Source organism: Leptodactylus fuscus, chromosome 1, assembly GCF_031893055.1.
Source record: "Leptodactylus fuscus isolate aLepFus1 chromosome 1, aLepFus1.hap2, whole genome shotgun sequence".
NCBI lineage: Eukaryota > Metazoa > Chordata > Amphibia > Anura > Leptodactylidae > Leptodactylus > Leptodactylus fuscus.
The window spans coordinates 343,136,714-343,208,802 of NC_134265.1; the positions used below are offsets into that span (position 1 = coordinate 343,136,714).

General features: G+C 43.8%; 1 protein-coding gene across 1 annotated transcript; it reads left to right on the forward strand.

Moving 5' to 3' along the window:
* Positions 1–27,873: 27,873 nt before the first annotated feature.
* Positions 27,874–58,780, forward strand: DCUN1D4 (defective in cullin neddylation 1 domain containing 4). Its single transcript, XM_075261621.1, has 11 exons — positions 27,874–28,009; positions 41,811–41,881; positions 42,248–42,287; positions 43,602–43,716; positions 44,482–44,573; positions 48,862–48,932; positions 50,567–50,658; positions 51,646–51,754; positions 52,314–52,418; positions 54,954–55,056; positions 58,406–58,780. Exons 1-11 carry the CDS (start codon positions 27,991–27,993, stop codon positions 58,459–58,461), a joined length of 873 nt encoding a protein of 290 aa, XP_075117722.1. The 5' UTR covers positions 27,874–27,990; the 3' UTR covers positions 58,462–58,780.
* The last annotated feature ends 13,309 nt before the right edge of the window (positions 58,781–72,089 follow it).

A 72,089-nucleotide genomic window follows, 5' to 3' on the forward strand; every position in this document is an offset into this window, starting at 1 on the left:
GTATTTGCCAGTAACCTTTTGTCAGGTCCAGTGTGCTTATGTACCTGGCATTACCCAACTTCTCAATCAGCTCATCAACCCTGGGCATGGGATAAGCGTCAAACTTTGAAATCTCATTCAATTTTCTAAAATCATTGCAAAACCTTTAAGTACCATTGGGCTTTGGTATCATGACAATTGGGTTAGACCACTCACTTTTGGATTCCTCAATCACTCCCAACTCCAGCATGTGTTTAACCTCAGCTGACACGACCTCCCTACGTGCCTCTGGTATTCTGTAAAGTTTGAGGTTTACTTTCCTCCCAGGTTCTGTCACTACATGGTGCTCTATCAGGTGTGTACGCCCTGGTAGATCAGAGAACTATTTTTCTGCAGCAACTCTTTTACCTCCTGTTGCTGGGGCACTGAGAGGGTCTCATTCACACGGACTGGAGGGACTGGTGGCAACGAATCACCCACCTCTGTATTTGAGGCCACCAAGGATTCCCTCTGGTTCCAGGGCTTAATCAAGTTCACATGGTAGATTTGAAAAGGCTTCCTTTTCCCTGGTTGGTGACCTTATAGTTGACTGGCCCTACTTTTTCCACAATTTCATATGGGCCTTGCCATTTCGCTAAGAACTTGCTCTCCACAGTAGGCACCAAAATAAGGACTCTGTCCACTGGGTTAAACTCTCGGACTCTGGCAGATCGATTGTAAATTCTGCTTTGGGCCTCTTGTGCTCTTTGCAGATGCTCTTTTACAATTGGCATGACTGTTGAAATGCGGTCCTGCATTTGAGCTACATGCTCTATGACACTACGGTATGGGGAAGCCTCCGTTTCCCAGGTTTCTTTGGCTATATCTAGTAAGCCCCTGGGGTGTCTACCACAGACTAATTCAAAAGGGGAAAACCCTGTAGACGCTTGTGAAACCTCTCTAATAGAGAACATCAGGTATGGCATCAGGCAATCCCAGTCACGGCCATCTTTTTCTACCACCTTTTTAAGCATATGCTTGAGAGTCTTATTAAAGTGCTCCACTAACCCATCTGTTTGGGGGTGATACACAGAGGTCCGTATGTGGGTAATATTAAACAGCTTGCATAGCTCTTTCATCACCTTTGACATGAACGATGTGCCTTGGTCGGTCAGTATCTCTTTAGGTATGCCTGTCCTTGAGAACATGTAGAACAACTCACGGGCAATACTCTTTGATGTCGTATTACGCAAGGGAACCGCCTCAGGATAGCGAGTAGCGTAATCTAAGACAGCCAGAATATATTGGTGACATCTAACTGACTTGACTATTGGACCAACCAAGTCCATACCAATCCTTTCAAAAGGCACTTCATTGATGGGCAGGGGAACCAAAGGACTATGGAAATGTGGGGCTGGAGCGTGTACCTGACACATAGGACAGGAAGCACAGTAGTCCTTCACTTCCCTGTACACGCCTGGCCAATAAAATCTTTGGAGAATCCTCTCTTGTGTTTTCTCCCTAGGGGTCCCCCAAGCATATGATTATGGGCCATATCAAGTACCATACGGCGGTATGGCTTTGGTACAAGAAGCTGCCCCACAATTTCCCCATTACTTTTTGCTACCTGATACAAGAGGTCATTATTCATAGCAAAATGTGGGAATTGGTGGTCAGCATCAGGTTCCTGAGGCACATTGTTAACAACTGTCACATTATCACGAGCATTAGCAAGAGTGGGATCTCTCAATTGTACAATACCGAAATTATCCCGTGAGACCTCTAATTCAGGTATGTTATGCTCAGGAACTGGGGAAGAGGCATCATCCTCCTCTCCAGCTAGGACCTGTAATGGAAAGGTGTCGCCCTCCTCATGCACTTTGGGCGTAGGGGTTTCCATCTTTGGCTGTGTGGTTGTACCTTTTCCCCACAAATCCCAGAACAAAAGGAAATCATGTCCCAAAGGAAATTGAAACCAAGGCTAAATACATTAAAGGTACTTAAAAAACAGGCTTGGCTCAACAGAAGGCCATATGAGGTGACAGCAAACTCTCAAAAAGTAGCAGGAGCCATTAATATAGGATAGGGGTTAGGAGCTCCTCAGTTGACCAAGCTGAGATGTCACAGTTCAGTAGGGTTTCATTGTTCAATGTATGTAAATATTAGTGTTTCAAAGGCAAGCCATCATCTTACATCATTGTTGTGCAGGGGTGTAGCTATGGAGAAAATCTGGTAGGGCCTGTGTACTGGGTACCAGTGGATGCCAACAAGCCACTTTGCCTTTGCCAGGGTATTGAGAGATAAGGTTTAAGCTCAATCATTAAAACTGGTGAATGAAACTTAGCAAATAATGTGTTAGAGTGACAATAAATGATGTGATAATTAGAGATGAGTGAGTAGGGATTCGATAGAATACTACGGTATTCAAAATATTCGTACTCGATTGAATACTACTAGCTATTCGCAGTAAATATTCGATTCAGAACCAGCATTTATTGGCCGAATGCTATACAGTGTATAGCATTCGGCCAATCAATGCTGGTTCTGCAGCAGGCTTGTCCTTGCTAGCCAGGAGAGCAGGCAGCTTGCTGTTAAGAGGGAGCTTACTTTTTCTCATAGGAATGCATTGACCAGTGTTGATTGGCCACTGTACAGCATTCAGCCAATCAACGCTGGTTCTGCTGGAGGCTCGTCTGTGAGGAGGTGGAGTCTAAGATCGGACCACAGCAGTCTCCATTGACGGAAATGACCGTCTCCCATTGATTTCAATGGAAGGCGGCAGGATTTTTATGCGTTTTCTGCATCAAAATCCTGACCATTTTGCCCCGTGTGAACTAGCCCTAAAGGCACTGATGGTATTTGGATATTTTTTGTCATTAATTTTCCAAAAAGCAGAGAAATGACTTCAGATCTTTGGAATTTAGTTGGAGTGATACCGCAGATCTTTAGAAGTAGGCGTCTTTCCATGTCAGTTTGGTTATCTAACATAGGTGTTACAGAGTTCTCCCGTCACGTGTTTCTAGACACAACTAGCAAACAGCTGCTCAGACAGTCTTTAATCTAATCTAAGAGGATTTTTGTAAGGTAAACTGGTGCGATAAACTGAGACTATGCTATATAACAAGATCTTACTGCACAAACTAATACAGAAAGGCAACACTTATTAGGTAGAGTTAGGGAACTCGTCATTACATTAACCCTTTGAAGAGCACCATAGAAAAACACATTATTGCACTTTAGGATCAATAAGATTTTTGTTCATCATTCCAAGCCTCAGAGTGTTCTTATGTTTGTTTTTTTTACTCTATATAGTTGTTCTACCAGATGGATTAAAAGACAGCAAATATGTATATGTTACTTCTTGAATAATTTTGATTCCTAAAACTGAACTGATTTTTCATTTAATTCTGCAACAATAATTTTAAAATTTTAACTTTACATAGCCCTGTAACACTTTGTTTTCTTAGTATGATTTACATTGTGAGGAAACATAATATATGTGCAAATGCCTTAAAAGAATCCTATCATTCAGACGACATTTTTTCTAAGAGAGAGTTCTCTCGCAGCATTGGGGACGCCCCCAATGCTGTCTGAGCGCTGGGGTCCGCCCCCAGTGCTGCGAGAGAGCTAATTTACATACTGACAAGAACTGGGATTGTAGGCGAATGGTGGCACGGAGAAGACAACGAAAAGTAGGAGAAGAATAGACTTTCTTAAGGCTATTCTGGCGTGGTACTTTGAAAAAATGTTGTCTGAATGATAGGATCCCTTTAAGGCTAAGACCCCATGTAACGGGCTGTAGCCAAAAGCACTGTGGGAAAAACTGCAGTGAAAACACATTGTGGTTTTTCCCGCAGCACTTTTCACAGACAGTCTGCCGAGTTTCCCTCTATGGACTTTCTGCTTCTATTATACCTATAGGATAAATGCCAGCGTTTTGGTAGTTATAATTGGCATACTGCGATTTCCAAAATAGCAGCAGTTTTAGAAATCGCAACATTTCCGCTGCAGGTATTTTTCTGCAATTTGTGGATGGGCTTCAGCCTAAAGGGGTTATACAGGACCTGAAGGTGATTGATACTGATGATCTATGTGTTACGGAATTGCTAGGACAGCAATTCCCCAGTAGCTGCTGGAAACCCTGGGACGGGGCACAAGAGACAGTGAGCCCTAAGCTGAAGCCCCCCACTGTCCCTTCCTATTGCCAGGCCCTATCCTACGTAATAGGCGGCAACTCGAAGATGATCTCTACCTATAAATGTGATACACAAATTGCAGACAAGACGAACAACAAAGGGAGGTCAGCTAGCCAAGGGTCAGGAAACAGTCGAGCAATGCAATGCCAAATCGGAGTCCAAAAGAATAGTCAGTAGGGAAAGCCAGAGGTCAAGGATGAGAATACAAGTAATAACAGCGACAGAAAAAAGCAAGTGCGCACAAGGCAATAGCAAGCACCAATGTGAATGTGAGCCAAGGCTAAATAGGGAGGAAGAACCCGCCCCTGGAGTTGATAGGAAGGAAGGCTGTCAATTACAGGGCAAGGTTAAAATTAACTGTTAGAGGAGCAGAGAGAAATTAAGGTGAAGGAGATGGATGTGGTGGAAAATCAATTACTAAGGTGAAAGAATAGGACAGTGTTCAGACAGTGCAAGAAGAACCCAAAGGAATAAATCACAGCCGAACACGTCTCCAGCGCTGCAGCATGCGGCTGGATGATGACGCCAAAGCCCAGACGGGCAAAGATGTTACACTATGCACACCCAGAAGCAGCTCTGTTCCTATTCAATGTTACCATGGCTGCAGTTTCAGGTGTCACTATTAGACCTAACCTATGGATAGAGCACCAGTATCAATTACCTTCACATTTTAGGTAACCCCTTTAGAGTGGTTGTCCCATCTCAAGGATTCTATCTATATCGGTAGCTTATGTGAATTGGAGACTTTTCCTAAATATATTGCTTTGGAAATTCTGCTTTGTTTGTCTGCTATGTGAAATTACTCCTCCCATTGTTTACACAACATTTACATAACCACGAACCTATAGGACAAGTGATGTCACTTACAGCTCTGCCAGCAGGACAATCAGTTCAGCTAATTACATTTTGCTGATAAAGTGTCTGTTATCCCTCTATGTAAATACATAGATAACACTGAGTCCATTCTCTACAAGCATGTGCACATTATCTGATCTGCATAAGTATTGTGTAACTCAGTGTCCCGTTCAGCAAGGGAAGGGGGGGAGGGGAAATATAGGAAGTGAGAAGAAGAAACTGCAGGGAAACTGCTGAAACACTGAGATGGGAAAACTTTTTTAGTTGCAGATTTCATTGCAATTTTTTGAGCCAGGAGCAGATTGAGCAGAAGGGAGAAGTCTAAGAACTTCCTAGATATTTCCCATTCCTTTTGTAGACATTATTGACTTTGGCTCAAAAAAACGGAACAAAATCTGCAACAAGAAAAGCTGCCTTTCCGCAACGTGGGGTCTCAGCCTTAAGGACACATTCTGGTTTGGACTTTACTAGGACACTTTATCACTCAACAGGAACTCTCTTGTGACACCCAAGCATTTGCTGCATGGCTCAGACATAACCAGAGGCTGTTGTGATGTCAAGCACAGAGTGGTCTGAGATATAAAGTTTTAGGAAGTGCACTCAGATAGCGGCACAGTATTAGGACTACAGTAGTCACATAGTGAGGATGAGTATTCCATTGGGTGAGTCCCACTAGAGGCATAACATGAAGCTGTACTAAGTCCTCAACTACAATGATCTCCTCATATTGGGAACAAACACTTTATAGGCTCCTAAGGCTTCTTGTCACCTTCTACACCAGGGGTAGGGAATGTACGGCACTCCCACTGTTGCAAAACTACAACTCCCAGCATGCACACTTGCTCTGCTGTTTTTGGAACTCCCATGAAAGTGAATGGAGCATGATGGGAGTTGTAGTTTCACAGCAGCTGGAGAGCCAAAGGTTTCCTATCCCTGTTCTACACCCTTCAAGTTACACCCTGAGACTCACCATGTGTATGGGCTTGGAATCATTGTCAATTTTTTCCCCTACAACTACTATGCATCTGTTGTTACAAAAACATGATAATCTCGTTCCCATTATTTTATTCAATACTTTATAACAATCACTATAACTTTGCTGTAGTCAAGACCAGCTCTGACCAACTGGGAGGATTTTTAACCCATTGATTTCAATGTGTTACACGCGCTAAACAGAACCCATTGAAGTCAATGGGATTCTGTTTTGCAGCGATGACTATGTCACGAGTTTACGTGTCAGAATCAACGCCACGTTACATCGTGGGAACGGTAACATGAGGGGCGTAACTACCATAGAGGCAGCGGAGGCGGCTGCCACAGGGCCCGGGCCATTAGGGGGCCCAGTGACAGCCGCTACCGCTGCGTTTTTTTTTTTTTTTTTTTTAAATACGCCGTTACGGGCCCTATTCACTTGCCGATCCTGGCTGGGCCAGGATCGGCAAGTGACACCGCGGGCCCCACAAGTACTATCATTATACTCGGGGGTCTTTGCAGACCCCCGAGTATAATGATCGGCGGATCGGCGGGAGAGGTAAGAAACATAAACAGTGTTACTTACCTCTCCACGATCCTGCCAGGCCTCCTTTCTGACATCTCTGACATCACATGAACCCTGCCTGCGTCCCGGGTCATGTGACATCTGACGTAATTTCATAAGGACGCCAGTGGAGTAGGCAGCGGAGAAGACAGCTTGGGAGCCGGAGACAGGTAAGAAACAGTAATTTTTTATGTTTTTATTCCCCCGGGTCTCCGATTATTATACTCTGGGGTCTGAAAAGACCCCAGAGTATAATAATTGTTTATGGGTGTCCACTATGGGGGATAATACTATGTGCAGGGGCCAGTAAGGGACATAATACTGTGTGCAGGGGCCAGTAAGGGACATAATACTGTGTGCAGGGGACACTAATGGACATAATACTGTGTGCAGGGGCCACTATGGGGGATAATACTGTGTGCAGGGGCCATTATGGGGCATAATACTGTGTGCAGGGGCCACTATGGGGCATAATACTGTGTGCAGGGGCCAGTAAGGGACATAATACCGTGTGCAGGGGACACTAATGGACATAATACTGTGTGCAGGGGCCACTATGGGGGATAATACTGTGTGCAGGGGCCACTATGGGGCATAATACTGTGTGCAGGGGCCAGTAAGGGACATAATACCGTGTGCATGGGCAAGTAAGGGACATAATACTGTGTGCATGGGCAAGTAAGGGACATAATACTGTGTGCAGGGCCACTAAGGGACATAATACTGTGTGCAGGGGCCACTATGGGGGATAATACTGTGTGCAGGGACCACTATGGGACATAATACTGTGTGCAGGGGACACTATGGGGTATAATACTGTGTGCAGGGGCCACTATGGGGGATAAAACTGTGTGCAGGGACCACTATGGGACATAATACTGTGTGCAGGGGACACTATGGGGGATAATACTGTGTGCAGGGGACACTAATGGACATAATACTGTGTGCAGGGGCCAGTAAGGGACATAATAGAGTGCAGAGGAGGGGGTTGGTTGAGGTCTTCGATGTCGGTGTCGGTCGGGGGGGGCATGTCAAAAGTTCGCCACGGGGCCCCGCCATTCCTAGTTACGCCACTGGGTAACATAAAACATGAGAGAGGGATTTACGAGCAGCCTAAGATTCTGCTAATACTACTAAGGTGGATTCACATGATATATGTTGGCCAAAAGAGACAACCTACAAGGATGAGTGCCATGTAAAGCAACAATCACATACCCATCCTTGAGTCACCAGGATCTCAGTATGCTGGCTCAATTCATATTACCAAGTGTGAGTTATCCATTTGCTCTGTTATTTATTGTAAATCCTATTGATGTTGAATCACAGAATCTATCTAATCCACTCTCCTTGTCCAACATTGTACTTTGTAAAATACTGTGATGTGTCAGCTATGAGACATTTGCCAAGAGCGTAGACTCGCGGATGCAATGGCTGGAACTCCAGTTGTCAGAAGAATGCAGCGGGCACCTTGCTATAGGCAATGGGCTGTACAATGGACAGGCACAGAAAAGTGATACCATTACAAAGAGATGACTTGTCCTGAAAGCTAGTGCAAGCCTGGATATATTCTGCATCAGATATTGCACAGTCTATGAACCTGACTTACATATATTGTATTGCAGATTTTCGGTTGGGGAGCTCATGTGTAATTGATCTGCTACATCTGAACATATATACATGAAACATATAACATAAGCATATACATTTATTTTTACTCCTGCTGGATGTTGAGCCGCTACACATTGCAACTACGGTTGAGTCGATCTTGACTTTTCAGGATCGATTTTAAAATCCAATTTCCGATCATTTTTCATTCGAACCCGATCTCGATCCCAATTCCGATCCCAATGCAAGTCAATGGGATTTTTTTATTAATCGGAGATCGGATTTTAAAAGCAATCCCATTCACTATACAGCATGGAATCTAACAATTGAACGCTTTAATTGTTAGAATCCACGCTGTGTAGCGAATTACTAAGTAGCTAGAGGATTTTTTTTTAATCCTTTGGCTACTTAGTCCCCCCTGGTGTCCACTTACCTGCAGAGATGGCTGCTCCGCTGCTCCGGTGTTCTTCTCGCTGCCACTCCACGCTGCTTTTCTTCCTTCGCTGCCCCCTGCCTCCCAGGTTAGGAGAGTGTGGGCGGGTTAGGAGAGTGTGGGCGGGTACTGGGAGGAGAGACGTCACCCGCTCATACTCTCCTAAGCCACAAGCCCCGCCTTCCTAGCTTTTTAAACACTAACCTGGGAGGCGGGGCAGTGAGGCAAAGTGAGACATGTTAGTTTAGTCTCCCTTTAGAACGAATGGAGGCAGCTGGCGCGCAGGGGGTTAAGGCTGTGTGCCGGCTGCTTCCATTCATTCCTATGGAACCGCAGCGGAGCCTACACACTGAGCATACACTATATACTCAGTGTGAAGGCTAAGCAAAGCATCGTGGGAAATACTACCGATCTCGATCCCACCTAAAAAGATCGTGTTCGGAATTCCGATCGCGATCGTGAAATTTTCTCGATCGCCAATCGGAATCCGATCTTTTCCGAACACAATCGCTCAACCCTAATTGCAACAGATTCTGTAGAATCAGATAAGAAGTTGTAAACTGCATAGAACTCGAGTAAATACTTATGTGAACACCTTCATCATAAAACTTGCAAAACCGCCGTTGACATGAGCTGCTTACATTATCAGACAATGCAATGGTCCAGACAGTGGCAAAGCAGATTATAGGCAATGTCTGGAAAAAACTCATGGGAACTACAGAGAAGCACTAGTGCCACCTGCTGGGCAAATTACAAAATGCAGGTCTTCTAAGGGCAAATTTTACCTGCCAAAAAATTGCTACATTTCACTATCAACTTATATGGTCAAGTGTGACCCGAACCTGTAATTTATATTTCGTGTTATATCCACCAAACATCAGGTCTCTTCCTGTTACCCTCCTAAGTAAAACACCAATTTGCAGGGCCAATTCTAGATTTTCTGCTGCCTGAGGCAAAAAATTGAAATTGCACTCTCCCTCTGACTTTAACGCAGTCAAGCATAAAGGGAACCAGTCAGAATAATTTTGCCCCTAAAACCATCAGCAGTACCCGAGAAGCAGGGGCGTAACTTAAAGGGGTGCAGTCGCACTGGGGCCCAGAAGCCTTAGGGGGTCCATAAGCACTGGCATCAGTATTGAGATTGCAGCTTCCATCTGGCCCATAAGCCAAGGAGACTCACAGATTCCCCGAACCACACTAAGGTGCATTAAACTCCTTAGCACCTGTAACCATCACTATCAAGAACTCACTGTAGGGATGAGATAAGGGACAGAAGATTGCACCGGGGCCCACAAGACTTTAGTTACGCCACTGCCGAGAAGGCAACTCACCTTTTGCCCATTCTCTGAGCACTATGTATATTCTTAGAAAAATTACTTTTATTCAATATGCAAATTAGGGTGTTAACGTCAAGAGGGTGGAGATCTAGTGTATAGAGTCAAGCTCTCCACGTCCCATCGTCCCTGTTCTGCCACACTGTACCAGCCCTCAGCCTGTGACATACTTGTGACAGCTTGGTTAAGTCCCATGCACTGAAGTTGGGTATACATCCTTGGTTTCATTTCATCACAGCACATGGACCGGGTCAGTCAGGTGGCTTCAGTGATGAGAGGTGACCGTGTGCAGTCGTAGGCAAGCCCAGCACTGAAGCCACCTGCTGAGATGTGTCACTCGCTGCATGCACCGTGATGAAGACAAGGGCTTCAGTGCTAAGCTTAAGAACCATTGTACATGAGCAGGATTTAGAATGGGTACGTCACGGGGCTAGGGGTAGTACAGTGTGACAGAAGGGACTTTACAAGCTGATGTGTCAGATTTATTATGCCTTGTATGTTGGCTGGAATGCCAGGCCTAAAAATTTGAAATTTCTTGGACACACAAAAAAAAATTTGCAAATTTTTTTTGCACCACCTTCACCACTTTCTTATGAATGGCATGGGGACAACATGCAGGGTGGGCCCAAAAATCTGCCATAAATTATGTGCAAGATTTATTCCAGCTATGAGCTGACACTCATACATTTCCCTCCAGGCCATGCCCTGCGGAGTGCCTCATTTATGAGGAGGTCTACCTTGTTGTATATTAGGGCGCACCCTCACCTGGCTGTGTATGTAATACAGAGGGTTTTTTTTTTTTTTTTTTTTAATGTAGATTGTGAACTCCACATAGGGCTCACAATGTACATTTTTCCCTATCAGTATGTCTTTGGAATATGGGATGGAAATCCATGCAAACACGGGGAGAACATACAAACTCCTTGCAGATGGTTTTTTGCCCTTGGCGGGATTTGAACACCAGGACCCCAGCGCTGCAAGGCTAACCACTGAGCTACCGTGTGGCCCCCAGAGGTTTTTTCCACTCTGTGTTGGTGTTTCTAAGCATGAGATGGCGCTACTATAATAAACACATCACAACCTAGCAATGCTATTTATTAATTGGTAGGAACGTCAAATGATACTAATTGGAATTAATTTCAGCGGCAGCCAAGCTCCGGCCAAGCAGAAACATTCCACAACTATGCAGCACGGTTAGCCATGTCATTCCTACTGAGCTTGGAGCTAGCAATGAATCTTGCGATGTCTGACTTTGGTCAGGAAAGGGCACAAAGTAACAAACATTAGTGAAAAGCTCAAAATTAATTTTTATCAAAAAAAGAATAATTAATAATGGCAACAGAAAAAGATTTGTCTAAATGCATACAGTGACTGTGTCCATATACACACCATTTTACAGTCTGAGTATATAATAATAATAATAATAATAATAATAATTAAAAAAAAAATGTTATTTATATAGCGCCAACATATTCCGCAGCGCTGTACAATTTGTAGGGTTCAAATACAGACAGAAAGATACATTACAAAGAAAAGATAAAAATAACAATAAAGACAAAAATAACAAAAATAAAAATAAAAGTTTTTTTGTCTACTGAGGCAGGATTATATTGCACCTGAGAAAGAGCTTTGAATGCCCGAAACGCGTCATGCTGATTAAAGTTTCGTTCTATATCCAATTCCTTGGGTGAGCGCTGGTTTTCTATGCCTGTCCCCCGTGTGGCTGGTCCATCTTTTCCCTACATTACAAAGAAAGTCATTTCACACAATGGGACTGAGGGCCCTGCTCACAAGAGCTTACAATCTATGAGGTAGAGGGGGTGACACAAGAGGTAGCAGGGGCGGCATTGCTTATACAGGGGGTCAGAAAATGTTGTGATAGAGGTTACTGTCATTACACAAACATAAAACTGTATGAGCCGCCACTAGTGGTGTCCTTTAACATGTGGATGGAGCTTGGACATATACAGTTAGCCTGAGATGGCATCATATCATGTAGGGTAATGTGGGAGCGGGGACAGAGGAGGGTTACATTTTGGGGATTCTAATTATAGTACGGAAGGGTTTATGTTAGACATTGTGATAGGCCTGTCTGAAAAGATGTGTCTTTAGTTTGCGTTTGAAACTGTAGAAATTGGGAGTTAATCTGATTGTCCGGGGTAGAGCATTCCAGAGAAGTGGTGCAGCTCGGGAGAAGTCTTGTATACGAGCGTGGGAGGTTCTGATAATAGAGGATGTAAGTGTTAGGTCATTGAGTGAACAGAGAACACGGGTTGGGCGGTAGACAGAGATGAGGGAGGAAATGTAGGGAGGTGAGGCATTATGGAGAGCCTTGTGGATGAGAGTATTTCTATATATAAAGTAATATAAGTGTGTAAATACATTACTAAGGAATCATTCCCATGGCCATATTTCAACTGCACCGAGTTGTAATATGGCGCAAATAGAAGAAGGACAGCCTAGCGCTCACCAGTAATATACATTCTGGGGGCCCTCTGTACATGCACTGACCCATTTACAAATTCCTAAAACAGTGCCAACAACCATAATAACTTGCTGCTTGGTCTCTAAGCTATGACGTGAATAGTACATTGAGTGTCATGCACTGTTCATGCAAGTCTTTGAGCCTAGAAGCCTACTGAGACATCGACCTGCTCACCTGTAGGCTAGTCTGTGTCTGCATAGAGGTCTATGGAGCAATACTTAAAGGGAGTCTATCAGCAGGAAAATATGGGGCGTTTATGGGGCCCATTGAGGCTCAGGTGCCCAAGATCCCACTCAACCCTGGAGCTGGCCCTGTCACTGAGGTCTTTTATTGGCTTTATTGGCTGGATCTCAGTAGTGACATCAGTTGTGGGCTATTAAACAGAGTTTCCATTGTCGAGGAGAAGTGATTTGGGTGCTTATCGTCTATCCTGTGGAAGGTTCTTGTGATTCCCGGACAACTTTAAGTCCTCGAGAGGAAACAAATTCAATGAACAACGAACAGAGTATACTCTAACCAAAATCAAGGAGAAGACTACCGCTAACCCCTTATCTGATCCTTACACCTCTTTTGTCATTCACATCCCGATCTGGCCAGTGCCGATCTGATTGTGGCTCAGAGGATCCGTGTAACGCTTCTCCATAAGAACTCTACCATAGTTCTGCCACTAGATAAGGAACATTACTTATGTCTGGACTTGAAGTGGAGACCCATCTGTTTTGGAAGTCTCTTTGATGTTAGATATGTTAATCCAATAAAATCTATTTCTTTTAGAACAATTTGCATAGACATTTGGGTTTCCATGATAACAGCATGTTAACATTTGCTTAAATATCATTATTGTTCGTCGCTTCATTAGATACAGTATCTTAAAGCTAGTTTTTGTTTTACCAATTTAATAACAAAAACTAATAAGTCTTTTACCAATGTAAACGGAGTCTGTATCCAGATCCCAGCATATCAATCCAACCCCATACATTGGTAGGTCGGGCTCACCACAATCCAACAGTGTTTTCTGCTTGTGAATCGCCGCCTCCATTGCCGAGAGATGGCTGTTTTTGTCGATATGCATGTGAGCACTTTGGAGCAACAAGACATTGTCACTTACCTCTATGGAGCAATGGCAACACCCCTGTTGCCCCAAAAGAGCTTGTTTGCATATTGACAAAACCAGTGAAGCACCGAAGTCAATGGAGACACCGAATCACAAGGGGGAAAAATCACTATTTGTTTCAGGTGATCCTAACCTATCTAGCTGTCGGTCTGGATTGATGTGCTGGGGTCTGGGGACTCCATTTAATAACTAAACACTACTCACTGGAAAGACTGAGCATGCAAATCAGAAACGTGAATGTGAAGAAAGTGTATAGGGCAACGACATCTGACCCTCCAAAAAAACCCATAAAAATTGACACTCATCTGCTGCATTGCATCTGGATCTGGTCTTGTACATCATATTTAGTATCTACTAGCTATAACCCGCGACTTCGTCCGCTGTCCCCTCACCCATGCACGATCCACCTGCAGAGCGGCCTGTGGTCCCCCATGGTCCTTTCATTGCGGTCAGCGCGGTCACCTCCCAGAACGTTGTGGGCTGGGACCCTTCCGCCCCACTGCGGCACCTCCGGCCCTCCCCTTTCCCTCCACCCGTGCCCCCGGCTCTCCCCTTACCCCCCAGCCGCGTCCCCGGCCCCCTTTAGAGTACCAGTCACCTCCTACATCTACCCCTTCCCCCAGCACCACCCACCCGTGACCTCGGTTACCCTCCCCCCCCACTTTCCACATGTGCAATCTGGTCCCCCTCTCCCTTACTTGCCTTCTGCCCTTTGGTGTGAAACCCGACCCCCCCCCCCCCCCCGGCCCCCTCTGTAACCTCTACCACCAGCACCTCCCCCAAACCAGCAACCCCCTCCCTGGCCCCTACCGATCACTCGTGCCCCCCAGCCCTCTCCCCCTTAAGCAAGTCGCTGATCCCTGTTCCTGCAGCACTCACCATGTAGTTGCTGGGGAGCTGTGTGTCCTTTCCGCGCTGTGTGTGTTCCCGGCTGCACAGTTCAAGGGTAGGTGTGGCTGGGCTTGTTCGGGCCGGGTGTGCTGCTGCATGCTACGCCGGCCTGAGGCAATGTGTGGCCGGGCGGCATGTCAGTGGCATGTGGCCAACCGCCATGTTCAGCGAGGAGCCCCCGCGCGCTGGCCATACCCACAATTCGGCGCCAACCTATGGGCCGCTGTGCTGGCTCCCTATCCCGCCCACACACCGCCATGCACCAATAGGAGTGGCATCTAACTACCTGCACTGACGTCATGCCCGGCCCGACAGTGGACCAGGCGACAACTTTGGAGGGCCGCGGTGGCGTTTTGGGGTGAGTGAGACACTTTTAAAGTAGCCTATTACCCCTTCCTGGCCAATATGTAGGTGTGTGTGAAATTTCGAGGAGATCCATTCAGCCATTCGGGTGTGATTGAGGAACAAACATCCAAACACACAAACCCATAAACATCCAAAGTCAGGATTCTTCACACTCCTTCCTTTATACTATTAATGTTGTCAGACTGATATTCCCGTACCAATATTTTCACATCCACAACCTTTGCAGATTATGATAAAAAATAGGAAGCATGAACACATAAATGTATTGAACAAGACCGAAACCAGGGATATCAACTCTACCTTTTATCTATCCACTTCTTGCTGAAGGGCAGTGAGTTCATACATGGCTGAAAGGATCTATTCTCGAATTGTTTGGTGAGAAATACGCTTTGATCTGACATTTCACTGTAGGGACGGTGGACTTGGTCTAGGACTATGTGATTATGATCTAAATAAAAATCAACAATTAATTGAAAATTTTACCTAAATTATGATTAATATACGATTATTTTATAGATATAACTGTTAAATTTTTCTGTTCCGTTGTAGAAACTATGGAAATCCTAACAAGGATGGTTCCTTGCTACAGCTACATCACTTGACAAATGAGCAGATAATCCCAAGGGCCATAGAAACTGAGTGTAAACAATGAAGTGAATAAATTAAGATAGCGGCCAAACAAAGCAGTTTTGATAAAGCAATACATGTAGGAAAAGTCTTAAATCCACATAAACTAGCAGTATAGATAGGATCCTTGTGATGGGACAACCCCTTTAAATAGTCATAGGGGCAGGAGTAGCTTCTACCTAGTCACACTTTGCTCCACACCTCCTGGGTGTGATTTGCCATCTCTTTCACAGTCCCCTCACTCCCTGATGTCACATCCGAGATATCTGTCATGCCAGAGAGATAAGCGGATATTGTGAGAAGGCTGCACCGTGAGTATTTAGGGTCATTTCCATCTGACTTTTTATGCTCAGAAACATTTATAACTTCACTTTCCTGCAACAGAAATCCCCACATCCCTACCAATTAGCTATTATCGGAATGTAGGAAGCAGACAGCTCTGTTCTCTATGTAGTGGCCAAACCAGGTTACTGCAGCTTGGCTCACATTCAAATCAATCAGAATTAATGTGGAGTACCTGGTTTGGCCACTACACAGAGGACAGAGCTGTCTGCTTCCTGCTCCATTCTCTGTGTATCAGCTGCCTAGAACAGCCCCCAACAATCTGATATAGATAACCTAACCTTGGGATAGGTCATGAATAATTTAGCACAGAAAACCCCTTTAGGCTAAGGCCCCACGGCGTGACCGCATTGCAGTTCTTCTCGCAGCGCTTTAAAAAGAAAGTTCATAGAGTTTTCCTCCGTGGACTTTCTGTTACAATTATATCTATGACAAAGCCGCCGGTGTTTCTGTAAATATAATTGACATGCTGCGATTTTCAAAAACGATTTTTTTCCATAAAGTAGGCATGATATCATGGGTGTTTCCTCCGCGGCCAAATCACGGCGTTGAAATCAATGGGTTATAAAGCCTCCCATTGATTTCAATGTGTAGCGTGCGTAAGCTGGCACCCAATGAAGTCAATGGAATCTGTTTTGAAGCGCCTCGTTCTGACACATGTTTACGTGTCTAAATGTGTCTAAATGTGTCTAACAGTTCAGGATTTCCTTTGGTTCTAAGTCTGCGGTGACCAGGTGAATGTTGTCTCCAGTCTACAAAGACCTAAATAGTAAAATCTCAGCAATATTACATTTACCCTACATAATCAGCAGATATGCTAATGGAGTAATTCTTCCTATTCCTGTACTGATCATGGTCCTAGGGATCCGGGTAAGGCTGGGTTCACATCTGCAGCCAATTTCCATTCATAGATTTCTGCCCCCATTCTGCTTGAAAAACGCAGCGAGAAAAGTCCTGCAGGCAGGACTTTTCTCTCCAACATACTTCGGGCAGAAACCTAACCAGCAGACCCCATTTTAGTCTGCAGGGTCTGTGGGTTTCTGCAGGAAACTACTTTTAAGCGGATTTGGTTTAAGTTTTTCGGTTTTCCAAGCGGACCTGTAGAATGGAAACCTGAGCGCAGGTGTGAGAAGCAGAGAATAGAGCAAATAAATAGTAATAATAAGAAATGTTATTTATATAGCGCCAACATATTCTGCAGCGCTGTACAATTAGAAGGGTTCAAATACAGACAGAAAGATACATTAAAAGAAAGTCATTTCACACAATGGGACTGAGGGCCCTGCTCACAAGAGCTTACAATCTATGAGGTAGAGGGGGTGACACAAGAGGTAGCAGGGGCGGCATTGCTTATACAGAGGTCAGACACTTTTGTAATAGAGGTGACTGTCATTACACAAACATAAAACTTTATGAGCCGTCACTAGTCGTGTCCTGTAACATGTGGATGGAGCTTGGACATATAGAGTTATCCTGATAAGGCATTATATCATGTGGGGTAATGTGGAAGCGGCGACAGAGGAGGGTTGAGGGTTTACGTTAGACATTGCGATAGGCCTGTCTGAAAAGATGCGTCTTTAGTTTGCGTTTGAAACTGTAGAAATTGGGAGTTAATCTGATTGTCCAGGGTAGAGCATTCCAGAGAAGTGGTGCAGCTCGGGAGAAGTCTTGTATACGAGCGTGGGGGGTTCTGATAATAGAGGATGTAAGTGTTAGGTCATTGAGTGAACGGAGAGCACGGGTTGGGCGGTAGACAGAGATGAGGGAGGAAATGTATGGAGGTGCGGCATTATGGAGAGCCTTGTAGATGAGGGGGATAACTTTATATTTTATTCTATAATGAATAGGCAGCCAATGTAGTGAAAGGCACAGACCAGAGGCATCACTGTAGCATCTAGCCTGATAGATGAGCCTGGCCACTGCATTCAGATTAGATTGTAGAGGGGAGAGTTTAGTGAGGGGAAGAGCAAATGATAGCATTTTCTACTAAGAATCAAAAGTCATCTGACAGCTGAATCTTTCTGTGTTAGGACCACATTCTATGTATTATTATTATTATTATTATTATTATTATTATTATACATGTTATATACTATTTCTATCTACCCTCTTGCTTGTTCTTCACTGGTAAAAATAAGAATCTCAGTATTATATACATTGCATATAATCTTATACATGGAGATAAATTAATAATAGCTGCCTGTGGCTTTAATATTCTATGAAAACAAACAATAAACAAGGTTTGCTTGTGCAGTGCCACATACAGTGTGACCTATTTTCCTGATCAGTCCCGCTACCTCTCTCAATTGTGTCGGAAACAGGCAAAAGTTGTGTGTGTGATGTGCTGCCATCTCCTCCTTACTCTGAAGTGTTTCTGCCATGTGTCCCTGTATGTCAGAGGGTATGTGCCTGTGTGACACCCAGTCAGATGGGGTACAGCATAGCACAAACAAATGAAGTAGGTCATAGGGCTGACAGCACTGGATTTGAGTTTTGAAATTTTTCTTTATATCTGTCTAGCAATTCCATGCCTGCTAAATCTAATAATGTGTCTGCTACCCCCAATAATGTACCTGCTACCCCCTATACCAGGGTTAGGGAACCTTGGCTCTCTAGCTGCTGTGAAACTACAACTCCCATTATGCTCCATTCACTTCCATCGGAGATCACAGCAGAGCAAGTGTGCATGCTGGGAGTTGTAGTTTTGTAACAGCTGGAGAGCCAAGGTTCCCTACCCCTGCCCTATAATGTGCCTTCTACCCCCTATACTGTGCCTGCTATCCCTAATAATGTTCCTGCCACACCCAATACTGTGCCTGCTACTCCCAATACTGTGCTTCCCATCCTCAAAAATGTGTCTGCCATTCCCCAATATTGTGCCTGTTACTCCCCAATACTGTGTCTGCTATCTCCAATACTGTGTCTGCTACCCCCAATAATGTACCTGCTACCCCAATACTGTGCCTGCTATCCCCAATTATGTGCCTTCTAAGCCCAATAATGTGCCTACTACTCCAATATAAGCTTGCTTGCTATTTCCCAGTAATGTGTCCGCTACTCTAATAATGATTGCTACTCCCGAAATTTGTGCGCACAAACACGCAATACTGTGTTTGCTCCCCCAAATTATGTGCCTGCTACCTCTAATATGCCTGCCTCACACCCAATAATGTGCCTGCTGTCCTCAATCATGTGTCTGCTGTCCCCAGTAATGGTGATACTCTTCACTGGCTGCATGCTAACAATATTTAGTCATAGCATGAATGCTGCCTTTAGTCGTAGTATGGTGGTACAATTCTGTAACTACAAAAACTAATTAGCATAAAACATAACCTTTAATATAGTCAGCTAAAAACATTGGACAATGTAGCTAGGGCTAAAACCAAATAGATACGCAAATAGGAACAATGATGGAATGTATCTTTCCTCCTATATCATTTAACTTGAGTGCAGTATGGGTAATAAAATAATTAGCGCTTTGGGGAGAGGTATCTCCAACTTTGCAGGTGCTGTTTAGAGCCGGTCAATACACCCCACACCTCTATGACCTGACTAGTATAGTTGGTGGATATAATAGTTTCCTATCTCCCCTGCTACCGATATCTCTTCAACTGCCCTAGAGCGTCCGCTCCTGTACACAGCCTAATGACACCTGAGCACACTGATAGCAACTATGCCTGTTCTAATGCTTGACAGGACATTTCTAACTTATACCCTGTGTGCATATCCGCATTTACTCTCTACGCGTTTCAAATTAATCATTCTCATCAGGAGAGGATGACGGTGTCAACAAAATAACAAAGATAGAGATATTGCGGTTAAAACCGCATTTCCCGGTCCCTGATGGTGGGAGCCAGTACTGAGTAACAGACGCTGACCGCTATCACGCTGGGGTTTAAATAGAGCCTTCGCGCTCTTATGGGCACGCCCCCCCGTTCGTCATCGAGATCTCCGCCAATCAGCCAGCGCAGAATCCGTCTCGAGGATACCTCCCCTATTGTGGGCGTGTCAATATTCCCGTGGCGCTCGATAACACAGGGCTTATTACTATACGAAGATAGAGGATGCCGAAAGGTAAGTAGATGTTAGATATACCTCGATAAGCAGTGGATTAAACCAGAACTACTGATTAATGATTTATTCTTTCTTTAATAAGGATGTGCATGTTCACAAGATTTAGATCAAACCACATACAAACGCGGTACCGCATCTCAGGCAGAACGGAGGGGACATATCATTAGAGATACGATATATCCACATTTCCCTATATAGGTTACTCCTCCATATCTTAATCGCATGATAGCTCCCTGCGATCAGTATCTCCCTTCTATTATCAGTGTGAACAGTGTCCTAAGATGATAGATTCAGAAAGACATGTCGTACTCTATGTAAATGTCACATCTCTCACGACCTGACTGATATTAGATCTTTACCCTAGAGCTATGTACAACTAATCTCCATGGTGAACTTTCCTCAAATTCAGATATAATATTCATTTCTACCTCGATTTTTATTTTATTTCCATGATGTTATATTACACAAGGACATAATAACTCTTCTGCTTGTGCTTCACATAGTCTAACCACACTGCTTGTCTAATAAACTAAATAAACGGGGCAAAGGATATTTGGTCATTAAGACCTTTTGGTTTTGCACATTCAAATTTGCTGTAACAAGAGGCGATCCCAGTCACCACCCCTTACGGGTTCTGGTATGTGCTCAATCCCCTGGAATCTCAAAACCCCAGGGTTACCCCCATGACATTGCCACACATGGTTAGAAAGGGTTTTATCTTCTTTCCTGTTAACATAGCCCACATGTTCCAAAATTCTCTTTTTGAATTCCCGTCGGGTCTTTCCGACATAATTTTGTGGACATGGACACGTGACACAATAGATAACCCCCGCCGTTCGGCAATTAATAAACTGTCTTGTGTCATAGCTGATGTTAGTTGTCACACTCAGAACCGAGGTTCCTTTTTGTACATATTCACATGCTTTGCATGTTCCACATTTAAACGTGCCATTTGGGATGTTTCGATTCAACCACGTTTTGTCAGAGCTGACAGTTCTAAGATGGCTATGGACTACTAGGTCACGTAAATTTTTCCCTCTTCTATAAGTGATACTTGGTGTCAAATTCACAAGGGGTTTTACCTCTGGGTCCATAATAAGGATATCCCAGTATGATTTCAGGATTTTCAGAACACTTTGGTATCCACGATCGTAGTTACCTATTAGTCTGACTACCCTGTTATCGTTTCTCGAATGTTGTTTTAGTGTCAATAACTCTGTTCTATCACTGCTTTCTGCAAATTCCTTTGCTTCACGTAGCAGTGATTCCGGGCAGCCACGTTGTTTAAATCTGGTATTTAAATCGTCCGACTTATGGTGAAAATCCTCCAGACCAGAACAGTTCCTGCAAACGCGCAAAAACTGTCCTTTAGGTATCCCCCTTCTCAAGGGTGCCGGATGGTAGCTATCCCACCTTAAGAGGGAGTTTGTGGCCGTTTCTTTACGGAACAGACTTGTTTCCAATTTACCAGACTTATCAATCGTGACCGTGATATCCAAAAACGTAATGGTGACTGGGTCAATGGTTGAGGTGAATCTCATATTGATATCATTGATGTTCAGTTTCTCCACGAAAGCTTTAAAACTATCTACTGTACCTGTCCACAAAATCAGTACGTCATCAATATAACGTAACCATAGCGAGATATCCGGAGTCCACTGTTCGTGCTGATCCGTGAAGACTAGGCGCTCCTCCCACCAGCCTAAAAATAAATTAGCATAAGTCGGGGGCGCTGTAACTGTCTGACAGTCTGTGAGGAACGCCCCTCCTGACAGTAGAGTCCATAGCACTGTACTGTCAGAGGGGGTGTTCCTTACCTCCCAGCAATGACACTGAGCAGTGAGAAACACCCCCTTCCCTCCTCAGAATTCGTCCTTAGACAAGTACTGCTACTACTAGGGGGGGGGGGGGGGCGTTCCTCACCGCCCAGCATCATACCTGACACTACAGCGCTATGGACTCTACTGTCAGGAGAGGCGTTCCTCACAGACAAGCCCAGTGCACTGTCGGCTTTCTGATGGTATATAATACCGTAGGTGCCCGAGGACGTATAAGGCCCTCTTTAATGTTGTTAACCCCATAAAGGGGCTCTATCAGCAAAATTTTGCTGTATGAGCCCCACATATGCGAAAATAAAAGGCCATTCAGGCCCCGCTAATCTTATTTTAAACCCCCCGCCCGTTTTAAAATAAAACTATAAAAACATATATGTACGTCATCTTCAGTCCCGCCTTCCTCTTCTTTCTTCTTCCAGCGACGTCCTCCTGTCCTGGCTCTTCTCCACCTTCATCTTCTGTTCTTCCGGAATGAAGACGTTCGCGAGCGTACTGCGCATGTTCGCGTAGTTCTAAGGGATACTTAGAACTACAACAAAAATGGCGCCGGCGCATGCGCAGTAACAGCTCCTGCTTTACTCGCCTGTGTATTCAACTCATACCTCCCGCGACCAGGACTTCAGGACAGGACACCGAATCTGGGACGGTTGGAAGGTATGTAGAGGTAAAGAGACCAAAAATATGTGTGACATTGTCTGCAACCTGCTATTTCACATTACATACCAATGTAAAAAGAAAGGGGTGTGGTGATGTCTGAAGGGGGCCTGGTGACCAAAGTTGCCATGTAGATCTAGTCTAAGGCTGTATTCACACTCACAATGTTCACAGGCGAGTGATATCCTTGATCTGTGAAAAAATAGTTCATTCTCTACTTTTTCATGGATTGGAAACATAGTCCCCTTTTCACAGACCCAACACTCTCATTGTGGGCCCGCGAAAAAATACAGTGCCACACTGATGCTGACAAAACACTGCCGAGAATCAGCATAGTGGTGTGAATATAGCCATGAAACTCAATAGCTCAGTCCTATACATACAATGTAATAATTCTGAGAAGTAAGGCCCAGTTCACATCTGCATTCGGGTTTCCATTTGGGGATTCTGCTTGGGGACCCCCTGAACGGAAACCTATCCACATAAAAAAGCAGTTACCTAAGGAAACCAATAGGCTCCATAAACTATAATGGGGTCTGTGTGGTTTACTCTCAGTTTCCACGCGATAAATGCAGAGAGAAAAGTATTTCTTGCAGGACCTTTCTCTCTGCATATTTCATGCTGATGAACAGTGGCGTAACTAGGAATGGCGGGGCCCCGTGGCGAACTTTTGACATGGGGCCCCCACTCCTTCCTGACCGACACCGAAGACCTTGACTGACCGCCTCCCCCCCCCCCCACGCCGCATTCCTGCGCGCTCTATTATGTCCCTCAGTGGCCCCTGCACACAGTATTACACCCCATTGTGGCCCCTGCACACGGGATTGTGCCCCATAATGAACACCCACAAACAATTATTATACTCTGGGGTATTTTCAGACCCCAGAATATAATAATTGGAGACCGAGGGGAGATACAGACATAAAAAACAAAAGTTACTTACCTGTCTCCGGCTCCGCTGCAGTCTTTGGTGGTGATCGCCATCTTTAATAACGCACGGATGTCACATGACATTTCATGCCATCCCTCCATCTGCCCTCAGTTTCATGTCCTCCCTCCATCTGCCCCCAGTTTCATGCACCCCTCATCTCTACCCCCATTTTCAGGTCCTCTCCTCCATCTCTGCACCTAGGTTACTGTTGCTCCTCAATTGCTCCACACCACACATACATACACACTTACACACAGACACACACTCTCCATCCTGCATCTCACATCCCCCCTCCCCTTCAGTACAATACAATACAATACAATACAATACAATACAATACAATACAATACAATACAATACACAGAGCGCCCCCTGACTACTATTAGACAGTCATTAGTAACAGCAATTGCAGGCAAGTCTGAATACAAACAATCTGTAGAGTACTGATCCATCTGCTGCTACTCACCTCCCCCTCCTCCTAATACACAGATATCAGGACACTGTCCCCTCTTCCTAATACACAGATATCAGGACACTGTCCCCTCCTCCTAATACACAGATATCAGGACACTGTCCTCCCCCTCCTCCTCATACACAGATATCAGGACACTGTCCCCTCCTCCTAATACACAGATATCAGGACACTGCCCTCCTCCTAATACACAGATATCAGGACACTGTCCTCCTCCTAATACACAGATATCAGGACACTGTCCCCTCCTCCTAATACACAGATATCAGGACACTGTCCCCTCCTCCTAATACACAGATATCAGGACACTGTCCTCCACCTCCTCCTCATACACAGATATCAGGACACTGTCCCCCTCCTCCTAATACACAGATATCAGGACACTGTCCTCTTCCCTCCTCCTCATACACAGATATCAGGACACTGTCCTCTCCCCTCCTCCTAATACACAGATATCAGGACACTGTCCCCTCCTCCTAATACACAGATATCAGGACACTGTCCTCCCCCTCCTCCTCATACACAGATAACAGGACACTGTCCCCCTCCTCCTAATACACAGATATCAGGACACTGTCCTCTTCCCTCCTCCTCATACACAGATATCAGGACACTGTCCTCTCCCCTCCTCCTAATACACAGATATCAGGACACTGACCTCCCCCTCCTCCTCATACACAGATATCAGGACACTGTCCTCTCTCCTCCTCCTCATACACAGATATCAGGACACTGTCCTCTCCCCTCCTCCTAATACACAGATATCAGGACACTGTCCTCTCTCCTCCTCCTCATACACAGATATCAGGACACTGTTCCCTCCTCCTAATAACAGATATTAGGACACTGTCCTCTCCCCTCCTCCTCATACACAGATATCAGGACACTGACCTCCCCCTCCTTCTCATACACAGATATCAGGACACTGTCCCCTCTTCCTAATACACAGATATCAGGACACTGTCCTCCTCCTAATACACAGATATCAGGACACTGTCCTCCCCCTCCTCCTCATACACAGATATCAGGACACTGTCCCCCTCCTAATACACAGATATCAGGACACTGCCCTCCTCCTAATACACAGATATCAGGACACTGTCCTCTCCCCTCCTCCTCATACACAGATATCAGGACACTGTCCCCCTCCTCCTAATACACAGATATCAGGACACTGTCCTCCCCCTCCTCCTAATACACAGATATCAGGACACTGTCCCCTCCTCCTAATACACCCTAATACACAGATATCAGGACACTGTCCCCCTCCTCCTAATACACAGATATCAGGACACTGTCCCCTCCTCCTAATACACAGATATCAGGACACTGTCTCCTCCTCCTAATACACCCTAATACACAGATATCAGGACACTGTCCCCCTCCTCCTAATACACAGATATCAGGACACTGTCCCCCTCCTCCTAATACACAGATATCAGGACACTGTCCTCTCCCTTCCTCCTCATACACAAATATCAGGACACTGTCCCCCTCCTTCTAATACACAGATATCAGGACACTGTCCCCTCCTCGTAATACACAGATATCAGGACACTGTCCCCTCCTCCTAATACACAGCTATCAGGACACTGTCCTCTCCCTTCCTCCTCATACACAGATATCAGGACACTGTCCCCCTCCTCCTAATATACAGATATCAGGACACTGTCCTCTTCTCTCCTCCTCATACACAGATATCAGGACACTGTCCTCTTCCCTCCTCCTCATACACAGATATCAGGACACTGTCCTCTCCCCTCCTCCTCATACACAGATATCAGGACACTGTCTTCTCCCCTCCTCCTCATACACAGAGATCAGGACACTGAACTCCCCCTCCTCCTAATACACAGATATCAGGACACTGTCCCCTCCTCCTAATACACAGATATCAGGACACTGACCTCCCCCTCCTCCTCATATACAGATATCAGGACACTGTCCCCTCCTCCTAATACACAGATATAAGGACACTGTCCTCTCCCCTCCTCCTCATACACAGATATCAGGACACTGTCCTCTCCCCTCCTCCTCATACACAGATATCAGGACACTGTCTTCTCCCCTCCTCCTCATACACAGAGATCAGGACACTGAACTCCCCCTCCTCCTAATACACAGATATCAAGACACTGTCCCCTCCTCCTAATACACAGATATCAGGACACTGTCCTCTCCCCTCCTCCTCATACACAGATATCAGGACACTGTCCTCTCCCCTCCTCCACACCACACATACATACACACACACACACAGACACACACCCTCCATCCTGCATCTCACATTCCCCTCCCCTTCATTATCTAGCACCACATATCTCCTTCTCTTCATCTCTTCCAGGATTGCACGGGCTATAAAGACATGCCCACCTAGTCATGTGACGGCTGACGTCACACAAGGTCCTTCAGCACAAGCTTTCCCCACTCTTATCGCATTTACAACAGTTTGTCTGTTATAAGAGCGAGGGTAGCACGGTTAGCAGCTGTCACCGGGCCCCTAATGTCCCAGGCCCTGTGGTAGCTGCCTCTGCTGCTATGGTGGCAGTTACGCCACTGCTGATGAAGGAGACCCTGGATTAAAGACTATTAGAGATGAGCAAACACTGTTCAGATCAGCCGTTTTGAACAGCACACTCTCATAGTAGTGAATGGAAGCAGCTGGCACGTACACTTTGCCGGTGGCCGGTTGCTTAACCCCCCGCGTGCCGGCTACGTCCATTAATTTCTATGGGAGCGTGCTGTTTGGAACGGCTGATCCGAACAGTGTTCGCTCATCTCTAAAGACTATATGTTCCTAATTTCTGTGATGCATAAAATGGCGCCTTGCTGTTCGTTGAACTAGCTGACTCGTGGAACTACGCTAGCCCAGTAGCCTTATGTATAGATAAGCTAAGCCATTTATGTACTAACAATTGCTAAGTAACCATAGTTATTAGATAAGTGGTGAAGAACACAAATTGTATAACTCATCTAAAACCATTGAAAATGTTTATTAAACCAATTGTATTTCTTTGTGGTTACACCCAGTCAAAAAGGGTATAAATAAACAAGGCATCCCACCCCTTTTTGGGAATGCTGATGAACTCTGCATCTGCTTGTCGGCTTCTGTTATTCCCCCGTCGCGACGCCATTCACCTACAACACGTGACCTGATCCCCTGTGTGACAGAGCACCTGTGCTGATCAGCCACTACAATGCGAATAGGGGAATGGAATGGCATCAGTGCAGATGTGAACTAGGTCTAATAATGGGCCCCTTACCTACTGGGGTTCACTTACTTGCTCTAATGGTACAGTAGGGAAAAAAGTATTTTGTCAGCCACCAATTGTGCAAGTTCACCCACTTATAAAGATGAGGTCAGCCTGTAATTGACATCATAGGTGCGCAGCTCGTTACAGTCACAGCACAATAATCAGACATGTGCCTGGTAACGAGCTGTGCACGCGTGTGCTCATCACATGACCATGGACCGTAAATCACTTGACCATGGTCAGAATTATATCCACTAGAAGTAACAGAATGAAGGACAACAAGCCGAAATCTAGAAAACTGTGCGGAATTGATACAGAAAGTATATTGGAACATTGTATCTCTTTTTGTTGTACATTTGTTTGTCACTATTGGTCTGTATGTGGCCGACCCCTTTAACACACCAATGGTACCATTTTCTGATGGAAATCCCCACTTTTCTATAGAGAACTTGGACTTGGGGCCCGTTTACATATTGGATATTAAACTACGTTTTCCAAATTAAGAACTAATTCTAATCAACAATAAATTGTAATTTGTCAGGGAAATTAATAAAATGGTTCCCGTGTGATAATTGTCACCCTGGCTGGAAGTGAATGATGAAACTACGCCATAGGGGGCAGCCTTCCTGTCCTCACACGTCACACTATAGAGTCATACACTGCCTCTACATGCTTATGACGTCACGGACAAAGAGCCCTCAGGACACAAACAATCACTTGGTACACAGACGCCTGTCTATTTGTGGGCGTGGCCTGGGAACCCAACTAGGTATGACGTCATGTACGACCCACCTCTCCAGACCTATAAAAACCCACCCCAAGCACCCGCAACCTCTAACTCCCGCCCATTTCCAGGGCCGAACCAATCATCGTCTTAGAGGGGTGTGTATTCGGGAAATCACTTTCAATGTGTGTAGCCGTGGGCGTGGCTGAGCAGAGTGCTTGTGCCCTGAGAAGTGAGTGCGGGTCGGAGTAGCTGAAGCGGGGGACCGGGCTGCTAGTGCCTGTCTGTCTGCGTCACACGAAAATGCACTCGGATGCTGTCAGTAAGTACAGGCCGCGGCCGGGGCTGCTCCACCTGTTCTCGCCGGAGAAGGTGCCCGGAGGAGGCGGAGGCTGCTCCGGCTGTGGAGGGTCAGTGTGCGTCATATGTCATATAGGTGGCGCCCCCTAGCTGTAAGCGCTGGGGCAATAGGGGCATTGTGCTGCTGCGTAATAATAGCGGCCGCCATCATCGTCTGGCGCTCCCTCCCCCTCTCCGAGACAGACCTCCTTCTCCCCCCCACCCCTGTGGGATATAAGCTCGGCTCTGCCAGCCTTTGGGGTACACTGTAAGCTGTAGGGAGTCCTAGTGCGGGTTCCGGGCTCAGTGCTGCCGCCTAGTGGCGGGGCAGTGACAGCTGCGATTGTCTGGCCGCTGCTTGTATTCCTTTGTGCGCAGGCAGGTACCGCAGACGTTATTGATGTTGTCAGGACACAGCTGGTGTATATAGGCAGGAGCTGTAGAGAGGGGGCTGTACACTGGGGTAGGGGTATTAGTGGTGGTGCCCCTAAGTGGGGCACATGTCACTGCTCTGTGTGTGTGGGGTGGATTTCTACATATATGACATACTGACAGGAGACACGCCATTGGTTTTTGCCACTATTTAACCCCGCCCTTGGCGACAAAGAGATTTTGGAGCCATCGGTAGGTGTGAGTAAAGAATCACACTTCTCAGAATATCTCACTAGTACATGGCGTATTGCCAAAGGTAAGGAGGGTATGTGCCCAGGGCGGGTATAGGAAGGCAGGGTATATAGGTATAGGGGGCTGTGCATTATGGTAAAGTGAAGCGTCACCTATAGATGTCTACTTATACATGTACCTGTCCATTATGGTATTTATAGGGGTCTGCCTATTATGGTAAAATGCAGCGTCACCTATAGTAGGCAGTGTCTACTTATACATGTACCTGTCCATTATGGTATTTATAGGGGTCTGCCTAACATGGTAAAATGTAGCGTCCCCTATAGTATTAGTATACTAGGCAGTGTCTACTTGTATAGGTGCCTGTCCATTATGGTATTTATAGGGGTCTGCCTAACATGGTAAAATGTAGCGTCCCCTATAGTATTAGTATACTAGGCAGTGTCTACTTGTATAGGTGCCTGTCCATTATGGTATGTGTAGGGGTCTGCCTATTATGGTTAAATGTAGCGTCACCTATAGTATTAGTATACTAGGCAGTGTCTACTTGTATAGGTGCCTGTCCATTATGGTATTTATAGGGGTCTGCCTAACATGGTAAAATGTAGCGTCACCTATAGTATTAGTATACTAGGCAGTGTCTACTTCTATAGGTACCTGTCCATTATGGTATTTATAGGGGTCTGCCTAACATGGTAAAATGTAGCGTCCCCTATAGTATTAGTATACTAGGCAGTGTCTACTTGTATAGGTGCCTGTCCATTATGGTATGTGTAGGGGTCTGCCTATTATGGTTAAATGTAGCGTCACCTATAGTATTAGTATACTAGGCAGTGTCTACTTGTATAGGTGCCTGTCCATTATGGTATTTATAGGGGTCTGCCTAACATGGTAAAATGTAGCGTCACCTATAGTATTAGTATACTAGGCAGTGTCTACTTCTATAGGTACCTGTCCATTATGGTATTTATAGGGGTCTGCCTAACATGGTAAAATGTAGCGTCCCCTATAGTATTAGTATACTAGGCAGTGTCTACTTGTATAGGTGCCTGTCCATTATGGTATTTATAGGGGTCTGCCTAACATGGTAAAATGTAGCGTCCCCTATAGTATTAGTATACTAGGCAGTGTCTACTTGTATAGGTGCCTGTCCATTATGGTATGTGTAGGGGTCTGCCTATTATGGTTAAATGTAGCGTCACCTATAGTATTAGTATACTAGGCAGTGTCTACTTCTATAGGTACCTGTCCATTCTGGTATATGTAGGGGTCTGCCTATTATGGTAAATGTAGCGTCACCTATAGTACTAGTATACTAGGCAGTGTCTACTTATATAGGTTCCTGTCCATTCTGGTATGTGTAGGAATCTGCCTATTATAGTAAAATGTAGCATCACCTATAGTACTAGTATACTAGGCAGTGTCTACTTCTATAGGTGCCTGTCCATTATGGTATATGTAGGGGTCTGCCTATTATGGTAAAGTATAGATTCATCTATAGTATTAGCATACTAGGCAATATTTTGTTTTTAACTTTTTTTTTTATTTTTTATCACTGCTGTTTGGAGACTTCGTTGCGATGTGCATCAAAAATTTCCATGGATCCATTAGAGATGAGCGAGTGCTATTCGAAACGGCCGTTTCGATTAGCACGCACCCATAGGAATGAATGAATGGATGCAGCCAGCACGCAGGGGGTTAAGCAGCTTGCCGCCGGCAAAGTCTGTGCGCCGGCCGCTTCCATTAATTCCTATGGGTGCGTGCTATTTGAAACGGACGTTTCGAATAGTACTCGCTCATCTCTAATGGATACCCAATGGATCCGATTTATAATTAATGGGGTCTGTTGGGCTTCATGCGTGACCGCCATTGTAGCAGTCCGCCGATCTGTTTTTTGTGACTGACATGTCTAAGACAAGGTTCTGCCAGGTCTTTAAGAGGACCTTTCACCACTTCCAACAAGTCCAGTTCTTTATATTGTTTAATATCTGCTGCTTTACTCATCTGATCTAGCCCCCACCGTTCCTGAGCAATCTATGCAGTTAGTTTTGGTGCCTGATATGCTATTTAGTCTCTGTCAGGAGGGTGGGGTCAGGCAGGAGCAGACATGGGGTGTGACTCTGAACTCTGACACTGGCTGCCTCTGATTGGAGCTCTGATTTACACCTCCTTGCCTGACACCGCCCACCTGTCATTACAGAGCTTAAATAGCACATCAGGCACCAAAACTACCTGTTCGTGCCGGAATCAGTGGAGCAGCGCCTATTATCAGATGCTAAGAACTTGTATTGGTGGGGGGAAGGTTCTCTTTAAGAGGCAATAGAGGAGATCGCTCAGGACTGTGGGGTCAGTTGGAAACTTTTTTTGGCTGGCCAAAAGTTGCTGATTCTGGCTATAAAATAAAACGGATAATTATTTTTTAATCACATTAACATCAATTATTAACATTGTATAGTAAATTGGCTGTATGGTTTGTTACATAGTTGCTTTAGTTTTTTTTTAACGAATTAGAGGATCTTTACTGCATGTGACTGACCGCGGCTGTTATCATTCCCACCTTGTTAAAGGGGTTGTCTGGGGACTGTTAATTTACTTACCTGTCCCAGGTTCTTGCAGCCAATGGACCTGGAGGTTCCAGCCACATCACGACCGCCGGGTTATGTGATCCATAGCGGCCTTTGGCCTCTTCTTCCACTGATTTCACAGGTGACCCCCAGAGGTTGAATGTTGCTTCAGATCACATGACCCAGGGGTCATGACATAGCTGAAACCCCTGGGGGGCATCAGCTGCAATAACACTGGACAGGTAAGTAAAGTAACAGTCCTCGGACAACCCCCTACACAATCTAACACTGTCAGCACTGATCAGTGTAAAGTGGCGCTGATTCTGGCACGATAACTCGCAGCAGAATCAGCGCTGAAAAAAGAATCCGTTCTGTTTTCTGCGCGGAGCACTTTGAAATCAATGGGTTAAAAAGCCTCCCGTTGATTTCGATGTGTTCTGTGCGGAAAATGGAACCCATTGAAGTCAATGGCAGTCGTTTTTTTTTTTTTTTTTTTCCAATGCTGATTCTACTGCGAGTTATCGTGCCAGAATCAGTGCCACTTTACTCAGTGTGAATGCCCCCTTAGAGGGTACAAGGGCACGCCCCTAACTGATAACACCCAGTTGTCAATATATGCGGTTTTTTTTTTTTTTTTTTCTAGGAGGAATAACAGGAACGGCACAACAGTTCTAAGAAAAAATGCTGCAGGATTATATTATGGGAAGTGTTTAGTAAAATGGATATTTCAGGAGAAGTGACAGAGCCCCTTTAAGAAAACCTATCAGCAAAATCATGCTGATAGAGCCCCACATATGCGTGAATAGCCTTTAAAAAGGCTATTCAGGCACCGTAAATGTTATATTAAACTACTCCCCCCCCCCCCCCCCCCCGTTTTAAAATAAAACCCTAAAACAGAGTGTGATAAACTTACCGAACCTGCACGCTGGGCGGGCATTCAGGGTGCGCCGTCTTCTTCATCCACGCCTCCTCTTCCTGCGATGTCCTCAGGTCCCATCCTCCTCTGGCGCTCGCGAACTGACATTGCTTAAAAAAAATGGCCTGGGCGCATGCACAGTAGCATGCTACTTCTACTACGGCTACTGTGAATCTGTGTTCGGGGATACCGTCCAACACCCCCCCCGCATGAAAGATGCAAGCCGTGCTATTCTCTCCGTGTTTTTTGTGCTTGAACCACATGAACCCCATTATAGTCTATGGGGCCGTTTGTTTCCTAAGGTAATATCTTTTTTTATGCGGATTAGGTTTCCGTTCAGGCGGTCCCGTGTGCAGATGTAAACTAGGCCTGAGATGTGGCTTTGGCTATGGATTGACTGCGGAGTCCGCAATGAATTACTTTACGTGCCTTGTGGCCGTGCTATAAGTTCACTAGAGCACAGCATACCATCTATTTTCTTGTGCAGCAATGAAAAAACTCCAATTTTTTTTTTCTTTTTCCTTTAAAATTTTTCTGGTGGCAAAACGTCTGAGCGTAACTTGTTTCAGAAGACATATTGTGATAATGAAGCTTGTCTCGGGGGTTTGTGTTGTGAGGCCAAGTTAAACAGACAGTCATTTCTGAGATCAGGGTATTTGTTCAAGGATAAGAATGCCAACTGTTTAGAAGGAATACAAGTGCCGTACTTAAAGAAGGCATTCACCGTCTTCTAGGTGCCTAAAGGGGATCACTGGGTTCATGTACGGACCATTAAAGGGGTTTCTCAAAGACCACTACTTTCAGAGTGCAGCACTTGGGCGGTGCGCTGTCTTCATAAAACCTTCCATTTATAATGGCAATATGTGATGGGAGAGTATAGTATTATACAGATAAACTACAGTTACAGGTTAGATTTCGACACTACCACAGGGGGGAGCTACAGGATTGAAATACTCTGTTACCCTGCCAGTTCAGCGATGGCAGAGGTTTCTATTTCTGTACACATCACCTTTACAGGAGAAGAAGCTGCACAAGCTTTTTTTTTTTTTTCCTCTCGGTAGCCCTAAATAAACCAGGGCAAACATATTAAAACTGGCATATTGTACGCCAGTCTTGATAAACTGGGACTGATAGATTTATGAAAAGGCTGCGGCCTCCCCGTGCCAGAATGGAAATCTACACCAGTTAGGAACTGATAGGAGATATAATAAATCTGTTGGACCAAGGTGCGGACACCTGCTCCCTCCCTGATCCCTCTTTAGCACCACTCACATTTGCAGAATATTGCAGGAGAAGCACAGAATCAGGTTTTAGGTGCACAAAAGAGCCTCACACCAAGCGTGTTCCACAATATCCAGCACCCTACGCCATCTTGCATAGAGGGAATGATGAATTTGCCCCACTGTGTTGTTGAGTCTCAGGGTCTGTGCTACAGAGAAGGTCACTGCTGCTTTAATAAGAGCATCTTATAACTGGGTCCGTTGATCTTATCTGGAGGTAGAATTTACCCCCCCCCCCAACATTTCCTATCACATTTTATGTTATCAGTACTTGTGATATCATCAGCCAGAAACTGAACTTCCTCTCCTTTACCATGGTGCTAAGTAATCTGTATACAAATGTGCCTTCTTTATCTACACTATGTGATCAAAAGTATCCGGACGCCTGGCTGCTAATGACTTACAAGTTGGTGGCGCCTCCATGGGTAATGCTGGATACAATATGGTGTTGGCCCACCCTTAGCCTTGATGACGGCTTCCACTCTCGCAGGCAGACGGTCAATCAGGTGCTGGAAGGTTTCTTGGGGAATGGCAGCCCATTCTTCACGGAGTGCTGCACTGAGGAGAGGTATCCATGTAGGTCGGTGAGGCCTGGCACCAAGTCGGCGTTCCAAAACATCCCAAAGGTGTTCTATAGGATTCAAGTCAGGACTGTGTGCAGGCCAGTCCATTACAGAGATGTTATTGTGGTGTAACCACTCCGCCACAGGCCGTGCAGTATGAACAGGTGCTCCATCGTGTTGTAAGATGCAATCGCCATCCCCGAATTGCTCTTCAACAGTGGGAAGCAAGAAGGTGTTTAATACATCAATGTAGGCCTGTGCTGTGATAGTGCCACGCAAAACAATAAGGGGTGCAAGCCCCCTCCATGAAAAACACCATAACACCACCGCCTCCGAATTTTACTGTTGGCACTACACACGCTGGCAGATGACGTTCACCGGGCATTCGCCATACCCACACCCTGCCATCGGATCGCCACATCATGTACCGTGATTCGTCACTCCACACAATGTTTTTCCACTGTTCAATTGTCCAATGTTTACGCTCCTTACACCGAGCGAGGCGTCGTTTGGCATTGACCTGCGTGATGTGTGGCACCCAATCACCTGACCACGTCCAAAGTCCGTGAGTTCCGCGGAGCGCCCCATTCTGCTCTCTCACAATGTCTAATGTCTACTGAGGTCGCTGATATGGAGGACCTGGCAGTAGGGGGCAGCACAATGCACCTAATATGAAAAGCGTATGTTTTTGGGGGTGTCTGGATACTTTTGATCACATAGTGTAAGTTTTGGATTTGTCTGCAGTAAATAGGCAATTACATGAACTAATTTTATTATTTTGCGATTTCAAAGAACTGGGATTTAGATTATCGGATTTATGAAATCGCAGTTAGCCCAGTCATGGAGTATGATATCTTCTATGCTGGCTTCTCTCTCCCACTGTAACTATCGTCACCAGTTTCTTCACTGCAGGCAATAGATGGGTGGTAGGATTAGGGGGCCTGCATCAGATATGTCGACTACCCCTTTCCTCATGCCAACTCAATCAACTTTTTTTTAGTATTTTTTTGAAACTGTTTTTATTTAAAATGACTGCCATTGGGCCTATAAGTATAACAAATGGGTACTTGATTCTTCAGGGCCTCCATTTGCAGCAGCAGGAGCTCCATTCTTCTGTATACAGGTCCCCTGGTTGATGCCACAAATGATGTCCTGTTTGTGCAAGGGGGACCTCTGCAGCCAGTCATAGACCTCTGCAGTGACCTCTTCACAAAATGTATGATGGCTGTGACATACTGGCGATCACTGAGGCCTGTGATCGGCTGCAGCTGTCACCAGGCACCAACCACTGAGGGACCTATTTGCAAACAACCTAACCTGTCACCGCTGGAGACAGGGGCCTGGGTATAGGTGAGTACTGGTTTATGGTTTTAGGCCCACTAACATCAATATTAAATAATTTTTAAAAATTTGTTGGAATACTGCTGGCTTACGTATATTCAGTAGTTTTCCGAAATACATACTGCTTTGTTTGCCTGCTGTGTGAAATTTTCTCATTGTTTGCACATTGTTTCCATACAGCACAACCTATATGATAAGCAGGACGTATTGTTAGCCTCTGCTCCTATTGGAATGGGATGGGGTGGGTTGTTAATTGCTCTCACTGTTATCTGCAGCTCTGTGGGCCAGACAATAAGGGAATCCTATTGATTTTGCTGATAAAAGCTCAGACAGTCTGTTATCTCTCTACGTAAACTGAGTCCTTTCTGTCTAGAAGCATAAGAGTTCTGTACAAAAGCTGTGTAATGTAATAGGCATTTACATTGCATATTATTTGATCTACATTTAATTAGATTTCTAGTAACCATAATAATCTCTCATGGTAAAGGCAAAGTCTATATTGTGAAACTTCATAGTGTTTTGTTCGTCAAACAGTCAAAGCCGCCTCCCCCGAGCTTGCTGAAGTATACAGGAAGTGAGAACAAGAAAGAGCAGGAAAAGTTGCTGAGGGAGGAAGATGGGGAGAACCCCTTTAAGTGAAAATTTGAAAGCTTGAAAGTTAAGATTTTTTTTTTTCTTAGTGAAAAATTGCCCTGCCGTAGCAGATAGAATTGGAGAGTATCTAAACCTGCACAGTATGGCAAAGGATCAGTCAAATTTGGCCAGGCATGCCACACTATCTGACGAATAGATGAAAATATTCAACAGGGAAGACATAAGTTGAGTATTGCAAATGCTATTTTTGTACCACTATACAAATGCATTGAGTCACACAATATGTTCAGCATAAACAGGTTTTTTTTTTTTTTTTTTTTTTTTTTTTTTTATTTGTAGGCTATACTTTGGACAAACCATAAATATCTGATCAGTGGGGGTCTGACAGTCGGCTCCTGCATTGATCAGAGTTAGGAGGTACGTCTGGTCTGGGTACCAGAGTGTTCATGGGACCAGCAGCGCCTATAGTGGCTGGGTGTCTGTACTGCAACTCAGCTCCCATTGCAGTCAGACACTAGGTTGCATTAAAGTTGCACCGGACTACAACTTCTGTACATCAAGTAAAATCCTACCATCTTTATGTACTCTTGCAGGACTGTCCTCTATATGGTTGCATGTTGAACATACATAGAGAGGGTTTTTATTTTTTAATTTCCTTGTGAGCCCCCTTATCCCTTTAGGCAGGGCTTGCACTAGATACATTTGCAGGAGCTCTATGTGTATGTGTTTTTCCCTAGGTAGATGCTTAGCTGATTGTTTTCAGTGGGAGTGAGATAGGGCTGAGCTCACATCTCCGTTGGGACTTTATCTTTTCTGTTCCTTTATAGGATGAGAAAAATGGAAATTCTGTCACAAACACATCCCAGTGGTCCCCATTAACTGTAATGGGGCCCATTGGGTTTCTGCCATGATGTTTATTTTGCCAGAAGAAATAACATAGAATGCCAGCTTTGTCTGTGATTTTTGTGGAACCTCCAACAAAGATGTGAACATGGCCTAAATCTGTCTGGGGCTTCACAGCTCCTTCAGTTTGAGAGGCAGTTGTCCAATTTAAGGCTTTCTAGTATGGATTTTATTAATAAGTAGCTTCTGCCTGCGACTTCGTCTGCAGGTTGTTGTTGGCGATGAGCCGCTAGTTATTAGCCAAATGTGGTTGGCGGTGATCCGCCTGTGTCCGCGTGTTGGCTCTTCTACATCTGTGCATATGCGCAGCAGCCCCAGCTGCACATCTGTATGGAGAGCAGAGCAAGCTGTGGTACCGCGCTGCCTCAGCTCTGCTACATCAGGCAATTCTGTGTTAGACATGGCCGCTGGTGAAATTTGACCCAATATATATAATTTTTTTTTTTTTTAAAGAAATATGAAGATAATCCAAAACCAGTCCTGATTGTTGTCTTAACTATATCCTTTAAAGTCACCCCTTTCTGACATGTCTGTTACTGAATACTTCAGATCATTTTGAAGCCTCTTTTCACCTTTTTATGTAACAGTATTGTAGTGTTCCTCTAGAAGTTTGACTGTGTTGACAAATGGATACAACTATTCCCATTGTCAAAGGGCCGTGTCCTTGCTGTCTGCTACTCCCAGCATATTCCCTGCATTGAACATGGCTTTGTGAATTGAACTTGCTGTATCAGAGTGTGCTGTGACCCAGACTGTCCTGAATAGCCAGATTGCTACAGTACTGGCCTGACCTAAATCTGTGAGTACATCGCAGTGAGTGGTGTAACTAGCGTGATAGCGGCTGCCACAGGGCCCGGGGACATTAGGGGCCCAGCGACTACCACTGCGTTTTTCTTTATAGGCCGTTACCAGCTGGAGTTACTCCAGCTAGTAACTGGCCCTATTAACTTACCGATCCTGTCTGGAGAGAGGTAACAAACATAAAAAACACTGTTACTTACTTCTCCACGATCCGGGCAGGCTTCAGGCCTAGTTGTCTGACGTCACATGAACCCAGCCTGCGTCCTGGGTCATGTGACGTCCAACGTCATTGAAGTAGGGGCCACTAAAGGACATAATAGTGTGTGCAGGGGCCACTATGGGACATAATACTGTGTGCAGGGGACACTATGGGGTATAATACTGTGTGCAGGGGTCACTATGGGTTATAATACTGTGTGCAGGGGTCACTATGGGTTATAATACTGTGTGCAGGGGTCACTATGGGTTATAATACTGTGTGCAGGGGTCACTATGGGTTATAATACTGTGTGCAGGGCCCACTAAGGGACATATTACTGTGTGCAGGGCCACTGTGGCATAATTCTGTGTGCAGGGGCCACTAAGGGACATAATACTGTGTGCAGGGGCCACTATGGGGGATAATACTGTGTGCAGGGGCCACTAAGGGACATAATACTGTGTGCAGGGGCCACTAAGGGACATAATACTGTGTGCAGGGGCCACTAAGGGACATAATACTGTGTGCAGGGGCCACTAAGGGACATAATACTGTGTGCAGGGGCCACTAAGGGACATAATACTGTGTGCAGGGGCCACTAAGGGACATAATACTGTGTGCAGGGGCCACTAAGGGACATAATACTGTGTGCAGGGGCCACTAAGGGACATAATACTGTGTGCAGGGGCCACTATGGGGGATAATACTGTGTGCAGGGGCCACTATGGGGGATAATACTGTGTGCAGGGGCCACTATGGGGGATAATACTGTGTGCAGGGGCCACTATGGGGGATAATACTGTGTGCAGGGGCCACTATGGGGGATAATACTGTGTATAGGGGCCAGTAAAGGACATACTACTGTGTGCAGGGGTCACTATGGGGGATAATACTGTGTTCAGGGACCACTATGGGGGATAATACTGTGTGTAGGGGCCAGTAAAGGACATACTACTGTGTGCAGGGGCCACTATGGGGGATAATACTGTGTGCATCGGCCACTAAGGGACCTAATAGAGCGTGCAGAAATGCGGAGGAGGGAGGGGCCATGTCAATAGTTCGCCACGGTCCCCGCCATTCCTAGTTACGCCACTGGGTGCAGTAGTCATCCGTTTGTTCATAACTCACTATGATGCAGTGAGATCAATTCACACAAATTCAATCCAGGAAATATTTCGGACGATTGTTTCCTGAATTGAACTTAGTCGTGCGATCTTACAGCGAAACCCTCAATATAAATGTATTTGAATGTTCCTTTAATAAGTGGTGTCCTCAAATGAAATGTTAATTAAAGTGACCAGAAATAGAATTACCCCCCCCCCCCCTCAGTTCCTTACAGTTTCGGATGAGCAGGACTCAAGGCAAGTGCGTTACCATTCACCCCAAATACAGTGTGTTCAGGGACACTAACTTCATAGGGCTCCAGAGCCGCGATCTTGGTCTTGTTTTAAAGCCAAAAATCTTGGCTTTAAACCAAAACACAGATCCTGTTTGTAGATTTAGAGCTATCACTGGCTAAAGCAGAGGTACATCCTACTAACATTATAAGTGTGAAAGTTTGTGTGTTTGGATGTTTGTGAGTTTGGATGTTTGTTCCTCAATCACGCTAAAACGCCTGGACGGATTTGCGTGCAATTTTCCACAAACATAGTTTTCCCTTAGGATTGAGTCACAGGCTACTTTTGGTGCCACTAAACAACATGGCTTCCTAGCAGGAGACTCACAAAAGCAGGACTCCTAGCCCCAGCTATAGACTCACACACACTGCCTGGCATTTCCTGCCTCAACCTGCCTGCACACTCCTTACTGTCACCTCAGGAGTCGCCCTCACTCTACTCACTCACATTTACATATAGCTTTCCACTATATAACACATCACACTGTCTGTATCACTACATACACAATACAACACATCACATTGTCTGTATCACTACATACACAATACAACACATCACATTGTCTGTATCACGACATACACAATACAACACATCACATTGTCTGACACAATACAACACATCACATTGTCTGTATCACGACATACACAATACAACACCACATTGTCTGACACAATACAACACATCACATTGTCTGACACAATACAACACATCACATTGTATCACGACATACACAATACAACACCACATTGTCTGACACAATACAACACCACATTGTCTGACACAATACAACACATCACATTGTCTGACACAATACAACACATCACATTGTCTGTATCACGACATACACAATACAACACATCACATCACATTTGCTAGCCCACCAAACTTTTTAAAGCACTTTTACAGTTTCACACGTCTGTGTCCGCCCAATTCTCAAATCACCGCAGATGAAGTCGCGGGTAAAAGCTAGTACTGTATATTCGCAGTTCTGTTTTCATCTGCATGTAGGGAGAGGAGAGAATTATTTTATTCACCTGTGACTTCAGATGACCCCAAAGGTAGGGGGTGCCATGGACGTTTGTTCCTGATATCTCCCTGCCCCCCCATTATTGTTAGACGAATACTTGCCATTTATCCCCTTATATGCAGCAGTAAATGCTGAGCACAGCACCTAAATCACTTTACAGAAAAAAAAGAAGCAAAAATAAGGCATCGGAGATATGTGCTGAGAATATTTAAGCCATAAATTCAAAATCTGCAATAAAAAGGTGACAATTTCGTGAGGATTCTTTCAATTATAATGTGACTGTTGGGGGTTAATATTCATTCTGCTGAGAGCTCATGCATACAACTGTATAGTGCTTCCATATAGTGATGGTGCATTATAATACCAGGAGCTACATGGCGTCCAATGCAAGATTTAACTAGTGTTGTGGATACTGATGGTTTCCCGTTTGCACACAGTATTCCAAGTTTGTTCATGCGTGTGAGACCTTACTCTACATTCGCCGCAGTCGGAAGTTTTATTATCCGTGTAAATGTTCAAAACTTAGAGGGAGATTTATCAAGACTGACATTTTATAGGCAAGTCTTAAAGTTCCTTGTGGTATAAGGCATCAAATTCTCTAAGAAGTGCTTGCCGAAACAGGTAACATAAGCCACAAGTTCTACTTCATAAAGATACTGGGGCAGATTTGTTATGCTTTGTAAGGCACAATTTTTTTAATTTTTTTTTTTTTTTTTGGTGGCCAGAAATAAAAATTACCGTGATAGAAGAAAACTTTTGACGTTTAAGCTATTAAATAAAATACAAAATAAAAAGACACGTTTTTCCCTTTTTTTAAAAAAAAAAAAAATGTACAAAAATAAAGCTCTGTGTCCCTGAAAAAAGACCCAGAAATTAGTTGAATAACCCAAATGATATAAATCATGGGTGCTGCGAGATACTTATAAAATGACCAAGTCACTTCTTGTGGGCAGGGCCTGGGCTGCAGCATTGTCAGATTGACATCGGATCCCGGAGAGGTAAGTAACGTTATGTTCTCTCACCTCCCCTGGGGCTCCGATTATTATACTCGGGGGTCTGAAAAGACCCCCCAAATAGAATAGCGGTAGTGGGATCGCGGCCTAGCTTGGGCCTATTCACGAACGCCCTCTGCGGCCTATAGTACAAGGGGAAGCGGGGGTGGCAGTGATCAGGTCTGAGGAGGTTGGTAAATAGGCCGCTACCTGCTGGGAATGCTCAAATTGGGAATTATCAAACAAACAAACATAAAGGTCACATACTTGCCGACCTCGCTGCTGCTGCTCTCACTGCCGCCGCATCCTCTTCTCCTGGTAGACGTCTGCGTATCAGCGTAGGCGGCGTGATAACGCCGCCTACGCTGTAACGTAGACGTCTGAACCAGCGCAAGGAGAGCAGCAGCTCTCTTGCACTGGTTCAAACAAAAAAAAAAAAAAGTCACGCGATTGATCCATACTTCCTTTGCAATCGACCGGTAGATCGTGATCGACGTATTGGGCACCACTGATATAAATGATATAGCCCTCGAAAAGGAACATACAAAAAACCCCAAAATATCGTGTTTTACTTATTTCACAGATTTTCAACTGAACTCTCATCTATCAACACTGGCAAATATTCACAAGATATACCACACACTCAACCGGCTGGTAAGAACAAGATCTTGGCATGAAGATATTTTACAAAAGTTCCATGCAGTTTATCTGAAAGCAGATTGACTCCCGTTCACACATCCATAGTACTCATACGGTGTTCATTTTGGCAATGATGGGGGTTAGTTGACTAGTAGTAACCGACCTGTCCTATGTGGGCTGTGTTACATTTTTCTTATCTTTTTGATGTCTTGAGAGAAGGATAAATCTTGCATCCTATTTTCTATAGATCTTTGTTTTAGTGGCGCCCCTGTAATCGGTCCTCTTCGGCAGGTGTATTGCGGACTAGCTCACATGGATGTGCATTGAGAACAAAGTCTGTGTAATGTGTTACTAGGTGATCTTTTCATATCCCATTTGCAGAACTTGACGGAAGACGTGGGTCAAGACGATCACCAGACAGGTAGACTTCTGACTTTTTTCTGATGCTGCTTACTCTATTTTCTGTCATGTGAATAAAAATGGAGATTTATATAATTCTAATAGGAGTCTGAGGAAATCTTACGTAATTCTGTTCACACTAGTCTACTGGTTTCTGATATTAGAGGGGTTGTCCAGGAAATATGATAGGAAACTGTTTAAAGGGATCCTATCACTCAGACATGATTTTTTTTCTAAGTACCACGTCGGAATAGCCTATTCGTCTCCTACCTTTCGTCGTCTTCTCCGTGCTGCCGTTCGCCTACGATCCCGGTTCTTGTCGGTATGCCAATGAGCTCTCTCGCAGCACTGGGGGCGGGCCCCAGTGCTCAGACAGCACTGGTGCGTCCCCAATGCTGCGAGAGAACTCTCTACAGCGCTGCCTCCTAGTCATCTTCAGCCTCTTCTTCCGGCAGTGGCTTGTAACTTCTAGGCCTTGGGCAGAGCAGACTACGCATGCCCACAGGCCACGAGAAAATGGCTGCTTGCACAGTATTGGAAGCGGCCATTTTCTCGTGGCATGTGCTGTCTGCTCTGCCTGAGGCCTAGAAGTTAAAAGCCACACCTGGAAGAAGAGGCTGAAGATGACGCTGCTGAAGAAGAAGAGGAGGTGGCGCTGGAGAAAGTTCTCTCGCAGCATTGGGGACGCCCCCAGTGCTGTCTGAGTGCTGGGGCCCACCCCCAGTGCTGCGAGAGCTCATTAGCATACCGACTAGAAGCGGGATTGTAAGCGAACGGCGACGAGGAGAAGACAACGAAAGGTTGGAGACAAATAGCCTTTCTTAAGGCTATTCCGATGTGGTACTTCGAAAAAATCATGTCTGAGTGATAGGATCCCTTTAAAATAAAGCTTGAACTGTTTTTTTTTTTTTTCTTTTAACTGTCCTGTAGTTACTGCTGAGGTAAAAATTGCCTTATTCTTAGTGTATGATCACACTGAGGAATTTGGCGCTGATTTTGAGCCCGATATAGGTCAATGTTAGCTATTCCTGTGGCTTCCACAGGTAATTCAGCCTCAGAACCCACCACTATAAGCAGAATATCCCCATTGGCTAATCTGCGGTAAACCCACGGCCCCCGATGATCACATATTGGTGACCTATTTTAAGGAGAGCTCATCGGGATGCAAGTCCTAGAAAACCCCTATATCTTATGCTTTGATGGGACAAATCTTTGACAACTGGGACCTAGCATGTTTTATTCATCTGTTCTCTGGACATGTGATTGTAAAGATATAGTAAATAAGTCATATACAAAAATATTTCCTTATGTTTTAATGTACCTTATTCTATTCCAGGGAGCCTGCGTTCCTGCAGTACCTCAGACTGCTTTACTAAAAGCATGCCCCCACGAAAAAAGAGGAGACCCACTGCTGGCGATGACTTGTTGGCTAAGAAAAGCAGACATGATGGGTAGGAGATTAGCAGCGATATTATTTATGAGAACTACTACCGGAATCCCAACCATTGCCGCTATGGCATTCTTTGTTTTTATTATGCCTACACATAGCACCTCCTAAGGCTGTGTGCACACTTATGCATTAAATTCAGTGTCTGTTTCTGGGGTAGATGCAGATTTCAGAACAGAATTTGCATCCAAATACTAGATGTTTGATCTTGATAGAGGCAGATTTCAGAGATTCATCCTGTGGATGTAATATGCAGGGTTTGTATTGTGGACCTCAGGTGTTTTACTGAACCTAACATTGATCGCAATTTGCAAGGTGTGGCCTACTGGTGGCAATAAAACACTATTTGCATTTTTTTTTTTTTTTTGTTATGCTTACATGTGTAGTTTTCATGCACATATTCTGTAGAATTATCATCCTGGAAAACCAACATATATCTATCTAGCTGTTCCCCTTATCTAGTCAGTCTGTTCACTTGGGCAGATGATGATTTTTTTTCAGGTGACTCCATAAACATTTGCTGTATGTCATATGCAATATTGGCCATGGTTTTCCATTACACCCCCATCATTCAGTGCAGTCACTAGAGCCTTAGTAACTGGCTTGTTTTACTTGCTGGTTCAAAATTCGCACCATTGTGGGTTTTGCAGCCGTAGAAACCTGTGTGGTCAGTTAAAGGAGAAAGCAGGCCTTAAGAATAAATAAGAGAAATGCTAGCCAAAAGCAGCCCCCTAGCTAACATCATCTCCCTCTACCTTTTACCTTGAAGAATGTATAAGAAATACGACTCTTCCAGAATAAGAGCAGAGGACGAAGTTTTTTCAAGCAAGAGGTGCCTAGAATGGTTTTATGAATACGCAGGTATGGTCCCATTATTTCATACAGTCTTACACTTTAAGTGAGGGGATTTACGGATATGTCTGGAAACCTGCAACGTAGTACCAAGTCCTCTTCTGGGTTACTTCACCCCCACTACATACAATGTGTAGCCAGACCCATGGCAATCGGCAAGCTTCTAACAACATAGGATCAAAAATGTAAAGAATAAAGGCTCAGAATGAAATGCCAAAAAACCCAAAGTAAGTGAAAGTATTACTCTCCTAAAACTAGGCCCTTCTCTCCAAAACTTCCTTGCCCACATCTCAACCGCAAATGGAAGAACACGCACATATCTTTATTTATGTTCAATCGCAGTGTATTAAAACTTTTAAAGAGAACACCAACATCTTGCAGGATCCAACAGTGAAACAACAAAGGGTAACAAAGTAGGAGTAGTTCAGTGTTCTTTATAGCCACACCATAGAGCGTGTGTTTATATCTGTGTAGAAGCCTCTCTAGAAAGGCCAAAAAAACGGCATGACCTGTGTGATGCATCCCTGGGTAAACTGAACAGGAACAGCCCATAAACAGTATTACTACAGTATTTCATCATATGTCAGTGGTACATACAGTATTACTACAGTATCTCCTCATGTCAGTGGTACATACAGTATTACTACAGTATCTCCTCATATGTCAGTGGTACATACAGTATTACTACAGTATCATATGTCAGTGGTACATACAGTATTACTACAGTATCTCCTCATGTCAGTGGTACATACAGTATTACTACAGTATCTCATCATATGTCAGTGGTACATACAGTATTACTACAGTATCTCATCATATGTCAGTGGTACATACAGTATTACTACAGTATCTCAACATATGTCAGTGGTACATGCAGTATTACTACAGTATCTCCTCATGTCAGTGGTACAGTATTACTACAGTATCTCCTCATATGTCAGTGGTACAGTATTACTACAGTATCTCCTCATATGTCAGTGGTACATACAGTATTACTACAGTATCTCCTCATATGTCAGTGGTACATACAGTATTACTACAGTATCTCATCATATGTCAGTGGTACATACAGTATTACTACAGTATCTCCTCATATGTCAGTGGTACATACAGTATTACTACAGTATCTCCTCATATGTCAGTGGTACATACAGTATTACTACAGTATCTCCTCATATGTCAGTGGTACATACAGTATTACTACAGTATCTCCTCATATGTCAGTGGTACATACAGTATTACTACAGTATCTCATCATATGTCAGTGGTACATACAGTATTACTACAGTATCTCAACATATGTCAGTGGTACATACAGTATTACTACAGTATCTCAACGTCAGTGGTACATACAGTATTACTACAGTATCTCAACGTCAGTGGTACATACAGTATTACTACAGTATCTCCTCATGTCAGTGGTACATACAGTATTACTACAGTATCTCCTCATGTCAGTGGTACATACAGTATTACTACAGTATCTCCTCATGTCAGTGGTACATACAGTATTACTACAGTATCTCATCATATGTCAGTGGTACATACAGTATTACTACAGTATCTCATCATATGTCAGTGGTACATACAGTATTACTACAGTATCTCCTCATGTCAGTGGTACATACAGTATTACTACAGTATCTCCTCATGTCAGTGGTACATACAGTATCTCATCATATGTTAGTGGCACATACAGTATTACTACAGTATCACATTATGTCAGTGGTACATACAGTATTACTACAGTATCATCATATGTCAGTGGTACATACAGTATTACTACAGTATCTCATCATATGTCAGTGGTACATACAGTATTACTACAGTATCTCATCATATGTCAGTGGTACATACAGTATTACTACAGTATCTCATCATATGTCAGTGGTACATACAGTGTTACTACAGTATCTCTTCATGTCAGTGGTACATACAGTATTACTACAGTATCTCATCATATGTCAGTGGTACATACAGTATTACTACAGTATCTCATCATATGTCAGTGGTACATACAGTATTACTACAGTATCTCATCATATGTCAGTGGTACATACAGTATTACTACAGTATCTCTTCATGTCAGTGGTACATACAGTATTACTACAGTATCTCTTCATGTCAGTGGTACATACAGTATTACTACAGTATCTCATCATATCTCAGTGGTACATACAGTATTACTACTGTATCTCATCATATGTCAGTGGTACATACAGTATTACTACTGTATCTCATCATATGTCAGTGGCACAATACAGTATTACTACAGTATCTCCTCATGTCAGTGGTACATACAGTATTACTACAGTATCTCATCATATGTCAGTGGTACATACAGTATTACTACAGTATCTCATCATATGTCAGTGGTACATACAGTGTTACTACAGTATCTCATCATATGTCAGTGGTACATACAGTGTTACTACAGTATCTCTTCATGTCAGTGGTACATACAGTATTACTACAGTATCTCATCATATGTCAGTGGTACATACAGTATTACTACAGTATCTCATCATATGTCAGTGGTACATACAGTATTACTACAGTATCTCATCATATCTCAGTGGTACATACAGTATTACTACTGTATCTCATCATATGTCAGTGGTACATACAGTATTACTATTATCTCATCATATGTCAGTGGCACAATACAGTATTACTACAGTATCTCCTCATGTCAGTGGTACATACAGTATTACTACAGTATCTCATCATATGTCAGTGGTACATACAGTATTACTACAGTATCTCATCATATGTCAGTGGCACATACAGTATTACTACAGTATCTCCTCATGTCAGTGGTACATACAGTATTTCTACAGTATCTCCTCATATGTCAGTGGTACATACAGTATTACTACAGTATCTCATCATATGTCAGTGGTACATACAGTATTACTACAATATCTCCTCATGTCAGTGGTACATACAGTATTACTACAGTATCCTCATGTCAGTGGTACATACAGTATTACTACAGTATCTCATCATATGTCAGTGGTACATACAGTATTACTACAGTATCTCCTCATGTCAGTGGTACATACAGTATTACTACAGTATCCTCATGTCAGTGGTACATACAGTATTACTACAGTATCTCATCATATGTCAGTGGTACATACAGTATTACTACAGTATCTCATCATATGTCAGTGGTACATACAGTATTACTACAGTATCCTCATGTCAGTGGTACATACAGTATTACTACAGTATCCTCATGTCAGTGGTATATACAGTATTACTACAGTATCTCATCATATGTCAGTGGTACATACAGTATTACTACAGTATCCTCATGTCAGTGGTACATACAGTATTACTACAGTATCCTCATGTCAGTGGTATATACAGTATTACTACAGTATCTCATCATATGTCAGTGGTACATACAGTATTACTACAGTATCCTCATGTCAGTGGTACATACAGTATTACTACAGTATCTCATCATGTCAGTGGTACATACAGTATCTCATCATATGTTAGTGGCACATACAGTATTACTACAGTATCACATTATATGTCAGTGGTACATACAGTATTACTACAGCATCATCTCTCCAAGTCAGTCTTTGGAGAAGCAGCACTTGCATTTTTCTCCTTATGTCTCTTCTGATTGGTGATGTTTCCTTTATATTACTTATTACGGTTAAAGGGGTTATATAGGATTAGAAAACATGGTTTATTTCAGAAAAAGAGCTCCACTTCTTCTTCCCAGTCAGTGACATAATGTTGTTTAGTCAGATGGGCCATGAAACCAATGGACTGGCAAAGAATAGGAAATGAAGCCATGTTTTCTAATCCTGAGCCATGTTACAAATCGCCTATAGACAGGCGTCCATGTAACTACACACACAGTGAAGTAGATGATGTAATAGCCACAATCAAAATCTGTTTTCACCGATTTAGTTATCCCATTGATGTGTCCTGTGGCGGCGTCTCGCATGCGTCTCACATAACTCAGTTGCTTATTGAATGCCAAGGGCCAAATGATGTATAGGGTGTTACATGACCTCCGCCATGTTTGGTCCTCTTCACTTAGCCCATGGATGCCGTGCACAGGACTGATCTATGTACTGTACCATTCTGCTGTGCGGATATGGGACAACTGCACTGAGATAAGATATGTAAGCAGATTTGTGAAGCCCATGTATATTACTAAATTGTACAATTTCCTACTTTGTGAACAAAACTGAAAGCCCTCTTTAATCTTGTGGTTTAAACATTTGTGACATTGTAATTTGTTATAAGAATGACGTGCTTCTTCTTACAGGAACCGATGACGTAGTAGGTCCAGAAGGCATGGAGAAGTTTTGTGAAGATATTGGTGTAGAACCTGAAAATGTAAGGCTTATTTTTAAGTGAAAAAAAGTGACATAACAGTTTGATTGAATACAAGAAAGTGCCAATAAGAGTTGGCAACCTATGTAATTCCAGTCTTCATTCTGAAGAGAAAGTATCTGCTCTGTCCATCGGGGTATGAGGCGGCTGATACATCTAGCTATGCAATCTATCTCACACAGTTAACTGTATAGAGAGGGGAAGGGGAGGAAGTTGTTGAAGGGAGTTTGTCAGGGTGATTTGGGAAACTAAACTCCTCACTGGTGCTTATGCATGGGGGCTTTAGTGTCCCAAATCACCCTATTATAAAGCCATCAGTGCCTGCAATAAAATTTTTAAAAAAAGCTGTATACTCACCCTGACGCTGTACTCCTTGTGCCAGTGCGGTTCTTCACTGAAGCCAGAGGTGTATAACTCAGCGTACCTTAGGCACTTGTGCTTTGAAGGTGGGGTGTATGTCCTCAGCTTCACTGAAGAACTTTGTAGGTACTGGAAGCACCAGTAAAGATGTAAATATAAAGGTGTGTGTGTGTGTGTGTGTGTGTGTGTGTGTGTGTGTGTGTGTGAAACACAAGAATGGATGGACTTAAAACGGGGTCATTTGGAACACTAAACCCCAGGTCCATAAGGACCTGTGAGTTGTTTAGTCTCCCAAATCACCCTTACAGGTTCCCTTTAACTGATTTAATATGCAGTGGTAAAGATAAAAATGACTTTTCCCAATGATAGAGCCCCTTTAACATCTGCAGATAGTTACAATGTGAGGCAGGTGGATGAGATCTTGCAAATCTAGTCCCTGAAAATGATAGATGCCAAAATAAAAAAAGCATTGGACCCCATTGTGCTTAACCCTTAAGTGACGCAGGCATTTTTTATGATTTTGTTTTACTCCCTGCAGTCCAAAAGCCATAACTTTCATTTTCTTTTGCATTTACATAGTCTTATGAGGGCTTGTTTTTTACAAGACAAGTTGTACTTCAACATGGAACCATTTGAAATTCTGCACAATGTACTGGGAATCTGGAACGCTATTCAGAATGGGGTGAAATTAAACAAAAAACAAAATTCAATACTTCTCCCCCCCCCCTCCCCACGGGTTCTGTTTTCACAGCTTCCAATGTGTTTTTTTTGTTTTTTTTTTAAATCACACGCTAGCTTTATTCTCCAGTTTCGTACAATTGTGGCAATACCAAATTCAAAAACACTTCTTTGAATCGGCCTATTTTGATAAATGTAAAAAATTTTTTTAGATTTGAGTGTATGGAGCAATGTGTGTGTGTATGTTCCCATCCACGCATTGCGGGAAAATACAGCATTTTTGGAATTCGCAACCTATCAATTGTACCTATGGAAATATGGTAATTGTATTTTCCCCTTTTGCCCCTCATGGTTTATGCTATAAATTGCAATACTTCTATATTGCAGTCTGTAGTCAATTCCCTGCTATCCCAGTTGAGTTTAGAAGCATTTCACCAAATTGACCTGGGCCTGCTGATAAGTATCTTGGATCTAGACTGGGTTCATATAATTTTTCTGTTGCCTTTTGCTTTCTTTAGCCCCCTTATTGATGTATTGCGTCTGCATGTTATTAATGGTCTCTCTATTCTATCGGCAGCTAATCGTTTCCTTTCCCACAGGTCGTTATGCTTGTTCTAGCCTGGAAACTGGATGCACAGAATATGGGTTACTTTACATTACAAGAATGGTTAAAAGGCATGACTTCCCTACAGTAAGTCCATTTATATAAAAAATAGTGTGCCAAACTTCTGTTACCCTTCCAAAATAATTTATAGATTCACAGTGACCATTAATTATTTTGTAAGTCGTATATTGGCTCTCCTCATGAATACACGGGATGTAGTGGTTTTTAATGGGATTTTCAATATCCGATGTGAGGATCTGACACATAGACCCATATTGATCAGTAGAGATGAGCGAACACTGTTCGGATCAGCCGATCCAAACAGCACGCACCCATAGAAATGAATGGAAGCACCTGTGACGCCGGCCGCCGGCAAAGTCAGCGTCACAGGTGCTTCCATTCATTTCTATGGGTGCGTGCTGTTCGGATCGGCGAACAGTGTTCGCTCATCTCTATTGATCCGAACAGTGTTCGCTCATCTCTATTGATCAGCTGTTCTCAGGAACTAGTACACAGATAATACAGCAGGAAGCAGACAGCGCCGTTCTCTGCAGTGGTTAGAACAGGGTACTGCAGATCTTCTGTTCACTTGAATGGGAGCTAAGCCATAATGACTTGATTCAACCTATGAACAGAGAACAGAGCTGTCTGCTTCCCGCCTCCTTTGTTTGGTTGATGGGGGTGCGAAGTGTCAGACCCCCACCAATCTATTGATAACGTAGCCTTAGGAAAGATCAATGAACGTTCTCTCATCTGATCATTGGTTAATTGATAGGGCCGTTAAGGCAGTTTTCTGGTCTATAATTTGTATCTGTATATGTAAGCTAAAACCAGAAATGGAAGCATGCAAGAGATGCAAATCTTTCATTATAACTTTTCTCCTATTTGGCTGAACAAATATTGGTGTAAAATACTGACCACAATACTGCCATGCAAGTTCCTAGCTTCACTAAATATAGGGGCAGTGTTTGGTGTCTTTACCCCATCACTACTACTAGGTCTTTACAAGGTAACTGCTGATATCAATTGCCTCATGTTCTGGGAGACAACTCCATATTGTGTCTTCTCTTTCAGATGTGACACCACTGAGAAACTTAGGAACACTTTGGATTACTTGAGATCTTTATTAAATGAGCCAGCTAATTTTAAACTTATTTATAGATATGCTTTTGATTTTGCACGGGTAAGTAACATTTCTTACATAGATTCTAACTTCTGCATTATATTGCAGTTCTGCCAGGCATACAAGGGCATGGTTACACATATTGGAATTGCTTATAGCATATGTCATGTATTTACTAGAAGATCTGTAACAGAAATCCGTGGCTAACACCTCCTGCTATCTGCACGTACATTGAAATCAATATTAAACCTGCAAGGTTCCAGTAACTAGTCCCTAGCCAAAGTCGGGAATGAGCAGGCCCAAATATTCAAACTCCTGGACTTGCTATAGGGTATTGACCCGATCCCAGCTTCTGGATTCCTGGTGATGTAAGGTCTTGAATTTGCAATGGACAGGCTCAAATAAGATCATTGCGTTTTATTCATAGCCACCTGCAGTATTTATTTCAGTATGCTTAACCTTTGCTAATAGTAGGATGTCTGGCCATTAGTCACTGCTGATAGTGCTACACATGGTTTCTCACGGACTACTGCCACTGTGTCTCCATTATCTATAGCGGTTGCAGAGGGAGAAGTTTGTTTTGCACCTTTTCTCATTTTTATGTCCTGTTATTTTCTAGGAAAAAGATCAGCGGAGCCTAGATATGAATACAGCAAAGTGTATGCTAGGACTCTTATTAGGAAAAACATGGCCTCTGTTTCCAGTGTTTCACCAGTTTTTAGAGGTATGATGTTGCACTTACGGTACACTACATTAAATATTGTAAAGGTTTCCCCTGCAGCATTGTTAGCTGTGAATGCTGCAGGGGGTGCTGTTGCATACTCTATCCATTTCAGATTTTTTTTTCCCCCTTTGGTAGGTGTTCTATTTCATATAGATGACCATTAGAGATGAGCAAGTACTGTTCGGATCAGCCGATCCGAACAGCACGCTCCATAGAAATGAATGGATGCACCTGGTACTTCCGCTTTGACGTCGGCCGGCCGCTTAACCCACCACGTGCCGGCTACGTCCATTCATTTCTATGCGAGCGTGCTGTTCGGATCGGCTGATCCGAACAGTACTCGCTCATCTCTAATGACCATACTTTGTTTAGCATTAAAATGCTAAGCTCCTCTTGGGATAGGTTCATTGTAAAAGTTCCCATAGAAGTTTTTCCTCGTTTCTCTGTGTTCAAGGGATGTTCCCATGTTTGTGGATACGCTATAAATTTTTCATAGATGCCAATCCCACCTATACGACTTTTGCACCTTAAGACCAGGAGCCCTGTGACCTCAGTTTTGTGGATGGCTTGCTCAGCTATACATGTGTATCTGCCTTTCTGGTCATGGGGATCGGGCACCATAGTTGTCAAGATCTACACCTATCTGACATGGAAATAGCAAAGGAACAACTTTCTGAGGATATGTATATAAGATCTCTTTTGCAAAGTGTGATTTCTTTTCTTATAGACTGAACAAGTGTAAGATTCTCACTTGCATCTGTCAACAGACTTCTTATTGAATGTCTAATTGCTGAAAAAATTCCTATACACGTACAGTCTATAAATTCTTTAAACATCACCAGTTGTTTTGCCTGTGTTTTCCAATAAACTAGATGCGGAATGGAATAATCCCTGTCCAAGGCCTGACGTTTGCAACCCTCTCCTCGCATCTATCTTCAGTCAGACTATATGCTTTTTGTCCAGTTGCTGTACTGATGCCTCTGCCCTGTGCAGGTCACTGCTTCGGTTACAGATTCACTTTAGAACTCAGACAAACGTCTTCCATAAGCCATACGCTCTATTCCTGTCTTCAAGGCTTTTCTTATGCTGCACCAGTCCTCTGGAGTGTGATACCTCAGACATTCAGGTTCATTTTGAACATCCATATTTTGAAGCTTGCTTTGCAAACCTATCTTTTTAGGCAGGTTTTACAGAATTTCCTAATCTGATTTTTGTCTCCACTCCCTTTTCAATATTATTCGATCATTCACTACGTTAGTGTTCTCTACACCCCTTGCATTTTATATCTGTGCAGACAGACATTGGGCTAGTGAGTGGCTAACGCAGCTTTGTGTACTTCTCTATTCTGTATAACGTCTGAACCTTTGTACTGACCCAGCACTTTAACCTTCTATTTTGCCATAGATTGTAAACACTCATGTACTCTTTGAAATATCAAGTACTGTGCAATGTGTTAGTGCTATATTAAACAGGGCACTGGGTAAACTTTATTAATGTATATCCAGGTCCCCCCAGAGCCCCGATGCTTGCAATTGGAGAACACAGCTGGATGTCTTGTCTAATCCTCCAGCATGTGGGACTGTGTGCAGGCGTGTGTATCTAATCCTCTGGCGTGTGATACTGTGTGGTGATCTGTGTATCTAATCCTCTGATGCGTGTATCTGTTTGGAGATCACTGTTGGATTGTGCATTTGGAGTATTGCAGTTGGAATATGAGTGAAAGACTTACAGGTTTGTATTGGCTAATGGGGGTCAGTGTTTTGGGAAAGCTGCATCTCTGGGACGTCTGAGAGAGTTGAGGTCTCGTCTTAAACCTTCCTGGACACCTGAAGTATCTGTGTACCAAATTTGGTGAAGATCGGTCCAGTCGTTTGGTCGCACATAAAGAACAGACATACAGACAAATCCATGTTTATAATAGAGAGATAAAGCTTCTCTTTTGCAGGGAAAGCAGTGGTACACTTTATTTTTCCCTGCATGACTCCTTTAATAAAGAAGATTATTACAGTGTACGGACTCCACAAATACCTCCAAACATCTCCGTTTCCTAATAAACAAGAGAATTCACTAAATCCTAAGCAGCCGGCATCCATATAACTATAAATTCTGCGACTATGCAATGGGCTTCTGAGACTCCTCTAAAGATGAATCAATGGTCACTTTGTTTATGATGACATCTCTGCTGCGAGTTTCGCCTGCATTCTGATGACGTCTGCTTCTGTAAGATTTTAGGCTGCCATCTCGAGTACAGTGTCCAATTGTCTGAGACCTTTGTATGCAGAGCTTCTATATATAACCCCAAATGAATGTACATGACCTGTGGCATTTGAAATCCAAATGTTCTGAAGTACAGAGCCAAGATGTGACCCTCTTAAATGTTAACAGGGCTGCTCAGGAATACCTGATAGTACGGCACAGGTCATGAGATGGTAATGTTGCTGCACCACCATAAAAAAAACATCCATGTGTATATCTGCATGTCATTCAGCAGATCCTTACTGGGGCATTAACAAAATGATCAATCTTTATTTACAGCAATCAAAATACAAAGTTATTAACAAGGACCAATGGTGCAATGTTCTAGAGTTCAGCCGCACAATTAACCTGGACCTCAGCAACTACGACGAGGATGGGGCCTGTAAGTACAGAACTGTAGGGGTATTACTACTACTGATACTACATGTAATATGATTACTATATAATATATAATGTTAATATGATTACTACTATTACTGCTATACTATTGTTCTTAGGTCTAGTAGCAGTTGTACATCTGTCTCATCGTAGTGTCACCCATCACTATTTTATAAGGTTTTATATATTGCTATATTCTATTGAGTAGTCTTATTATTAATAATAATAATAATAATAATAAATTTTATTTATATAGCGCCAACATATTCCGCAGCACTGTACAATTTGTAGGGTTCAAATACAGACAAAGATACATTACAAAGAAAGTCATTTCACACAATGGGACTGAGGGCCCTGCTCACAAGAGCTTACAATCTATGAGGTAGAGGGGGTGACACAAGAGGTAGCAGGGGCGGCATTGCTTATACAGAGGTCAGACACTTTTGTAATAGAGGTGACTGTCATTACACAAACATAAAACTTTGAGCCATCACCAGTGGTGTCCTGTAACATGTGGATGGAGCTTGGACCTATAAAGTTATCCTGAAATGACATCATATCATGTGGGGTAATGTGGGAGCGGGGACAGAGGAAGGTTAAATTTTGGGGATTCTAATTATAGTACGGAAGGGTTTACGTTTAGACATTGTGATAGGCCTGTCTGATAAGATGTGTCTTTAGTTTGCATTTGAAGCTGTAGAAATTGGGAGTTAATCTGATTGTCTGGGGTAGAGCATTCCAGAGAAGTGGTGCAGCTCGGGAGAAGTCTTGTATACGAGCGTGGGAGGTTCTGATAATAGAGGATGTAAGTGTTAGATCATTGAGTGAGCGGAGAGCACGGGTTGGGCGGTAGACAGAGATGAGGGAGGAAATGTATGGAGGTGCGGCATTATGGAGAGACTTGTGGATGAGGGGGATAACTTTATATTTTATTCTATAATGAATAGGCAGCCAATGTAGTGACTGGCACAGATCAGAGGCATCGCTGTAGCGTCTAGCCTGATAGATGAGCCTGGCCGCTGCATTCAGAATAGATTGTAGAGGGGAGAGTTTAGTAAGGGGAAGACCGATTAGTAAGGAGTTACAGTAGTCAAGGCGACTACAAGTAGTCTTCTTGTTGACCTCATATTTGGGGATAGAGGATATAACGACACACTCTGCAAGATGCCACTTTTTACAAGATCCCCTCCCAGCCATCTTCTCTGATTCTGCGGTGGAAAGTGAACCATTCAACTGTTTGGCTCTGTTCACATCTGCATTGGAGTCTCCGTAGGAGGACGTTTCTCTCTGTTGGTTTCAGTTTAAAAATGTTGGAAACCTGACAGACACCCGGCAGACCCTACTGTAGCCTATAGGTTCTGCCGGTAACTGCTGTTTTAGCAGAAGGACTCTCCATCAGTTGGATCCTCTAACATACCCAAACAGAGAGCCTTAGTCCACTATAGCAAGGGTTAAAGGGTGATTGTGGAGAGTTACCAGGAACCAGGGCTGTAGTGTTGCTAGGACAAATGGCAAAAGCTAGCGACTGAATTCCTATGAAAATAAATATACAACAAGCTATGCATCTGATTACAATGTCATTAACAATAATACATTTTTATTTCGAAGTCGGGGTCTATAAAAGTTTTCCGACTTTACCCAAAATTGGTCATGAATGATTTACATTGAAGTGCTGTGATCCCCTCCAGCTACTTCCGGCCTTGCTCAGCTACACAAATAGGAAGAAATCTGTCAATTAAGCTGGGCAAGGAGAAGACTGAGTTACAACCTGCAATGAATGACATTAAGGCTGAGGCCCCACTTTGCAGAAACGCAGCTTTTTTTGTTGCAGATTTTGCTGCGTTTTTTTTTTTTTGAGCCAAAGCCAAGAATGGCTACAGAAGGAATGGGAAATATATAGGAAGTTCTTATACTTCTATCATCTGCTCAATCCACTCCTGGCTTTGGCTTTAAAAAAAACAGCAAAATCTGCATTTCCTCAACGTGGGGCCTAAGGCCAAGGCCCCACGTTGCAGAAATGCAGTGGGGTTTTTTTTATTGCAGATTTTGCTGAGGCTTTTTGAACCAAAGTCAAAAGTGAAGTGAGAACAAAATCTGCAACAGTAAACTGTGTTTCCACAACGTGGGACCTCAGCCTAAATGGTTTTCCCTCAAATGCCAAAACCACAAAGTCAAAGACTTTTGGAATGGCGTACTAGGGCGTGCACTTGACCTGTTATGTAGTGAGAAGAAACTGGAGCCCCCTGTGATCATACATCATGGGAAATCCCATTTAATAGTTCCATATTAGACTTTATATTTCCTGTCGTGGACACGGCTAACATATTAAAGGGGTTGTCCAGGATAAACTAAGAATTAATGCCTGAACCAAACCCCTTCACCCTGCCTAACTTCTAATTTACTTGTAGTAAAAAAATATCTATAATTACTCATGTAACCGCACCAGGGATACTTTCTGATTATCCAGTGATGTTCTGCTTCACTGCTTGCGAACAGAACGTCACCATTAACCCCCCCTTTCGCCTGTGTCCAGGAACGGCTCCTTTCCTCTTCCTCTCTGCTAGTAGTGGTCGGGATAGCTTAGCTAGGGGGAGGGGCTAGTAGTAGGTGGGATAGCTTATCTAGTGAGATGGGGAGGAGTTAGTAGTGGGTGGGATAGCTTATATAGTGAATGGGGAGGAGCTAGTAGTGGGTGGGATAGCTTAGCTAGTGAGATTGGGTGGAGCTAGTAGTGGGTGGGATAGCTTAGCTAGTGAGATGGGGAGGAGCTGGTAGTGGGCGGGATAGCTTAGCTAGTGAGATGGGGAGGAGCTGGTAGTGGGCGGGATAGCTTAGCTAGTGAGATGGGGAGGAGCTGGTAGTGGGCGGGATAGCTTAGCTAGTGAGATGGGGAGGAGCTGGTAGTGGGCGGGATAGCTTAGCTAGTGAGATGGGTGGAGCTAGTAGTGGGTGGGATAGCTTAGCTAGTGAGATGGGTGGAGCTAGTAGTGGGTGGGATAGCTTAGCTAGTAAGATGGGGAGGAGCTAGTTGTGGTTGATAGCTTAACTAGTGAGATGGGGAGGAGCTAGTAGTGGGCGGGATAGCTTACCTAGGAAAGGGGTGGTGTAACGGAATGAGAGAGGAGAGGGTGCTGAGTGAGAGAGAACTAATGTGGAAGGTACACACAAAGCTGCATCGCAGGAAGTTACACCAAGTAAACAAATGCAGAAGTTGCCAGGAGCTCCCATAGAAACCCAAAAATCAATCAAAACACTGCTAAAGGTATTTGGGTGCACTAACACTAAAGATTTTTTTGCTGGGAAGACCTCTTTAAGGCCACTGTATATTTTAATCTTTTGTTCTTTCCCCACAGGGCCAGTATTGTTGGATGAGTTTGTGGAGTGGTATAAAGAAAAGCAGATGGCATAACAGACCCACTATGCATTGCAGCTGAAGAGTCATTGTTAACACACTTGCGTCAACCATTAGCCATAAATTGCTGTTTGTATCAAATGCATGTTGCTTATTTGCACAGTATATCCCTCCCGCCGGGCCCCCTCCCCCCCGGTGTGTTAGCTGTTCGACTGGCCTGGCTTTATGTGTAGCACTGTTCTCTTTACAGGCTGCTTTGCATTTCGTATTTACACTACAGATTGGTGAATATGCCAATGTCCTCACTGTGATACTGTGTATATTGCTGTTCATTTTTTTTGTATATGCCTGTACATAAATGCTTATCTTAAACGTTTTTGGTTGCTCACATGTGTTGTACAAATAACGTTCTCCCATAACGGTTTCATTTTTATTTTCCTCTGTTGTCCTTGAGGAACAAAAGTGTTAAAACAGATCTTAGGTTAGTCGTAAGGAATAGCTTTTAACATGATCAGACTTTTCATAAGTTAGAATCCATTTCCAAGTCCTTAAGTCCTCCTCTGCGTTCAAGTTGTAAAAACAAAACTACCGATGCTTAAAGGGGTTGTCCAGCAGTATACTATTGACGACCTGTCTTTAGGTCCGTTGGTTGCAGCAGCCATAGCGTTCTGGAACTAGCACAACTCTGTACACTGTATAGCGGCCAGCAAAACTATGACAAGCTCAGCCCCATTCAGGTCTGTGGGATTGAGCTTGTAGTACCTTTCCTGACTGCTACATTGTACAGAGCTGTGCTTATTCTGGTACACCGCAGATTGGTCAGGAGTCAGGCCTGCAACAATCTTCTACGGACAACCTACTGATAGGTCATTCATAGTATTCTGTTGGACAACCCCTTTAAAGGGATTCTACCATTAAAAAACTTTTTTTTTTCTAGGTAACACATCAGAATAGCCTTTAGAAAGGCTATTTGTCTCCTACCTTTGGAAGTGATCTCCGCCGCGCTGTTCGTTCAAAATACCGGTTTGTACCGGTATGCTAATTAGTTCTCTCGCAGCGATGGGGGCGTCCCCCAGCGCAGGAGATGCGATGGGGGCGTCCCCATTGCTGCTCGAAAACCCACTCCAGCTCCGCCTCTGTCTTCTTCTGCATCCGCCCCCTCCTTCTTTGCTTGACGTCGGACGCCTACGCAGTACGCTCTGTTCGGCAAACTTCGACGAACAGTGTACTGCGCATGCTCGCGGACATAGTGCCGACACTGCAATTTCGCGCATGCGCAGTACGTTCGGCGAAGTTCGACGAACAGAGCGTACTGCGCAGGCGTCCGACGTCAAGCCGAAGAAGGAAGGGGCGGATGCAGAAGAAGACAGAGGCGGCGCTGGAGTCGGGTTTTCGAGCAGCAATGGGGACGCCCCCATCGCATCTCCTGCGCTGGGGCCCGCCCCCATCACAGAGAGAATTAGCATACCGGTACAAACCGGTATTTAGAACGAACGGCGCGGCGATCACTTCCAAAGGTAGGAGACGAATAGCCTTTCTAAAGGCTATTCTGACGTGTTACCTAGAAAAAAAAGTTTTTTTAATGGTAGAATCCCTTTAACTAATTCCACTTCATTTTCCGCCGGCAGCATTTTGCCGCGGTCTAGCCACGATGGGGCGCCGATGCAGTGTATTAGCAATCCGTCACGGCATCCCACTCTCGATTAAGCCCAGATGAATGGGTTTAATCAGGAGGGAGTCTCGAACTGCAGATCCCGTGGCGCAATCCGCCCACTAAATCCACGACCGATTCCTCCGTGTGAACAAAACCAGACCTAGCAGCTGAGACAAGACCACAGTGTAGCCGATAACCATGCCAGTAACTGCCAATCGGTGTGTGGCGTTTCGATGAATTGTTAATGGTTGTCATGTATTGTATGTAAAAGTACTGTATACCAGACACAACATATGGTGTAACTAAACTTTTGGACAACTTTTGATTTTCTGGCAGCATTTTTGTCACATTAATAAATTGTGTAGTTTATTTTAGTAACTCGCTTTGGCTCCTTTTTGTGAAATCCTGCACTTTGCCCTTGTATAATACAAGGAAGCTGAGTCTGGATGGGGGGGGGGTGTGCAGTTCAAAAGGTTGTATCTAGAATAATGCCTCTGTGTCCTACGTAAGAGCAGACCCTCACATCTCTTGTCATTCCAAGACTGAGGTTCTACCTGTATCATTTCCAGGGATCACCATTTGACAATACAGTCAGGATTGGCATGTTTCTGTGTACGGTATCTCCAGCTGCTTCCAATCCCCACTGTGTCAGATGGTAATATCTCTGGAAATAATACAGGTAGAACTGTATTCTTGGTGTCATATGACGGCTTGAGAATATCATTTTTGTATGACACTAGAAGCATTGTTCTAGGTTTTGAATGTCCGCCCATACACCAGGTGAAAAGCAGATTTCAGCTCTCAATAGAGAAATAGGAGAAATCAAAAGTTGTTTGAAAGTTTAGTTAAGATTTAGAAATCGTTTTTTTTTTTTTGCACATTCACAACTGCTTGGCGGCACGGTGTGTGGCCTTGCCCTAATAGTGGCAGTTGATGGACAGACTTACCAAAGTGTCTCTTGAAGTCTGCCTGTCTGGATTTAGGAGACACTGATGATCATTAATATTGGGTGAGGATGCAACTGGCTCCTTGCAGTGGCCACTACAATGATATGGCCATCCATGTAAGGTATGGGTGTGATAACTAATGTGGTTTTGTGTCTGTTGATTACTGTCCGGTTATTATAGTATTTGCAACGTTCTGCGTGTGGTTTTGTTCAGATCAAACCAAAACAGCTATTATACTCTGGTGTCTCAGCAGACCCTAGATGGCTAAGGCCTGGGGTAGAAGGGCAAACATAGTGTTAGAGGGGCATTCACACGATGTAACGCCGGGCGTGTATCACAGCCGTACACGACGGCGTTACGGCAGACTGCCGAACACTTCCCATTCACGTCAATGGGAGCGCTCGTAACAGCGGCGTTTACGAGCGCTCCCATTGAAGTGAATGGGAAGTGTTCGGCAGTCTGCCGTAACGCTGGAGTGTACGGCTGTGATACACACCCGGCGTTACTCCGTGTGAATGCCCCCCTTACTCTCCTCCCATGGACTTCTGTGTGGGTCATTCTGAAAGACGTCCGGTCACACTGGCATTATGCTTCTATACATCACTGTGTGATCCAAAGAGACCTGAGGCCCAGGGGAGGTGAGTAACACTTACTGTAGGCTTGCTTTCCCCCGTAGGCCTCTGGCGAGACCTGAGCGTATAGTAGCAGTTACGGTATGGACTTTTTTTTTTTTTTTTTTTTGCCAGCAGATGCCAATACATTTGACTTCAAGATTGGATTATAATAGGGGCCAATGGGCAATTGCTTGCCTTTTCACCCTTAATAAAATCTGCGTGGCTTTTAAAAACTCTGTGGCCTAAAATCGTAAATTAATTGGATTCTATTATAAATGCCTAATGAATTCTGATTTAGGTCCTAATCGCCCACTTTGTCTCTGGTTCATAGAGTACACACCCTCTTCCATATTGTCTGCATTCCTTAATTTCCATCTTTCGTGTTTTTTTTTTTTTTTTTTTTTTTTTTTACAGCTTGACAGATGAGTATACGCAGAGGTTTTATATCTCCTTGATGTTTAGCAGAATGCTGTATAAGTCACACGAGCTTGTGTTTTCAACTTCCCGCATTATTGCACTGTGTAAATTGCTATTGTGGCACAAAGTGACACTGAATCTGTAGACCTTTGGATAAGAGAAATCTGTATTTTTGATCTGTGTGAGTAATGGCTGTTGTCTTTGTAATGAACGACCTGTAAAAGTGTTTTGGTTTGTTACGTAAAGTTGAGGCGGCCATTTTAGGAGCGTCTGGGTTCATTAGGAATCTCTGTAGCCAAAAACATAAGAAAGACTGCCCCCTAAATGAACAGGCACTTGCAGCTTGAGTAGTGACTGCTAGACACTTGGCTAAGGATCCATAGGAATCTACGGGTCGGTAAAAACTGTACAGATGACGCACTGGTATCGGTGGTTTTCACTGATCCATATCTTGAAAATTTATTGACAAAGCCACAAGTAGAGACAGATATAGGACCTGCTCTCTATTTTGCGGCTCTTCAATTCGGCGCCGGACGACAGCTGCAAAAACTATGGCTGTCTGTATGGGCCCGTTGAAAAATGTGTGCACAATTGTGACTACAAACTATGGTTGTGTGCTGAGGCCTTGTAGGAAGAAAATGGTGGATTAGCTGAAGAATAGGAAGCATGGCCAGTCAAGGTCTTGTCCATTTTCAGCAAATACATGTTATGTTTATATAATTTAAAAAAAAAAATACAATTTTCCAGTATACTTTCTGTATTAATTCCTCATGGTTTTCTAGATCTCTGCTTGCTGTCATTATTTATGACCAGTGTCGTCATGGACATGCAGGTGCACAGCTAGATAGTGGCAGCACAATAATCGGACACCGGTCTTGTAACGAGACGTGCACTTTTACTTTTGATTTTTACTCACTGGAAGCAATGAATGACAGCAAGCAGAGGACCTGGAAATGTGAGGAAGTAATACAGAAAGTATATTGGAAAGCTGCATAGCTTTTCATTATACCGTATATACTCGAGTATAAGACGACCCCCCCCCCCTCCCCCTAATTTTATCACAAAAAACTGGGAAAACTTATTGACTCGAGTATAAGCCGGGGGGGGGGGGGGAATGCAGCAGCTACTGGAAAATTTCAAAAATTAAACTGGTGTTTGGGTGCAGTAGTTGCTGGGGAAGGGGAGGGGTTGTTTTGGTTGTCTGTCTGCCCTGAGCTTGAGGACTGTTGTTTATGTTTTTTTTCCCCCCACTTGGAATTCAGCCTGGCTGAATATAGGGGATCTGCAGTGCTCCTATTAACCCCTTCCTGACGGAACAGGAGCACTGCAGATCCCCTATATTCAGTAGACACAGGGATACCTAATGTGTTTGTGTGTCAGTCATTTTCTACTTTTATATGTATTCTAGGGAAAAGAGGGATTTGCAACTCTTAATTTTTTTTAATTTATTTTTTTTTTTTTTGCTTGACTCGAGTATAAGCCGAGGGGGGCTTTTTCAGCACAAAAACTGTGCTAAAAAATTCGGCTTATACTCGAGTATATGTGGTACAAGTATTTATTTTCTGAAATCCCTTTTTAAAATTATGTTCACACATTTACTCCCCTCTTCCCTTTCCTCCCCCCAAAAAAAATAAAATGGATTTTTGGAAAAACGCCTCAAATCCTTTTGGAAATCTAATAGGGAAACTCCCATTGACTTGTATAGCAGACTCCCCACAGTTTTTATAAACTCTACAACAAAAAGGAAGAAGCCTCAATTATTGGAGTGGAATCTGTGCCACTGTTTCAGTACAAATAATTGGGAGGATGAAAAATTTTTTTGTATTTTTCCATGTAAGAAAATTGTGTGGATAAACTTAGGCTGGTCTTACACGACCGTAGTTTAAGTCCGCAATTGAGGGTTTTCAGTTGCGGACCATTTGAGGACACATTATAGTCAATGCGGCCTCGTACACCACCGGATATTTTATCTGTGGTGTGCCAGGCCGCAACCGAGGTCTGCACTTTTTGGAACATGGCCGCAATTCACGGCACTGCACGGACTCTCCCATAGAACTCTATGGGCGAGTTGGGCAGCTCACGGACATCTGCGGAGTGTAAGTTGATGATCAGCAACTAGTGTTGCTGATCAGCAACTTGCGGACCGCAAATGCATTACGGTCGTGTAAGACCAGCCTTAATGATCCTTTTATACATAAAGTACTTGAATTAGCTTGACGTATGGCCAGAGGACCAGGAAATGGTTGTCCATATTGAATTGAGATACAGCACAACAAATAAAAAGGTTACGCTACCTTCTGCTTAATTTTGTATAGTCCTCTTATTCTTCATTTATTAAGCTTCTCTGATAAGGCAGTACAATTTTTTTTTTTTTTTAATATTCAAACACAGGGCTCCATTGCAAAAACAAAATTTATTTATTTTTGTTGTAAAATAGTTATGACTGTAGTCTGTCACTCAAACCTGGGCTCCGTTATATGTGCTAAAATATCATGCACACATTTCTGTGAGATGAATGTGACCACTTGGCCAGTGATGCCTATCCTGTAATACATAGGAAATTTCAGGTCTCAAAAAGGGATCCTTTTGAACATTGACCCTTAGAATTGTCAGAATAATGGTTGGGTTTAAGGTGGGGTCTACAAAATGACAGAAAGTCAAAGTCCTTTTGTGCAAGGGATTATAAGACGTTGTGATATCTTATTAACCAAAATGCTCCTTTCTCCATTTATCAAGATACTTTTCTCCCACTTTATTCACTCAGCCTTTTATCACTAATAACGCCAGTATCCAGAGAAGAGGTGGATTGTCTGCCTCATGTACAGATCTAACATTGAAGTCTATGGAAAGGGGAGGGGAAGAATCACAAAGTAATACAAAATTACTGTATATACTCGAGTATAAACCGGCCCGAATATAAGCCGAGGCCCCTAATTTTTCCACAAAAACTGGGAACTCTTTTGACCCAAGTATAAGCCGAGGGGGGAAATGCAGCAGCTACTGGAAAATTTCAAAAATTAAAATGGTTGGAGTTTTTGGGTGCAGTAGTTGCTGCAGTAGTTGTATAGTCTTACGGTAGAAGTGTAGTCTTTATGGAAGGTACTGTTTAGTAATCTGATGTAGAGAAAGGCTTTGGCCATACACATAGTGGCAAGTTGTCGTACCCAGGTGACTTTACCATCAGGTCAGTAGTATCTGAGTTGGGGGGGTGGGGTGGTATGGGATGGACATAGTTTCATATGGTGAATAGCTTTCCGAAATGGGTCTATCAATTGGATCTGTCAGCAACTGCTGGTGACTGAATCCATTAGCAATCAGCAGCATCCTGAACATGGTTCTAGACTGTCATAAATTTAGTAAAAAGTGGTACCATTTGGCCAACCCCTATCCCTAAGATAGCCTATCCACATCCTAAGAGGGGCAGTTCCAATGGAGAATCTCCGGCACATGTATGTACTATATGAACTGCTGCCACTCTGAATGTCTGACATGTAAATCTTACATTTTCCCTCTTGCGCCTTTTCCTAGTAATAAGAGTTGATCGCCAATGGGTGAGAGAAGTCAGAGCCTCAAAGATCAGGTCTCAGTTATTCAATGTTGTGTATAGCTTCCCCGAGAACAGTGTACACTCCTATCTATATAAGCTGCAAGGAAGTAATGTGGTTAGACCAGCAGGAGCGTGTATCTGCAATGTGTCCACTGTTTACCTACTGAAACCCTGATATTTTATGTACACAGTAACTATGCTAGAAGTGAGTACATGATCTGGCGTCATGACTCCATCCCTGTAGACTATCACTTTCATTCCTTTCACCTGTGACATAGGGGATAGTCTGAATACTATTTCCATATCTATTGGGTTCCATGCACAGGATTGAGTGTGCTTTGGATATGAGGCCAAGTTTGCAGCAGGATCCACCCTCCTCTATGGTGGTTTCCAATCCAATCTGTTCTGAAATGGAAGATGAAAGAGCAGATCCAATCCTGCTCCGTGTCATCAGAACAGAAAGGATCGCTAGCTCCCATAGAGGTGAGTGCATAATGGGATGCAATCTGCCCTAAATTGGACGTCCAGTCGTCATGTACATGGGGCCTTAGTTTCTAATACATAACCACATTCTATTGAACGCAGCCAGCTTGCAAACACTGAACGTCTTTTATTAAAGGGTTGTCTAAGGATCGCAGATGATGGACCCCTGTTTATGACCCCTGGTTCATGTGAATGGAAGCAATATTCAGCCTCTTAGGTCGTTCCTCCTTCACAATCAAGGGGTTGTGATGTGGCCAGAAGCCCCCGGTCTATTATCTGCGACTCCTGAGACCAGATAAACTACCAATCCCCCAAGGTTATTATTCAAGACTAAAAATTCTGCCCTTTAGGTAGGTCATAGATTTGGGATTGGTGGTGGTCCGACACTCTGCCCCCACACTGATCAGCCATAAGCAGACAGCGCCTTCCACCGTGCAGTGGTTGATCTGTGCTATTACCTCAGCTTTTATTGAAATGAGCAGTGACCAGGTCAGCACATGGTATACAGAGCCATCTGCTTCTGATGTGCTATACAATGTTAAAAACAGCTGATCAGTGTGGGGGACAAGTTAGTGATCCATCTTAAGGATGGGCCATTCATTTATGGTCTTGGATGCCCACTTGTATGTAGGAATGGGTTTTCCATGTAATATACAGATTAAAGTGGATCCTGGTCCAAGAAGCTGCAGTAGCTCGGAGTTGTAAAAAAACTGTGTGACATATCAGAAAAGAAGTTTAGAAATCAAGTATGGAAGGGAACAGAGGACAAAATGTTGTTTGACTTACCAAATAATCCAAACCGAATCAGAAAAATCTAATCTAATAGAGTCTAGGTTGGAAGAACGGAGTCTATTCTATAACTATGAAAGTGATATAATTTACATTTTATTCCACTGCTATGGTAATGTTCAAAGCTCTTGTGAGCGTGCTTAGTAGTGGGTTCATGCCCAAAATACATGGAAGCCATTTCTTTCCAGATTCCTTTTGCGTTCCCTCCTGGCCATGTGCTTATTCACACAACCGACTTTCTCTGCCCCATACAACATAATGGATCTATTCACATGGGATCCATTGCATAATCGGACATGTGATGTCTTGGGCCGTTTTCACAATAGACTTAAGTCTGTTGGATTACTCGGCCATGATAGCAGCACTTTTATAGCCGAGTATATGGCCTTGTTATCTAAATATGTACTATCGCCTACAAAATCTGCAGAAATGGCATATGTCATCCTAGCAGAATGGTGGTGATCTGTACACACGGCCCATATAAATGGGATAGGTCTATGTAGATAGATCAGCATTCATCTCCATCTCAGGCCACAACTGCACCTTGTTTTTATGTAGCTTATTTACTTGTTTTTAGTAGATGTGATGTAGAGAGAATTTCTATTAGAATGTATTCTGAACATATGTGATGGGAATGATAATACATACAATAGATTCAGACTATAGTGAGAAACATTTTTGCAAAAAAAAAAAAAGTCTAGCGGTAGTATTACTAGAAAGATGGTTTGCACCCTTTATCGTCTGCCTGGAGCTTGTGTTAATATAAAACCGTCCAGGTTATTGTTGATGTCTGATGTGTTATTGAACCTGTCAGGCCTCTGCTCCATTGTAGGTCTCTGCAGACATTTGTCATCTAGCTGGGTATTCTGAGCAATGCTTTTTATAGGTTTTTGTTCATGTCCCTATGATTGACATAATGCAGTATGTTGTATCCTTGTAGCCCTTGACAAAAAAGGTACCGTATATACTCGAGTATAAGCCGAGGGGGGCTTCTTCAGCACAAAAACTGCTTAAAGAGGACCTTTCACCATATCTGGGCACAGGCAGTGTTATATACTGCCAGAAAGCTGACAGTGCGCTGAATTCAGCGCACTGTCGGCTTTCCCGATCTGTGCCCGGTGTAAAGAGCTTACGGTGCCGGTACCGTAGTGCTCTATGGTCAGAAGGGCGTTTCTGACCATTAGCCAGGAACGTCCTTCTGCCTCGCGGCGCCAATCGCGCTGTGCTGTGGAGCGGGGAGGAACGCCCCCTCCCTCTGCTCACACAGCTTGTCCGTAGACTAGCATTATCAGGAGGGGAGGGGGCGTTCCTCCCCGCTCCACAGCACAGCGCGATTGGCGCCGTGAGGCAGAAGGACGTCTCTGGCTAATGGTCAGAAACGCCCTTCTGACTGTAAAGCGCTACGGTACCGGGACCGATAGCGCTTTACACCGGGCACGGATCGGGAAAGCCGACAGTGCGCTGAATTCAGCGCACTGTCAGCTTTCTGGCAGTATATAACACTGCCTGTGCCCAAAAGTGGTGAAAGGTCCTCTTTAAAAAATTCGGCTTATACTCGAGTATATACGGTAATACTAGTTTAGATCTGTCTCCCAATTCTGGTTTTCCTTGTTGAGGTTTCAGTCCGGTCACAAACACTGCATAGACCAGAGAAAACTGCACGTTCCACAGTTTAGTGCAAGTTCTTATATAAAGATCATAATGTGTGTAGGAAAGGACTTTCTGTCATCAGACCATGAGACTAACCCAAATGGGTAGAAGTCCTTAAACTTGTTTCTGGTACTTGTGCAAATATAAGGGCAATCGGATGACGGAAAATGTTTACTTACATATGGATTGCTTTAAAAAGAACTTGTGGGCAGAATTTATGTATTGATTTGGATCAGAGTTAGTAACTTAAAGGGTCATTCACCACCAAAATCCTTCAATAGCTGCTGCTCCACGGATATTGGCACAGTTGGTTTTCTCTAGCCCCTGCCATTCCCAAGCAATCAGTGCAGTTAGTTTCAGCACAATTATGCTGTTCTGTCAAGTGGGTGGTCCCTGTCTTCTCTGGCCAAGACCCGCCCACCTGACAGAGTTTGTGCTGAAGCTAATAGAAGTGATTGCTCAGGAATGGTGAAGGCTGGGGAGAAAAAAATTCCATCTGAATCGGTGAAGAAGTATTGAATGAAAGATGAAATGAGGTTGATGTGGTGAAAGGGCCCCTTTAAGCATCCTGAGAACTTCAGATATCAAAGTTCTGTGATTTTGGCCCTTACATGCATATAGAAGATAGCTGGTGGAGGGGCCACATAGTTGCTCAGTGGTTAGCACTACAGACTTGCAGCACTGCAGTCCTGGTGTTCAAATCCTGCCAAGGACATAAAACCATCTGCAAGGAGTTTGTATGTTCTCCCCGTGTTTGCATGTATTTCCATCCCATATTCCAAAGACATACTGATAGGGAAAAATGTACATTGTGAGCTCTATGTGGGGCTCACAATCGACATTAAAAAAAAGATAGCTGGTGGCCAAACATCTTTATCTGGAGAATTGTGGTGGATTATTTTGCAAATAATACAAGCAGCCCTATACTGGAGATATAATTGGAGATTTTTTTCTTTATTATTATTATAAGAGTTTTGTTGGCATTTGCCTTGCTGAAAATGTGCACCGAGTTTAGTCTACCACTGTCCTGAGATGTTACGTTACCTTCTATGCTTCACCATTACTGGAGGAAAAGTGCAACATTTTTTTTGCTATTTTAAGTCACACTTGTCAAGCTGATGTAGACTAGATTCATCAAGTTACCCATGCCACTTTCCCAACCACTTTTATTAAGTGGAGTGAGAGCCCTTTGAATGTGAAGTGTTGCAAATTTTTGCACAAATAGACCCAAAAAGTGTGGGGGGGAAATGATGTGCCCCTGGTATTCTGGAGTGCAGCGATTCATAACTCCCCCTATTGTTCCTGTTTGTTATATTTGACACCCACAAAGTGTCTCCTGTAGTCTGTACAGTTAAGAGCGCTTATCACATGGGCACAGCTCAAACTTGGGGGGGCTCCTGCCCTATTCCAGTCCTGAGCAGGGATTCCGACAAGAAGACCTCACGCACACCTTACGAGGTTAGACTTTTGCTCCAATGTACCTGTATACCAGCCTGCATGCCTAAAGCAAGTGACTGAGACCTTACAGGACTTACATTTGAGACTGGTCATCCACATATCTGAGACTGACTGCTGGTGTAGCTACCTCATCACCTTCCGTCTATAGTACACAACCCGTAACGATCACATTATAGATTCATTTTCTTTCTAAAATTGCTATCGGTGCACACAAGGGACCAAAGTTTCATCTATATATTGAGAGCGTGTTTTAGTAGCATCACTACTTAAAGGGGTTGTCTGCTAGATAGGTAGTCTGACCATCGTAACGTCAGAGGACCTTGTGGTGGTGCATTGCATGGAGCGGGGGTTGAGCACATGCCCTGCTGCTCCATACTACTGTATGGCTGACCTGGTGGGATGAGGCATTTCCCCTACTATGGAATACTACTGTGGCGTTGTACATTTATATGTTTGTCTCATTTATTTGTTTGTAATGTTACAGACTGTTCTCTGTTGGACAACATAGCGCAGCGTGCTGTACTTTTTTGACCTCCCTGGCGGCTACCTGATCAAGCCCGATCTAAAGTGTAATCCAGCGCCTTCCATTTCTTTTTGTTTTTCCGTTTCCATCACAGAACTGAAAAACCAAAATAATGGTGAATGTGTGAACCCTAGTCTAAGGCTGCATACATAAGACGGAGCGTACGGTCCGAGTGCGGTTCCGTTCTGTGGAACATGGAGCTTGTCCTACCCACCCTAACGTCCCCCAGACCACACACTGCAATCGGTGGAGGACGGAAGGCACGTGGATGTCATGTCGTGGGCACGAGGCCTAATAGAGATTGCATGACAAATACTAATGGTGCCCAATAAAATGGCCACAGAGGTCATCGCCCATATTTACAGATCCCGAATGGATTTTTTCCATAGGGTCATTCTTTTTCTAGCATCTGATTCTTGGTTGTCAGTCCTGTAACTCTTTGTATCCCAATCCTTGTTCTACTGTTATCCCAATAGCTGCTACGATGCCCCCACACGCCTTAGAAGTACTTTAGCCTTATAACAGAATGTGTTTCCAGTGTAAATATGAAATTTTGTTTTCTATCTGCAAAGTTGTCTGAAATTGAACCAAAATATTGGTTGATTTTTATAATCCTATATAACCATTTCTTCCAAAGCTGCTACATTGTTGCTGTGGAAAGCAGTCCCATGCTTCTGTGTCGAGTACCCTTCACTGAGTACACATGGTGGACCAAAGTCACGTGACTCTAAAACTGGTCTACCATATGACATGATATTGGCAGCTTTAGTTCTGTTTCCAAATCTGTTCCATTGTACCCACAAATAAACTATATTTGTGAATTCTCTTCTCGTTCGTGTGGTTTGTATTTGTGTTTTAGGGGTATTAGCCTGTGGTATACAAGTGTAGCATGCTGGAATTATATTCATCATGGCTGCAGAGGTACGGTATATGTTAGCCCTGATACAGCCATTTGGGACCTTAAACCCCAGCCACTTAAACTGATATTGTTGCATCTTACTACAGGGGATCCATGTGCTATGCACTAGATGCAACTCAAACCCTAATTTAATACAGTGTTATGTTTGGTTTTGCCCAGAACTGTTTATGAAGTCTTATGGTGAGAACCTGTAACTTCCCAAAGGGTCCTGTGAACAGGTCTGATTCTTGTCCACTGGACTTGACATACTGTATTGGGTTCATCTGAATTTTCTAAAGCAAGCTACTCAGTGCAGAGTTGCCCTGTAAGACTAAAAAGTCATAATATGCCCCCCTCCCCCTACACCGTATAATTCTGGGGTTTGCCATCTAAGACGAAAGAACTGGTGTTTATCGCATACATGATCGTTTTGGAAATTTGCAATTGAGAGACCTGTGCAAGTTTTTATCAACTACCCGGTTTCTCTAAAAAATTAAGCCCTACAGCAAAAAAAAAAAAAAAAAAAAGCCCTATTTACAGTCAGCGCCTCCAGTGGTAGAGCCCCAATACTTCCAACCACGGCGAGGCAAAATCCACTCATCTGCTCCCAAGTACCGCTCCAGAGTTCTGCCTCATGGCCGCTACTATACTACCTACATGACCGGACGTCAGGTGCCACCCCTGCTCGCTCCCACAGATACAGCC

What these genes read in the sequence shown, in the direction of transcription:
- DCUN1D4 (XM_075261621.1), top strand. An exon ending in ACCACACACTCAACCGGCTG is followed by an intron (nt 41,882 to 42,247) that starts GTAAGAACAAGA and finishes TCCCATTTGCAG; the next exon opens with AACTTGACGGAAGACGTGGG. An exon ending in TGTTTCACCAGTTTTTAGAG is followed by an intron (nt 52,419 to 54,953) that starts GTATGATGTTGC and finishes CTTTATTTACAG; the next exon opens with CAATCAAAATACAAAGTTAT.